The sequence below is a fragment of the Monodon monoceros genome, unplaced genomic scaffold, assembly GCF_005190385.1.
Source record: "Monodon monoceros isolate NGI ecotype Baffin Bay Population unplaced genomic scaffold, NGI_Narwhal_1 Super_Scaffold_22, whole genome shotgun sequence".
In the NCBI taxonomy this organism is placed as follows: domain Eukaryota; kingdom Metazoa; phylum Chordata; class Mammalia; order Artiodactyla; family Monodontidae; genus Monodon; species Monodon monoceros.
In genome coordinates, this window is record NW_021703779.1 from 50,096,583 (window position 1) to 50,168,671 (window position 72,089).

Consider the following 72,089-nt stretch of genomic DNA (forward strand, 5'->3'; position numbering starts at 1 on the left):
CCAGGTCCAGGGAGAGTAAGAACCAAGCGTTATTGTTGGCTGGAGTCCTCCTGAAACCTGGGATTTGTGAAGCCAGGTCCCTGGGAAGGGCTGCTTTAGATGGCGGGGGCTGGGGGTAGGAAGTGAGGGAGGGGAGCATAGGAGATGACAGGCCAGGAAGCAACCTTAGCCCAGTGCCCTTGCACCTTTTCCTTCTGACTAGAGGCCAGAGACTGATTAGAAAGTCTTTGAACTGCACACATTTAACCGAGGAGCAGGGTTCAGGGTCAAGGGAAGGGAGCACTGATTATATTGCTATTCAACAACAATAATGAGAGTCACCTGATAAATGGAATATAAGTGGAATGGAATATTTATAAATGGAATATTTCCTGCCTTATCAATAAACAAAGGATGTCACAGTCATCAACGATTGCAGCCCTCCAACGTGAGCTGGTGAGTCCTGAGGAAACTCAGGGCTGAAAAGAATACCTGACATCTAGCAGCCATCAGACTGCAGCCACTCCCTGCGGTGAGCCCTGAGGAAACTCAAGATGTGAAAATACAGGATACTGGCCTCAGATGGTTGAGGTGCATATCAAAGGAATGATTTCAGTGAGCCCAGACTCTTGCATCTTCCCATACACAGAAAAGCGCTAAATTCCTTAACTTGAGCTATCTGGTTTTCTTTAATTAACAGTAATCTTGATGTTCCTGACTACCTGCCCTTCGTTGCAAACTCCTCTATATCCGGGCTCCTCCCCTTGCCTCCTCGGAGCAGTTTCTCAGAGCTATCTGAAACGCTGTCTCCCCAGGCTTCAGTCCTCATTTTGCCCCAGATAAAACTTAACTTGCAACTCTCAGGTTGTGTATTTTTTTTAAGTCAACACACCCCTTCTGATAGGAGTTAATTTCATTAGTAATGAAGAATATGGTTCCTGCCCCTAAGGAGTTTCATGTTTTGTATGGGATCTGCATGCCAACATGATTGTAACAGAGTGGCAAGTGCTAAAATAGACGTATTGTTCAAGATGCCTGCAAGGCCCCCGGGGGAAAGGACTAACAATGTCTGGACAAGGAGGTGGGACAGCTTAATAAGGAGGTGACTTTACTAGTCAAAACAGTAGAAGGAAGGTAAAAGTCTGGAGGGTTATAAGAAAGACCATGGCATGTTGGGGCACCAGTGAGGGGTCCAGAATAATTGGAATATGGGTTAAGCGAAGAACATGGGAGGTCCTGAGGCCAGAGAGGTTAAGCTAGAGAGGGATATTGTCAGACTAATTGATTTTCTGCCTGTGATTAGGGAGAAGCATTGGACATTGAATTGTCCCTTCTTAGAATTCTAATTATTCTTATCACTTCCCCTAACCTCACACTGTCACTGCCCTCTAAGAACGGGAATTCATTTATTTTCTAAGCATGTTTCATTCCCTCACTGCAGTGCAAGTTCCAGAAGACAGGAACTGTTTCCTCCTCTTCAGTCTCTCCCTAGTCCAGTATAGGCCAAGCTCCTATTTGGTACTCAGTAAGAATTTGTTGTATGTATGTCTGAGAAATGTGAGAGGAGACAGCAGGAGTAAACAGACAGAAGAGGAAAAGGATGGGGAGAGATGAGCACACTTAGTCCCAAGAAGGATGATAAAAGAAAAAAAGATTCACGAATACTAGCCCCTTCTGAAGTCTCCTAGCCTGGGGTCCCCTGCAGCCACTGTGTCCACCTCTGCCTTTAGAATGAGACTGGCCTGTTGTGTCGGGGAGGGGAGGAGGAGTGCAGGGGTAAGGATGAGGCTTCAGAGAGACCTAAGGGAAGAGCAGACACCACTGTGATAAAGGGCTCACTGGCCTGAGAGCAATGAGGCCTGGGGTTCCAGTCCTGGCTTTGCCATTAACTCCCTGTTAAGCCTTGGTTGAATCTCTTCAGTTCTTGGAGCCTCAGTTCTCATACCTATAACTTGATTGAGTCCATGCAACTGAGCACTCCCCATGTGACTTCTCTGTGAACTGTAGGGTGCCAGGCTGCTTCTAGCTGTGATATTCTGGCTATGGCTCGGCAGATGATGTCTCTGTGGACCTGAGGCTATTCAGGGGGGAAACAGTAGGCTTTTACAGAAATAAGCCTGAGCCCTGAGCCCTCCACCAGTTTCTGACCCACCAGTGAAGGCCTGGTCCAGCCCAGCCCTGCGGGAAACACCGACTGATTAGCACTTATAGATGTGTTAGTATACAAAAATTAGAGGGCATATGTTTACTGTGATGAAATTCAGATGAACTCATTTGGGGAGATCCCTCCCATTATAGCTTATCTCAAGATGCAAATCCCAAGGACAGAAGTCTAATTTTTTAGGAGCTGAGTGTGTGTATATGTCTGGTATGGCTTTTGTTGGTGATATTCTTAAAGAAACAGAGCCCTTAGTGGTTAGTAAACAAAACATTTATGCAGTAATTAAGTGTGGTTACAGTTCATTGTTGTCAATGACAGCATTTTCCATCATGATGATAGGTGAAACAAATTAAAACCTCATGAAGTAGTCGTAGCACATTCATGCTAGTGAGAACATATTGCAAAGCATTGCACATGCATTAGAGGGGCAGACAAAACTGGGGACACGATATATTTTCACTCACCTCAGGTTAGCTTTGTGTATTTTGTCGTTGAGACTTACATAATGTTTGGGTCAAACAAAAAACCCAAAGAGATTTTATAAAAGTTTATAGCCATTATACAGTATCATTTAACCCCAAAAATGGATAAAGCAAACTACTATAGCTCAGTGATACACAAACCAGGACTAAAATTAGTCAATCTGCCTATGTATATAGCTAGCTACACTATGATAGATATGGAATATGCTGAGTCTTTTGGCATCAACTATTTAGATAAGCAGGTTCCCAAAATATACTAGTTTGGTTTCCAATGAGAACTAAGTGTAGTGCCTTTTCAGTTGAAGATTATGCACATCTCAGTGTCAGACCTGAGGAGAAGCAAACTAGGGGAAGGCAGAGAAGGGTTGGGAGGACACCTGAGCAGGGCTCTTTGGACAGCTTGACATTACTTTCCCTGTGCAGTTCCAGACGTAGTTCACAGAGTTAAAGTGTATTGAAATTGTTGGCCCTCAAAAAGGGTGTTTATACAAAGTCCCATACTTAAAGCATAGATAGAACAGTAACTGAGCGCCTCTCAAAATGAACTCTTCTATATTAGAAAAAAACCCAGTGCCAAAGGTTAATGGATATCAGTGTTTGAATTACTGTATAAAGATAATTTATTCTAAAATAGAAAAAATGGATTTAGAAGTATTCTCCTGGAAACTAGCAGAAAGAGAGAGAGAGAGAGAGGATATATAGATGATATAGATATAGATATATAGATGTATATTTCGTTACATAGAAGAAAAGTTTTATATACCATTTCCATAAAGCATCTGTCATCCTCCCATTTCTTGCACCTTAAGAGAGAATGCAATGGCTATATGTTACCTTTGAAAAAGCTCACTTTCCTTTGAGTTGTTTTACAGAAATGGTGCCCTGGATTGACCATGCCACTCCAGAGTCACACTTCTTCAGATCAAAATAAAAATAACAACAACAAAATCACAAAAAGAAAAAAAATTCACAAAATCTACAGAATATAAGGCCTGAACAAGCACAGACTTGCTATGAGTTCAGAAACTCAGTGAAAGAATTAAAATTACAAAGCACCTCTTCAAAATATACTTCTTGAAAACCACACAAAACACTGTGTAGTAACCCCTACTTAGTGCTTGGAGGTAAGTATCCTGAAGGACACACACTTAGCCCTAGGAAGGAAGCTTGATTTTATTATCAAGGGAGCCAAAGGGGTTCCAGGCTTGCTTTGTATTTACTGTTTTATAATTGCAGACAAAATGGAAGTCAAGAAGTGTGCAGACCTCAATGCATTCATAATTGTACAGCTCCATTTATATATATTTTTTAAAATATTTATTTATTTATTTTGGCTACACCGGGTCTTAGTTGCAGCACACAGGATCTTCATTGTGGCATGCGGGATCTTTAGTTGCAGTACATGGACTTCTTAGTTGTGGCATGCAGATTCATTTGTGGCATGCGGACTTCTTAGTTGTGGCATGTGAACTCTTAGTTGTGGCATGCATGTGGGATCTAGTTCCCTGACCAGGGATTGAACCCAGGCTCCCTGCATTGGGAGCGTTGAGTCTTAACCCCTGGACCACCAGGGGAGTTCCCAGCTTGATTTGTAGATTCTTGCAGATGAACCACTAACACTGACACTTGTTTACACAAAGTCTCTTTTGCAAGGATATATTAAACTTAACAGGCTAAAGAGAAACTTATGCAATATAATGCTTGAAACTGTATGCACAATAGCTGTTGGACATAGTAATAAAGAGGCCTTGAAAAATTGTCTTTGTCTATAAACTGCTGCCCTTTGGAAATAAAAGCTCTCTCATGACCCCTGGGCTACTCCCTTGTGACACACAGTGCCACAAACATCATAGTGAAAAGTCAATACCAAACCTAGTTTAAGATGAGTTTTGTACATTTGCTTCTATACAATCAGGAAAAAAAGAGATACAATTTGTATCAACAGAAGGTCATTTCTGGTTATTTGAGGCATTGCTCCTAGCCGCTTTGATTCATACACATTTTATGAGAAGAATGACAATTGTTTTTGGAAATAAGAAATACATACGCTGCCCTAAAAATATTTCCTGTATTGGGAGGAGCTTACAATTTTTTTGAGTACTAAACATGAACATGTTCCAGGTGAATTGCAGCTGACAAGATTAATCTTGTGCTTCCCTGTACGTTGTGCAGCTAGTGGATACAGTGGTGTCATTGATGGTTTTGGTAGGAAGATGAACTAACTGGCACAAAGGCAGTAGAGTCATCTAAGATTGTCAAATACCCTGATTTAGACATGGGACAGATTTAGAAGGTCCAAGAAGCTGAAGGTATAAAATGGTGTCTGTGTGAAATAGCAAGCACGTCACTCTCTATGGACCTACCTGACAGAAAATAATTTTACATCTCAGTATGCTGGGGGATAGAAAGATCAGAGGGTAGGAGATGAATGTGAACTGTGGTTAACTGAAGAGAAACACTGAGATGAAGTTTTGATCAACTAGGACAGAGACACAAAGCCAGAAAGCAGCATGCAAGCCATTATCAAACCACCAGAAACAACCCTGACTACAGTCTCACATTCGGAGTGTTTCACAGTAAGAAACATTTATAGGCAGTGTCACACCTTCTCATGAAGAAACAAAAGGCCAAGACCAGGCCTTCTCAACTTTCATGAAAAAACGACCATAGAAATTAGCAAGTTCCAGCTCAAGAAATACTGAGCTGGTCATGGTTCAAAATGTTGCAATATACAATGGATTCAAAAAGGGGTTCATTTAGTGCAGCTGTTAAAAAACCAAAAACAATAAACGCCTCTTCTAGAGGCATTTAGCTACAAAGGTTCCCACCCTGAGCAAGATACAAGTTGCGCAAATGGTGTCCTGAACACAAAGTCCTGCCTTCTTTAGTAATGCATTTAAGAATTACCTAAGGTCAAGTGCACACTCTTTGTGTGCATTTGAAGTGTGTAACTGAGCCAGCTATTAGCAAAGATGTAGCATCCCCTTTTGGAAGCTGCCTTTTTTCCACCTAGAAAATCCCCTAATTTTGTTTCCTAAAGAAATTCTGCTCCACCAATGATCAACCTTATTGCCCAAAGGGTGGATCGAAGGACAAAGTGGATTACATGGCTGTGCATTACATTTCATCCTGTAGTGTTGAATACTGCATAGGTCAGAAGTCCAAAGAGCATCCATTAGACCCTCCTTGAATGCAGCTTTTGTGTCCATCATTTAATGCCAAATGAGTTTGGCCATCTCTCCTGGGATTAAGGGAAGCGGATTCTGGTAGGAAATCCCTTGGTCCTGGTCAAACTCTTCTGTGCTTGTCTAGCACACGCATCTACTATGCTTGGAACTTGAGCTTATCCATCAGCTCCTCTGCAGAAGAAGGCTGCAATCTGATCCCTAATTTACTGAGGTGAAGAGACTTAAAAGCTAAGAACTGTCAATAAATGTTGACAAGTAAAAAGTGCAAAGGAAATAGAGCCAGTTTGCTCTGGTGCCTAAGAAAGCAATGTTCAAATATTAGGATGTAGTTTCACTTTCAAAACTAGTTGAAACTATGAAATGTGACATAAAATCAAGTCTGATTTGTGATCTACACAGCTGTAGACTAAGGGCTGTGCAGAGCCTGTCTTTTTATCATCACTATATAAAAGGTTATATAGAGATATACACACACACCTCTCAAACAAATACATACAGTCATACATGCAATATAATTGCTAACAATAAGTTTGAAATATAGCTCTAGAAGCTTCGATGTGACCCTATAGCTCGGTTAATAAAGGTATTGAATGGTCAGATATCCATGCAATAAAGTATGCATTTACTTTTAAATACCTTTAAATATTCCTATTAAAAATCCTAAAAGGTTAATTCAACATATGGATTGATCCTGATGCTCTTGCTCTCTAAAATTAGATATATCATCGATACTTTGTAATATAGAATGTGTGACTAAGAAAACAGTTGGTAATGGAATCCCTTGGAGTTTCTTGCATTTGGACCTTTCCCCTGGGTTTTGTCCTCCATTACCTGCATGGTGCAGTGTAAAAGGGCATAGGACTTGGAGTCAGAGGACTTGGGTGTGAGTCTTTACTTGGTCACTTGCTAGCAGTGTGACCTCGGCAAGTCACCTAATCTCACTGAGCTTCAGTTTCCTTGTCTAGAAAGCAAGACATTAGTAAGACTTACCTCACAGGGTCGTTATGCACATCAATGACATAAACACTCTGTAACTTGTAAAGTGTAACACAAAATTATTAGTTACTATTATCATAGTATTAGTGCATTATTGGTATTCATATTTATATTTGTAAAATGAAATAAGTCCTATGTCATGTCAACGTGCAGCCCTAAGCTTAGAAACAATCAAGGCTGCTAGTTGCTGGGCATCTGCTGTGTGGGGATTCTTCTCCATCACTGCAAGGACGATGTTTGAAGGGAAAATATTGCAGAGGTTCTTGTAGGTCTGATACTGGTGCTCTGGGATCATATGCTCCCTGGAATCATTGCACATTCCAACCCAAGGATTCATCCAAAGCTGCTCCATCTTTTCAGGCACGCTCCGTACCATGACTGGCTCATAGCATGGTTGCATGAGGCTGTTACTCAAGGGATAGGAGTGGTAGCCATAGGAGTCAGTTGCACAGGGCAGTGGGTCCCAGCTGGCATGTTGTTCCCGGCACAGAGGAGGGCGTCTTTGCCTCATGGGGTTGCTCTCATACAGACGGGAATCAGAAATGCTGTCCATCCGAGTCATCACCAGGGCACGTCCTGGCTGGGGAGTTGCCCCAGGATGGATATTGGGAGGCATGGGATAGTCTCCAGGACAGCTGGAGTGTGCTCCAGTTGTCGGGTGCTGGGCATGCAGAACTAAGTGGGGGACTGATTGCTTGTTGGGGGCTTGCTTAGAGTCCTCTGGGCCATAGCTCTGCACTCGCGTTAAGGCTTCATGGTAACCATGAGGAAAAGGCTGAAGATGGTTCTGAGATGCTGAGCGATGCAGCTTCAAACTACCTTCAGGATGAGTATCAGCTACAGCCAAATACAGGTTGTTGTAAGAGGAATAGCTGTCGTTCCTGCTATGGCTCATACGATTGTCAGGACAGAGGTTGGGATTCCGGGCATACAACCCCCGGTCTGTTTCAGCCATGTAGTACTCTCTATTATGCATGCTGTTGATGTTCAATTTGGAGAAGTCACCTAACATTGAATAGTAGCCGTGGTCCCCCAAGGACTCAAACTTTGGGTATTGCTCAGCGTAGCTAATAGGGGTCCCATGGCTATTGGTAACCAGGATCGGGGGGTACTGCATGCTGGTCATGTGCTCCAGTGAGGACTTCTGGTGGGAGAAATGAGAGGATCCTGGCACTGGGCTGCTGGCCGAACGGGTGTTGAGTGCACCCACTGCATGGCTTTTGGCAGGTGGGATTGTGGGGACACTTAGAGCAGTCACAAGTGAGGGGACAGAGCTGGCCTCAGGCTTACGGGCAATGGACAGCCATTCCTCAGGCTCCACAGCCACGGAACGGATGCTGGGATCCGATTGGCGCTTGGGGGCCACACGTTTGACTTCTGAGGTTATGTCACCTTTGGTACTAGACAGCCCTGTGCCACACTTGGCCAGGGTGCCTTCACTCATGGTTTTCACTGTGGACAGTTTGGCACTGATGCGGAGCTCATCAGCCACCGAACGCTGCGGTTGGTTGGCCCGCTCCGGATGGTAGTATTTGCACTTGTGGCCGTAGGTGCATTTTTTGCCTGAAAAATAATGCCTTGTGGTAAGACTCTCTCTCAGAGTAGTGCAACTCTCTGTGCCAGAAGCTGTCGTAACAATCTGGTCACTCAGGTTAGAGTTTTACTGTTTGGGGTTAAGGCAGAAAATTAACTGTTCATAAAGATGGGAGACACAACACCATGGTGGCATCACACACTGTGAGGGGAGAGAGAAGTGGAAACCTGGGGAGGAAACTGCAATGCGAAAGCTAAGAGTTGAGCCATTGAACAGCCTTCATTTTCCTGTAATTCACAACTTTGCCTAGGTATAACCCACATGCTGAGGCAGTGTAGGGCAGCAGCAGGCAGGGTGGTTCAGTGCAAAGAGCACCGGCTTGGAGGCCGGTCAGACCTGAGTTTGAATTCCAGCTATGTCACTTACTAGCCCCGTGACCTTGGTAAGCGATTTTACTTTCTGTGCCTCATTTTCCTATTCTGTAAACAAGGTTCATAATAATGCCTTTATTATAGGGTCATTGTGAGGATTAAATGAAAATAATGAACATGAAATACTCTATGATGTGAATAAATGATAGTTGAGAACAAACACCTAGTCATCCTATAAATAAATGACTCTCCAAAAATAGTGAACATCAAAGTAGCCTCAGACCAGGCATCCCATGTCATATTATTAGGCTCACAAACTTTGTATCCTAGGGACTTGGGTAAGATCATGAAAGCACTCTAGAAAACTATATTTTAAAAAGGAAATGAAAATAAAGTTTGAAAGCAAACTGGAAAGTACAGATTGGAAGAAAAGGGTATTATTAGTTGACAGAGTGTGCAGTCACCTGCCTGAAAGACATGTCCTTCTTCAGGCCAAACCCAATTTGGCATTGCCCTTTCTGATTCCATAGGCCAAGTGGGTTTCTGCACTTCCCTACACCCAGCAACCCTGCTCAGGACAGAGGCAGCTAGAACACATGCATCATTTTAACTAGTGACAATTATTCTTTCCTTCAATCCTAGTTACCTTTTCCTCATGTAATTTCTAAGATGTTTCTTTAAATGCCTAACTGATAATACATGAAGACACAGACTTTAACTCAGAAAGTGGACAAGCCAGGATTTTCCCTTTGGAAGGGAAACCTTGAAGAGAAAAGTATTCACAGAGTTCTCATGTTTCTCTCAGTACACAACTTGGTTCTGCACATAGGTACTCACCATAAGGGCATGGTTGCTTCTTGTGTTCGGGGACAACGGGTCTCTTTCTTAAGAAGTTTTCAAGGCTTGGGCCATGGCGTCCTAAAGGATCATCTGGAGGCATAAATCTGAAAGCAAGCAAGCAAGAGGCAAATGTCTTCCATTCTGTCTCCACTATCCCTTATCAGGAGTTCAGACCATCACTACCTCTTGCCTATACTGTTGTCACAGCCTTCTAATGGCCCTTCCTGCCTCAAGTCTATCTTCTGCTAAGCCAGCAGTTCTTCCCTCTGTTTCCACTTTAACACAAAAAAGGAATGATTTTTCCCATGCATCATTCTCCTGTGGATTATAAGTTCTAGCCATACTGGCATGCCTGCTGGTTCCCCCAACATGCAATCCACTTTCACATCTTTATAGCTTTATTCATGATGTCTTCTTTACCTGAAATGCCCAGCAGCCCTCTTTCCTCTGCAGTAAACTTCATCTCAAATGTTATCTCCTCTGTGAGGCTTTTTCCTATCATTTCACATAGACAAAGCAATTTAAAAAAATTCTAACCATAGCACATATCATGACACATTGTGGGAATCTTTCTCTTCTCCAGTACACTTTGAGCCTCTTAAGGGTGAGTCCTGTTACTCATTCAGCCTTTTATCCCCATGGTGACCAGCATAATGCACTGTACACAGTAAGTGTCCAGCAAATGTTTATTGAAATGAAATGAAATCTATCCCTAGTAGTAACTTGGATTTAGGCTATTCAGAGCCTACAGGAAAGAAACATACTTGTCATTCACAAAAGAATACATCAGCAACCGCTCCTCTATAAACTTCTTCCATTCTGGCTTTTCAATTTGAAGGTCTCGGTAGTTATCATTGGATACAATGATGCCATCAGAATCAAAAGCCAGTTTGACTATGAACCGGTCATCATAGCAAACAACTCTCCTGCCCTGGACCCTTCTGGATGGTGTGAAGACAAGAATCTTTTCCTTCTCCAGTTTACGTAGGATATCTTGATCTGTTGAAATACGGATTATATGCCAGAGGGTAGAAATAACCTTTGGAAATCAACAGCATTATCCCCATATTACAAATACAAAAGTTGGTACTAGATTAATATATTATTTGCCCGTAGAGAGAAAGTGGCCTCTATTCCTGGCTATGGCACCAATTTGGATTGTGACCTTAGGCAAGTTACCTTCCCCTTTGCATTCCAGTTTTCTTTCTGATAAAATGAAGGAAATAGATTCAATGACATCTAAGATTTTAAAGCCTACCATGAACAGTGAGAAATAACACTGATATCCTAGCATTCTTGAGGCTTGTTTTGCCCTTTGGCTGAAGCACCAGCTTTTGGTTGCTGAAGAAACCAGGGCAGTATGCTGAGGATGTATCTGCCAGAAGGAGAATAAAGCATCCCTCCTAGGGACAACATTTTTGCCTTCTGTCTGAGGGAAAGCCATGACTAAGGAAAAACATTAAGTGGTAGCACGTGAGTACTGACCCCCTTTCCTTTTAGCTTCTTAATTACTGAGGAAAGAAGCCAGGATCCACTCTCAGACTGAGGCTGGAAGCCTGTTCAGCAGCTGGCAGATAGCTCCATGACACAGTTCTGACAGCCATTCACTGAACCTTCTCATTTTGCACAACAGGCAAGAGCTGATACTCAGAGGACTGGGGTATTTATGCTCTCAAATGCTGTAAAGAGCTAGCTTCATATACTACTACAAGTGAATGTAGTGATCCTCCTGCCAATAGGGCCACATCATGACTTTTGTGGACTTTAGGCACTTTTGCCTTCATGGGTCCCTTCTTCCATTAAAGAAATATTAAAAATTATACTTTACAACTGGGTTAGTATAAAAACAAATAATCCAGTTAGGTACATTATTATACATTCATTGTTATATTCAATTTTCCCCTCTGATGTTAAAAAAATAATAAAATTAAAACTTTTACATGGGACCCTAAAAGTATCTATCATAGGCCCTAGGCACTGGGCCTCCTGTGCCTCATGGATAAGTTCGCTCTGAATGCCATGGGACTTTTCTCTTTTTCTATTCTACCCCCTAATCTGCAAATCCCACAGTCACTTATCTGGTACAGAATAAGATCCATTGTCTACCATGGTTTCTTTAGTATTTTGGAAAACTCAGATTCATCCCCCTTTAGTCTGAAGTCTGTGGTCAAATAGAAAAAACACTCCTTTTTTTCAACTGTGTGCTTTATTCTTTGCTTGAAATTGAAGTCTCTATTTAACTGCTGTATGCCACAGCAAAATGGTTTATTTGGATCAGGAAAAATATGCTTTAAAATATACTTAATAAAAACATTTTAAGTATACTTAATAAATTTAGAAAAGTAATTATCTAATTTGGGAGCATCAAGCTCTCCCCAAACTATCTTGCCAGCTTTGCCTCTGGATGAGAAGAAATGTCTTATATGAAATGGTACCTGTAATTGGTGCATCAGGGCGGGATTGCTCCTTTCTCCACGCAGGCACAAATACAGTAATGTCTTTATGGCCTTTATCTAGAAACCATTCCACAGCAAGTTGTATTCCTCTGCAGGAGAACTCTTCTTTATTCCCATGGCTTCAGGAAGATAGAGAATGAGAGTAGAGAAGATTGACAACAGGTAGCAAAGAAATACTCCGAACAGCCTTTTTCTTAGCACCAAGGCATTAACGACAGACATATTATTTCTTGAGGATGGCAAAAATGTATTTTTTAAAAAAACAAATTCTTTTTTATTCCATCATTACAAATATTGCCGTTATTATTACACATTCACTCAAGGCCACAGGTAACACCTCCCAACTTATAGCAGCCTTAGTGACTATTTCCTATCATTATTTCCATTTTCTCTCATCTCTTTCTGTTTCTATTACCACTTTCTTTTCAAAGATTCAGATATTTATCAGATGAAAAAAGAAGAGGTGTCACCAGAGGTTTAGATAAAGTTTATATTGAGGATTAATTGGAGATGAATTTTAAGCACATATAGTAAGCTTAAAAAACAACTGATAGCAGAAAAGGCACACATAAATGCTGACTGAAAAGTTATCACATTTAATTAAATATGATGTGCCAACAAAAGTCACAGTCTTGAAAATTTTAAGATGTGGGAAATGCTCACAGTGTAATGCTAAAAGAGAAAAGAAAGGATTTGGACTACATGTAATGTAATCTAAATTTTATAGAGGAAAGTATATGTACAGTATTCTTTCCTTATTGTGGCTTCACTGTGTGCAGCTCCACTTACCCACGGTCAACTGCAGTCCAAAAATATTAAATGGAAAACTCCAGAAATAAATAATTCATAAGTTTTAAATTGTGCACCATTCTGAGTGATGAAATCTGGTGCCATCCCATTCCATCCCACCCCAGGAGGTGAATCATCCCTTTGTCCAGCATATCCCATCTCTGAGTCACTTAGCAGCATCTCTGTTATCAGGTTGGCTGTTGCAGTATCATAGTGCTTGTGTTCAAGTAACTCTTATTTTACTTAATAATGGCTCCAAAGTGCAAGAGTAGTGGTGCTCGCAATTTGGATATACTGAAGAGAGGCCATAAAATGCTTCCCTTAAGTGAAAAAGTGAAAGTTCTTGACTTAAGGAAAGAAAAAAAATCATATGCTGAGGTTGCTAAGGTCTACTGTAAGAACGAATCTTCTATCCATGAAACTGTGAAGAAAGAAAAAGAAATTCATGCTAGTTTTGCTGTCGCACCTCAAACTGCAAAAGTTAAGATGGAAAAGACACCGAATTTGTACAATAAGATATTTAAGAGAGAGACACACTCATACAACTTTATTACAATATACTGTTATAATTGTTCTATTTTATTATTAGTTATTGTTGTTAATCTCTTACTGTGCCTAATTCATAAATTAAACTTTATCATAGGTATGTATGTATAGGAAAAAGCAGAGTATATACCAAACAGTGTTTGGTATTATCCCTAGTGTCAGACATCCCCTGGGGTTCTTGGTACGTAATCCCTGTGGATAACAGGGGACTACTGTAAAAAGTTAGAAAAACTATTTTAGCAGGGAAGAGCCAATTTTGACTCCATGCTGGATCTGTTTCTTTGACCTTAGCATTTGCTTTTGGTTGCTTTTGTTATTATAGCCATACATAACGGCCTGCCTCAGGGAACCCTACCCACCTGTGAATGGCTGCAAGAAAAAAGAAATTAACACATCCCTTCCCCAAGGCTGGCCATTCCAGGAGATGTTTTTCAAGACTGATGGCCCTTTTTACTTTACTTCCTCCCGACCTCTCCCTCTCTATTCTGACTTTTTACTTTACTTCCCTCTCTGATTCTATAAAAGAAACTGGCATCCAGACCCCAATAAGATGGGTTTTGGGGGGACCCTAGTCTGCCATCTTCTCAGTCTGTCGGCTTTCCGAATACAGTAGCTATTCCTTGTCTCAACACCTCGTCTCCCAATTTATTGGCCTGTTGTGCGGTGAGCAGAGCGATCTTGGACTCGGTAACAAATTTAGCTTAGCCAGCCAGGAGCCTTGCTGCTTGTGGCTAGGCGGCGCCAGTCAGGGAATACTGGGGCTAGGCCCTAGCAGCTGCGGGGACCATTTGTCCTGAGGGTGTTCCCTTCAAAATTCCCTGAAGCGGCACTGGCTACCCCAGCTCTTGGCAGTTGAAGCAAGGAACCGACAAACTTCTATAAATCGACAGACTCGATTTTGGAGAGTAAGTCGCTCTGCCGTGCACATTAGAACATATTTCCCCCTCAATTTGGGCTTTTCCTTTACAGGACAAATCAGTTTGTTTGATTGGGGTACCCTGTTGGAGAGGGGAATTGTTGTTGGACTCTACCTGATTTGGGGAACCGGTTTGGTGGGTTTGGTTTTGTTGATGTTGGAATTTGTGCTTTTTGTGTTGGAATATGTGTCTTTTGTGTTCTGGTGTTATAAAACTTATAAAAATGGGAAATACTCCATCTATCCCAAAGGAGAGCCCTTTGGGGCGTATATTAGATAAATGGGCAATACATAGCTGTGAGCCTATGACTAAGAAAGGTATGATATACTACTATAATAGGGTGCAGATCCAATATATGTTAGGAACAGAAGAACAATGGCCCCTGAATGGCTCACTCAATTATTTTATTTATTTTTTTTTTTTGCAGTACGCGGGCCTCTCACTGTTGTGGCCTCTCTGGTTGCGGAGCACAGGCTCCGGACGCACAGGCTCAGTGGCCATGGCTCACGGGCCCAGCTGCTCTGCAGCATGTGGGATCTTCCCAGACCGGGGCACGAACCCGTGTCCCCTGCATCGGCAGGCGGACTCTCAACCACTGTGCCACTAGGGAAGTCCTCAATTATTATATGATACCGCAGTTAGAAGTGTTTTGCAAAAGAGCAGGGAAAAGAGATGAGATTCCATATGTAGAAGCATTTATGCTATTGCATCAGGAGGAAAAGGAGTCAGAGGGCTGTCACCTTATGGTGCAGCGGTCTGAAAGAAAACCTAAGGGGGAACCTATTCTACAAGGGGAAGAGGGAGAAAATGAGAGTGGGGATATGTTATTTCAAAACTTAAGCCTCCCTCTAGCCTATCCAGCTCCCCCAGCGGCCGAGCAAGCTGCCCCGGCAGTTGTTCCAACTGCACTCTGACCCATGCCGCCAACATATTCACCACCTCCTATTTACCTTACCCATGGGGATCAAATAGTAGTTTCTATGTTAACCCCTGGAGCACAGGAACCTGGTTTAGTATCACCATCTAAGACCCGACAGAGCACCCAATTTGGACCGGGAGCCGTTTCCGCAGCAGGGCAATTTCCCTTGCTCCGATATCCTCTAAGAGGCCCGGGGACTCCCTTGGACTTGAGGTGCCCGATTCTAACTTTCCCACAAGAGCCCCCAGGTAACATTGACAGTGAGGAATAAGTTGATTGACTTTCTAATAGATATGGTGTCACATATTCTGTGGTAAACACCATAGTGGCACAGAAAACATCTCAGTCTATCCTGGTCATGGGAGTTTCTGTAGAAGTACAAAACCATTTGTTCTTACAACCTCTAGAATGCCAGCTAGGGGACCTCACCCTATAGGGCCATGGATCCCGAATGAATATGGATCCTTCCTCCCCCTAGGTACAGGCCCTTTTGGCTATGCATTTCATGGCCCAGTCTGCCCCAGCCATCAGGTACAAAATTCAGAAAGCAACTGCTGGTCTTCAGACTCCAAAGAACGATTTGCTCCAATTGGCTTATTTGTTTTTCAACAATAGGTACGTGGCCAAAAATGCTGAATGCATGGAGAGAAATATGCACAAGGCCCAAATGATTGCAGTGGTTTTGTCTGCTCAGAGACCACCAACTGCGAGGCCGGCTTTTCCTGGACCACTAGGCCCATGGATACCCAGACAGGACCAATGTACCCTGTGTGGACAAAACGGGCACTGGAAGGAGAGTTGCGATCGATGTGCCCTTTGCAAACAGCCAGGGCATTGGAAGAAGGAATGCTCCAGACATCAGAGAGTGATGGGGGCCCCTCAGCCATTGATGGTTTCACAATCAGAAGACTGAGGGGGCCCGAGGCCAAAAGTGGCTCTGCCTAGAGATACCATCTACATAATAAATGTTGAGACTTGGGTGGTCATTGATGTGGCAGGCCTCCTGATAGAATTTTGCTTATAGATACTGGTGCAACCTTTTCGGTCTTAACCCAAAGTATTGGAAAACTTAGTAACCATAAAGAGTATGTAATGGGGGTGTCAGGGAAAAGGCAGGGGCACATTCTCCTGGAACCCCTTTTGTGCAACATCAATGGCCAGCTGTTTTTACATTCCTTTCTGTTTGTGCCTGATTGTCCCATCCCTTTAATGGGAAGAGGTTTATTAACTAAGTTAGGGGCCACTATATTTCTTGAGGGACAAGGGAACCACCCTCACAAATTTCTTAAACCTAGGGAAGATCCTCAAAAATATTTGTACATAGATTACCAAAATAGGAGGCCACTGGTCTGACTAAATTAATCATAGCTGATATTCAGAGCCTGATTGGAATTTTGGAAGAGACCTTCTCCCCTAAGCTAAATGAGGAAAAGTAAAACTTTCCAACATAGGTAAATGGGTATGTTAGTCCTTCAATATCATTGAGGTAGCCACCCAATTCTTTGAAAAAAGAAAAACAAAACTGTCCTTGTTTTACAAATGTAGTCTTTACAAAACCAGGAGTGTGGCTCCAAAAATAGTCCAAAGCCCACCAATCCTTTTACCACTCCCAAACCTTCCCTATTTATCTTAAGAGGCTTGTAAGTATTAAACAAAGGGGAAACAAAGTCATCCTAAGAGAAACTTGCCTGTATCTTTGAGATGCCAATGTGCTATCTGGTCTTCTCAGGAACCCTTATCTCTGCCATCGTTTTAAAATGCAAATTTTGAAAAAGAGGGTAAAGTAATTTAGAACTTGACTTGTTTTCCATAAATATTAGTAAAAAGGGTTTAGCCATCTAGACAAGCGAGCTTGATTTGTTCCATCTGCCAGAAACCCAATTTTAAACCAACCTCTTAAAAGATAGTTTCCTTACCCAGAGAGGGAAAAGAGGAAAGAAAATAGGCAGGCCCAATTATTGGCAGCCCTACAGGGGCAACCCCCATCCAGAGAAACCCTGACCCGTCCCAGCAGAAGCCAAGACGGATGTTGGGTCTGTAGAAAGCCTGGCTACTGGGCAGAGGGAATGCTCCCACAAGGGCAAGCCTCCTAAGATGCCTTGTCCAAAATGCCACAAAAGTGGCCATTGGGGAACCAACTTCCCCTTGGGCTAAAGGGCTCAGGGGCCAGGGGCAGCCCCTCAGATGACCCTGGATTGACGGGACCCTCCGCTCCAAATGGCCCCCCTGTTTAACGTCAGTATTACTGGATTGGAACCAAGGGCGAACCTGGATGTGGCAGGTAGGACCATATCTTTCTTATTGGATACAGGGGGCGCTTACCCTGTCCTAGTTTTCCTTCTCTGGACCCTTCTCCGACTCCTGTCAGGGTACAGGAGTCTCAGGTAAACTTACTACTAGGCCCTTTACTGTCCCTTTGTGTTGTTACTGGGAAGGATATACTCTCTCTCATTCCTTCCTGGTCATACCTGAATGCCCCCTCCCACTGTTCCCAGCAAGCTGGGAACCAGATTGCTACTTGGGGGAACCACCCCAGTAACACCCCCTCCAGTTCTTAGTCTTAGAGACACAGCCCCCTCTGAGAACTGGCACACCAGCCTTAGATAAGTTGCCAGTAGACCCCCAGGTCTGGGCTGATAGAATCCCAGGGAGAGCTATAACCGCCTCCCCAGTGCTTATCACCTTAAAGGAGCCAACCTCTTTCCCCAATCAGAAACAATATCCAGGGCTTCCCTGGTGGCGCAGTGGTTGAGAGTCCATCTGCCAATGTAGGGGACACGGGTTCGTTCCCCGGTCCGGGAGGATCCTACATGCCGCGGAGCGGCTGGGCCCTTGAGCCATGGGCGCTGAGCCTGCGCGTCTGGAACCTGTGCTCCGCAACCAGAGAGGCCACAACAGTGAGAGGCCCGCATACCGCAAAAAAAAAAAAAAAAAAAAAAACAATATCCAATTTGCCCAGAAGCCCAAAGGGTATTGCAGCCTCTCATATCCAGATTTTTACAACACGGGCTACTTATTCCTTACAGTTCTCCTTGCAACATCCCTATCTTACCTGTTAAGAAGCCAAACGGAGAATACAGACTGGTCCAAGACTTAAGAGCTATCAATGAGGCAGTTGTCCCACTCCATCCAGTAGTCCCCAACCCATACAACTTGTTGGGGACCATCCCAGGCACAGCCTCCTGGTTTACTGTGTTAGACTTAAAGGATGCTTTCTTTTCCATACCTCTGGACCCCCAGTCCTACTACTTCTTTGTTTTTGAGTGGCATGAGGAAGGGAATAGAGGACAACAACTCACCTGGACAGTCCTACTTCAAGGGTTCTGAGACAGCCCTCACCTTATTGCCCAGGCCCTGGCCAAGGACCTCCAAGATCTATACCTGGAGGAAGGGACTATCATCCAGTATGTGGATGACCTTCTTATTTGCTCCCAAGACCATGAGAGAGCCTTAACTCATGCTACCCAGACCTTCAATTTTTTGGCCAAAAAAAGCTATGAAGTTTCTAAGTCTAAGGTCTAATTGGCACAGCAGGAAGTCAAATATCTGGGAGTAATCCTCTCCCCAGGGGAACGAAGTATCTCCCCAGATAGAATACAAGGGATTTAGATCTGCTGGAACCAACTATCTGAAAGCAGCTCTGAGCCTTTTTAGGCCTCATGGGGTATTACAGACTATGGATTCCTAATTACGGATTAAAAGCACAACCTCTTTATGAGACCTCGAAAGGAAAATCTGACTCTATACCTCTGCTCTCGGGCCCTAACCAAACCCAAGATTTCTAACAGCTAAAGACACTACTATCTCAGGCCCCATTCTTGGGAATCCCAAGAGCTGATAGACCTTTCCAACTATTTGTGGCAGAAAATCAAGGGATGGCTTTAGGAATCTTGACTCAGGAACTTGGCCCTGTCTGGAGACCTGTAGGATATCTGTCAATGAGACTGGACCTGGTGGCCACTGGATGGCCCAACTGTCTTAGGGTAGTTGCTGCCTTGGCCTTATTAGTGGAAGAAGCCTCCCCTGACAGTATATACCTCCCATCAGGTTACCTCTCTCAGAAGAGAAAGGCCATTTCTTGCTCACAGATAGCAGGATCCTCAAATATCAAGCATTACTCTTGGAGAATCCAGACTTATGTGTCATGGTCTGTTCCTCTTTAAATCCAGCTACCCTGCTCCCCCTACCTGAAGAAGGTCTACCAGTTCACCAATGTGAAGATAATATATCATTCCTTGTTGCCCCTACCAGATCTAACTGATATTCCACTACAAAACCTGAGGAGGTTTGGTTTACTGATGGAAGTAATTTTGTTTCTGAAGGATGTAGAAGGGCAGGGTATGTGGTGGTCTCCTTGACACAGGCTATTGAGGCCCGGACTCTTCCCCCAGGGACCTCAGCCCAATTGGCAGAAATAATTGTTTTAACCCAAGCCTTAACCATGGCTGAAAATAAGGCCCTTAATATATATACTGACTCTAAATATGCTTTTTTGGTTCTGCATGCTCATGCTGTTATCTGGAAGTAATGTGGCTACTTGATGGTCCAAAACAACCCAGTTAAGTATGGACCTCAAATTCTCTCCCTCTTGGATGTAGTCCTCAAGCCTTTCCATGTACCAGTGATTCATTGCAGAAGTCACCAGAAGGGTGACGATGAAATAACAAAGAGAAATCGGCTAGCTGATCAGACTGCCCGACAAGCAGCCCTTCAGCCCTTTGTGATAGAGGGTGCCTTAGTTCCTTCCCTTAGTTCTCTCCCTTCCCTGTCTTACCTGCCTAAGGAAATCAAATGGGCCATAAATCATGGGTACCACCTTGACCCAGATGGATGGTACTGGAGAGAGGACTTAACTCACCTGCCCCAGTCACTCCAGTGGAAAATTATTAAATTTTTGCATGAGGCCTGTCACCTAGGGAGAGATGCCTCATACCAGATTGTTTCTTCTATCTTCTCTGGGAAGGGACTTTACGATGTAGTTAATAAGGTAACCTCATCATGCCCTATTTGTCTGACTAACAATCCTCAGGGAAATAAGCCACCCCCATTGGCCCTTCTAGCTCAGAGACACAGAACATATCCAGGGGAAGACTGGCAAATGGACTTTACAATGGTTCCTCCCTACTGAGGATATAAGTACATTTTGGTGTTTCTGGACACCTTTACTGGTTGGGTGGAAGCTTTCCCCACCAGGACAGAAAAAGCTTGGGAGGTAGCCCAGAAGCTTTTAATTGAAATAATCCCTAGATTTGGCCTCCTGTTGTCTCTTCAGAGTGATAATGGTCCTGCCTTTGTTTACCAAATTATTCAGCAGATATCCAAGGCTCTAGATATTGAGTACCACCTTCAATCTTCCTGGAGACCCCAATCCTCAGGAAACGTAGAAAGAGCCAACCAACATTTAAAGAATACCTTAAGAAAAATAACCCAAGAGACCTCCCTTAGTTGGAAGGAAGCCTTCCCTATTGCTCTTTTAAGGGTCAGAACATCCCCAAAGGCCTTACTTAACCTTAGCTCTTATGAAATGCTGTATGGTAGGCTTTTCTTATGAGGGGACCTACTGACATACTCTGTCACCTCCTTTGGACAATTCCAAAAAGCCCTCCAGAAATATGTGGTAAAAAGGCTTCCTTCCCCAGAGTCTTCTCCTTGCCTCTACTCTCCAGGAACACAAGTATTCATCAAAACTTGGAAGGATGGCTCCCCTGGTTCTCAACTTCAGCTGACCTGGAAGGGACCCTATCCAGTCTTGCTCTCTTCTCCTACAGCTGTTAAAGTACCAGGGATCGCCATTTGGATCAGCCTGAAGTGATCCACAGTGTCTTTAGAGGAAATATTTTGGTTTGCGGGTATACACCTCTTAGAGAGAAGCATTCTCAATCTTACCATCATGGTCCAGGAATCCTGGAAGGCTACGGTAGCAGCCATTGAGGAGCAACAGTCAGCCCTAGATTCTCTGGCTGAGGTGGTTTTACAAAATAAGAGGGCCCTCAATGTTATAACACAGCAGTCCCCAACATTTTTGGCATCAGGGACTAGTTTCATGGAAGACAATTTTTCCACAGACTGGGTGGGGGGCAGGGATGGTTCAGGCAGTAATGTGAGCGATGGGGAGCAGCAGATGAAGCTCCACTCACTTGTCCACCACTCACATCCTGCTGTATGGCCTGGTTCCTAACAGGCCACAGACCGGTACCGATCCACAGCCAGGGAGTTGGGGACCCCTGTTATAACAGCTGAGGCCGGGGGTGTCTGTGCCCTGTTAAATGAAACATGTTGCTTCTATGTTAATATCTCCAGCCAGGTTGAAGAAAACCTTCTGGCTTTAAAGAAAAACATCAAAATAATAGAAGATCTGAAAGAGAGAGCAGGGCAGGGCCCTAGTTGGCTTTCTACCTTCCTCTCCTCCATGGAGACCCAGATATGGACATGACTGTTGCCCTTGTTGGGACCATTAGTCCTGACAGCCTTTGTTTTGTTATTAGGCCCTTGTATCATAAACCTACTTGTTCGACTCATTTCAGAACGCATACAGGCTGTTCGATTCCAAATGGTTCTGCGAGGTAGCTACCAGCCCATTCAGCCTGGCCCTGAGACCAAGATCTACATGGGACCCCTTGATGATCATCACTCCAGCCTACCTCCTAGCTGAAGGAGAGCAAGAGGAGGGGCCCAATCAAGACTCCGCCCCTTAACAGCAGGAAGCAGCCAGAGCAGTCATCGCCCATGTCCCAAAGAATTGGGTCCCATACTCTTGAGGGGGGAATGTTAGGTAGTTAGTCAGACATTAGCAGCAAGGAGGTGACAGTGGTGAAAAGACAAGAAGGAAACTATCAAGTCACACCCCAACCCTCCGGGCACCCTCCCCTGACATTAGGAGCAAGGAGGCAACAGTAGCAAAAAGACAAGAGGGGAGTAGTTGAGTCACACCCCAACCATCTGAGGACCCTCCCCTGACATTAGCAGCAAGGAGGTGACAGTGGTAAAAAGACAAGGGGGCAATAGTCAAGTTACACCCCAACCATCTGAGGACCCTCCCCTGACCCCACCCAGAATGGGTGAAACTATGGTCAGGTGGTGGGCAATTTATCCTGATAAAGATAAAGAGGGAACCCAATAACATGAGGGAACTTCTCTGGGCTGCACATGCCCAGACCAGACAGGCGTATAACCTATAGTAAACCCAAACTCATTATACCATCATTATAATAAAATCTGTAAGTGGTTTTGCCCATCTGGGTAGGCTTTTCTTAGTGAATTAAGGGTAAGCGCATGCACAATAATGAACTTGTTACATAGTTCGGGACTGTCAATCAAATAATGATCCCCTGTCACCCATGATCATGACCCACCTCTTCACAGAACGTTCCTTACAAACACTCTTAAGCCTGTACAGGAGTGCTGGTTTCACTTCACAGAAATAGCCCACTCTCTCTCTGAGAGTGTAACTATGCTTTAGTAAACTTTGCTTTGCACTTAAGCCCAAAGTGGTAGCCTGCAATTCTTTGCTTGCTATCACAAGGACAGAGATTGCTGGTCTGGGTCTTCCTTTGACCTCCTTAGTTGAAGCTATTTGACACAATGCACGCCAACCCAGTAACACTACATAAGGGCCCAGTATGCAAAGTTTAGAGATCAATAAATATTTAAGGAATAAATGAATGAAAAAATGGAAAATAAATCCTGCAAGATGACCTGTTTTAGCCTGAACCTGCAAAATGTCCTTTTGCAATTTTAAAAAGCTAGGACCTAAAATCCTATCTAAAAAGCAATATAAAACCTAGGACCTGAAAGTTACAGAATGTTTTAGTGACACTACAACTCACTTTGTTCTGTCAAGTGGCTTAGATATGTCTCACGATCTAGGTTCCAAGCCAAATTCTGTCTAGCAGATGGGTCACTGGCCTCTCTCCCTGACTTTTTTTTTTGTAGGGTTCAAATATTTGGGCTTCTCCTAGACTTAAAAGAGAACATGGTGGGGTGGCTTCCCTGGTGGCCCAGTGGTTAAGAATCCACCTGCCAATGCAGGGGGCACAGGTTCAAGCCCTGGTCTGGGAAGGTCCCGCATGCTGCAGAGCAACTAAGCCAATGCATCACAACTATTGAGCCTTGGTGCTGCAACTACTGAAGGCTGCATGCTTAGAGCCCATGCTCTACAGCAAGAGAAGCCACTACAATGAGAAGCCTGTGCACCACAATGAAGAGTAGCCCCCACTCACCACAACTAGAGAAAGCCCATGTACAGCAATGAAGACCCAACACAGCTAAGAAAAAAAAATATATGGTGGCGTTTACATTTGAAAGCCTTAACTCCACTGAAATGGATCCCCCCCAACCCCCAAGGAAACAGCTCTCTGAATGAACAAACCCTTTAGGATTTTACCATACATCAATATGTGAATTACAGGTACACCACTATTGCAAATGTTAAACAAATGCTATTAATGACAAAGCATCATGATTTCAATGCAGTCTCATCCAATACATTGAGGAAAAACAGACATCAGTATATAGTTTAAGTACCAATCTCATGATAAAGTTACAGGAGAATGGGGAAAACAAAATGAATTCAGATTAATGGCACTAAAAATCATGAGCAGACTATGGCACTGAACTTTTGACCGTGTGAAATGTGATTGCAGAATAAATGGGACTCATCAGTAACTTTCCTAGTCATACAAGGAAGAGATGCTAACAAGGACACAGTTGGCAATTAAAAAAAAATATGTTGTCCATTATGCACTATTTTAACATGCTCCTAAAAATAAGGTTGAGTGCTGATTTTTTTTTGCTCTTTTTAAATTGTGTGAGGTATCTTTAACATAGTAAATCAACTACTATAAAAGACAAAAGTTTATCTTCCTATCAGCATGAGAGTTTACTATTGGCAAAGACTAGATATGTTGAAACTAATTACCTTGGTAATTAATCTCTTCATTATTCCTTACAAAGCAAAAGAACCATAAAGCGTCCTTCATAATCAGCAATACTTGAACAGAATTCCAAATACAAGGAAGATCTTATATCACCATGAATTCAAAGTTCTCAAAGAAGTCCTGGGTTCTTCTCATCCCCACCTCCAAAACACAAAACACTTAAAGAAGAGTGGGTCTTGGGAAATGGGTCCAATCTAAAGTGTTTTGGGTGGTCTGATCTGGAAAAAAAATTGATTTTAGCAGATCCATACCTCTTCCCCTCAAGAATCATTCTAGTTTATGCCTATTAGGGAGGGGGGCAAAGTTACCTTTGGTCCTTTGGACACAGAAATCACTCTCTGCTTTTCACCGCCCATTGCATCATTCTGATTCCTGGAATATTGTGTACAGGTCACTTAACTTTCTTGTTACTATGCTTCTAGTTTCCCCTCATTAAAACAGGGGAGATGTCTAGCCTCCTTTACATAGCCTATTATGATGCTGTGATTTTTAAACATATTTTAAAAAGGGGGAATCAAGATGGCAGAGTAGGAGGACGTTTGTGGGAGCTCACCTCCCCCCACAAACACATCAAAAATATATCTACATGTGTAGCAACTCTCACTGAAAACTAACTGGAGGCTGGCAGAAAGGCTCTTCTACAACCAAGCCTATAAAGAAAGATCTGCAAGGAGTCAGGCAGAGAGGAGAAGTGATCAGTTTGGGACCTGTGCTACTAGCGGGGGACACAGAAGTAGAGGGGTATATCATAGGCTTGGAGATACTCCCTAGGAAGTGAGTGGATGCCAAATATATGGTTCTAGCCACATATTTGGCATTCCAGCACTGAGGTCTCACACTGGGAAGATGAGTCCCTTTACCTTGTTTGAAAACTGGTGGGACTTACTAGAGGGGCTGTGAGAAACTGAGACTCCATCATGAACAGTATGCATGCACACTTCCTTACTCCCAGGAACAAGGCAAAGAAAGCATATTGAAAACAGCCTGGGACTCTGGCTTGTTCCTCACAACTGCCCCAGCATCCACTCCAGCCCTCACTGGGCTACTGTTCCAACTCCACTTGCTCTGGCTCTGCTCTCCACTAGGGTGGATGTGCTGCTGCTGGGGGAGAGTGCACACTTAGAGAGTGGGACCAGCTTGGACCCAACCCTTAGGGCTTCTACTCCAGCATCTTGGACCCCAGCCCCCATAGGGTGGTGACAACCATTGATCATAGGAGAAGCCCCAGCTCACATCTGTTTCTGGCTCTAGCTCCTCCATATCCAGCCCTACCACCAACTAGGGTGGTAGCTGTCAGCACACCCCTGGGGAAGATGTGACCTGTGCTCATTTCAGATCCAGCTCTCCCACCAAAGTCACTGGGCACACACAGACTGCATAAGGACACTCCCACAGAAGAACACCACTTCAAGATCAGGAAAAGTAACAGTTTCACTTAATTCTATAAAGACAGAGAAAGTTAAACAAAATGAGAAGACAAAGGAATGTGTTTCAAATGAAAGAAAAAGAACCTGCCTTTGAAAAAAACCCCTAATGAAACAGAGGTAAATAATTTACTAGATAAAGAGTATAAACCATTAGTAATAAGAAGGCTAACTGAACTTGGGAAAAGAATAGACAAGCAAAATGAGAATTTTAACAAGGAGCTAGAAAATATAAAACAACTGGTCAGAGCTGAAGGATACAATAACTGAAATGAAAAACACACTGGAAGCAGACTAAGTGATACAGAAGACGGCATAAGTACCTGGAAGATAGTCTAATGGAAACCACCCAATCAGAACAGTAAATAGAAAAACAAAATTTAAAAAAAATGAGGATAGGGCTTCCCTGGTGGCGCAGTGGTTGAGAGTCCACCTGCCAATGCAGGGGACACGGTTTCGTGCCCCAGTCTGGGAAGATCCCACATGCCGCGGAGCGGCTGGGCCCATGAGCCATGGTGGCTGAGCCTGCGCATCCGGAGCCTGTGCTCTGCAACGGGAGAGGCCACAACAGTGAGAGGCCCGCGTAATGCCAAAAAAAAAAAAAAATGAGGATAGTTTAAGGGATCTATGGGACAACATCAAGCATATTAACATTCACATAAGGGTCACAGAAGGAGAGGAGAGAGAGTAAGAGGTAAAGAATGTAGTTGATGAAGTTATGGTTGAAAAATTCCAGAAGAAGAAGAGATTTCCATTCACAGGGAGCACAGAGTCCTAAACAACACGAACCCAAAGAGACACATACCAAGGCATATCATAATTAAAATGGCAAAAGTTAAAGACAAAGAAAGAATTTTAAAGGCAGCAAGAGAAAAACAAGAGTCACATACAAGGGAACTCCCCCAAAGCTATCAGCTGATGTTTCTGCAGAAACTTTGCAGGTCAGAATGGAGTGGCATGATATATTTAAAGTGCTGAAAGTGAAAAACCTACAACCTAGGATATTATACCCAGAAAAGATATTCAGAATTGAAGAAGAGAAAAAGCACTTCTGAGACAAACAAAAACTAAAAGAGTTCATCAATATTAAACTGACCCTACAAGAAGTGTTAAAAGGTATTTTCTAAGTAGAAAATAAAAGGTTACAATAAGAAGTAAAAGTTTATAGGAAAGAAATAGTCCGGCTAGTAAAAGCAAATATATAGTAGATGTGGTGGATCAACAATTTACATAAGCAAGTATGAGACTAAAAGACAACAGTTGTAAAATAAACTATAATTACAATAGAGAGTTAAGGGGTAGACATGATGATATAAAATATGACATAAAAAACACAAACTTTGGGGGAGGGGAGTATAAAATGTAGATTTTTTAGAACGTGTTTGAGTTAAATGACTATCAGTTTAGAACATGATCTATATATTTAGTTGTAGGTCAACATATACAAACCCCATGATAGGGACTTCCCTGGTGGTACGGTGGTTAAGAATCCAGCTGCCAATGCAGGGGACATGGGTTTGAGCCCTGGCCTGGGAAGATCCCACATGCTGCGGAGCAGCTAAGCCCAGGTGCCACAACTACTGAGCCTGTGCTCTAAAGCCCATGAGCTACAACTACTGAGACCGTGTGCCACAACTACTGAAGCCTGTGTGCCTAGAGCCCATGCTCCACAACAAGAGAAACCACCACAATGAGAAGCCCGCACACCGCAACAAAGAGTAGCCCCCGCTCGCCACAACTAGAGAAAGCCCACATGCAGCAATGAAGACCAAACACAGCCAAAAATAAATAAATAAATTTATAAACAACAACAACAACAACAAAAACCTATGATAGATACACAAAAACTAGAGAGAAAGGAACACAAGCATACCATTAAAAAATCATCAAACCACAAGAGGAAGAAAAGAATAGAGAATAACTACAGAAACCACCAGAAAACAAGTAACAAAATGGCAATAAGTACATACTTATCAATAATCACTTTAAAAGTCAATGGATTAATGCTCCAAATCAACAGATACTATATATACAAAACCCTAAAATCTCCACAAAAAACTACTAGAATTAATAAATGAATTCAGTAAGGTTGCAGGATACAAAATTAATGTAAAGAAATCTGTTGCAGTTCTATACACTAAAAATGAACTGTTGGAAAGAGAAATTCAGGAAACAATCCTTTCCACCATCACATCAAAAAGAATAAAATAGTTAGGAATAAAGCTACTTATGGAGGTAAAAAGCATGTACTCAGAAAACTGTAAGACACTGATGAGAGAAATTGAGGAGGACACAAACAGATTGAAAGATATACCCTGTTTTTAAATTGGAAGAATTAATACTGTTAAAATGACTATATTACCCAATGCAACCTACAGATTCAATGCAATCCCTAACAAAGTATCAAGGGCATTTTTCACAGAACTACAACAAATAATTTAAAAATTTGTATGGAAACACAAAAGACCCCTAATAGCCAAAACAACTTGAGAAAGAAAAACAGAGCTGGAGAAATAATACTCCCTGAATCCAGACTATATTACAAAGCTACAGTAATCAGAACAGTATGGTACTGGCTCAAAAACAGACACATAACTCAATAGAAAAGAATAGAGAGCCTAGGAATAAACACACACTTATGGTCAATTAATGTACAACAAAGGAGGCAAGAATACACAATGGAGAAAAGACAGTCTCTTCAATAAGTGGTGCTGGGAAAACTGGACAGCTACATATAAGAGAATGAAATTAGAAAATTCTCTAACACCACATAAAAAATAAATTCAAAATGAATTAAAGATCTAAATGTAAGACTGTAAACCATAAAACTCCTAAAGGAAAACATAGGCAGAACACTCTGACATAAATCAGAGCGATATGTTTTTGGATCTGTTTCCCAAAGCAAAGGAAATAAAAGTAAAAATAAACAAATGGCACCTAATTAGACGTAAAAGCTACTGCACAGCAAAGGAAACCTTTGACAAAACGAAAAGACAGCCTACTGAATGGGAGAAAATATTTGTTAGTGATATGACTGATATGGGGTTAATGTCCAAAATATATAAACAGCACATACAACTCAACGTAAAAAAGCCAAACAACTCAATTAAAAAATGGGCAGAAGACCTGAGTAGACATTTTTCCAAAGAAGACATACAGATGGCCAACAGGCACATGAAAAGATGCTCAACGTTGCTAATCATCTCCAAAATCCAAATAAAAACTAAAGTGAGACATCACCTCACACTTGTCAGAATGGCTATTGTCAAAAGGACCACAAAAAATAACAAGTGTTGGTGAGGATGTGGAGAAAAGGGAGCCCTACTGTACTGTTGGTGGGAATGTACACTGGTGTAGCCATTATAAAAATACTAAGGAGATTCTTCAAAAAACTAAAAATAGCACTACCATATGATCCAGTATTCCATCCCTGTGTATATATCTGAAGAGAATAAAATCACTGATTTGGAAAAAATATATGCACCCCAATGTTCATAGCAGCATTATTTACAATAATCAAGATATGGAAGCAACCTTAGTGTCCATAAACAGATATTGGATACAGAAGCTGTGGTGTATATACAATGAAATATTACTCAGCCTTAAAAAAGAATGAAATTTTGTCATTTAAAAAAATTTGAATGGACCTAGAGGGTATTATGCTTGGTGAAAAAATCAGAGAAAGGTAATTACTGTATGCTACCACTTATATGTAGAATCTAAAAAATAAAATGAATGAATATAGCAAAACAGAAACAGACTCACAGATATAGAGAACACACTAGTGGTTATCACTGGGAAGAAGGATGGAGGAGGGGCAATATAGGGGTAGGAGATTAAGAGGTACCAACTGCTATGTATAAAATAAATAAGATACAAGGATTTATTGTATAGTGCAGAGAACAGTCATAGAGAAATAGTCAATATTTTATAATAACTTTAAATGTAGCAAAATATTGAATTTTACTATACTGATTCAATACTATAAAATAATGAATCACTATGTTGTACACCTAAAATTAATATAGTATTGTAAATAACTGTACTTTACTAAAAAATAAAAAAATAATATTCGAAAAAAGAATTCTGTAAATCTATTCCCTGCTACTAGAAACTATGTCAGATGGATTTGAGAAGATGGTGGAAGAGTAAGACACGGAGATGACCTTCCTCCCCATAGATACATCAGAAATACATCTACACGTGGAACTGCTCCTATAGAACATGCACTGAATGCTGGCAGAAGACCTCAGACCTCCCAAAAGGCAAGAAACTCCCCACGTACCTGGGTAGGGCAAAAGAAAAAACAGAGACAAAAGAATAAGGATGGGACCTGAACCAGTGGGAGGGAGCTGTGAAGGAGCAAAGGTTTCCACACACTAGAAGCCCCTTTGTGGGCTGAGACTGCGGATGGTGGAGGGGGGAAGCTGCAGAGCCACGGAGGAGAGCGCAGCCACAGGGGTGCAGAGGGCAAAGCAGAGAGACTCCTGCACGGAGGATTGGTGCCGACTGGCACTCACCAGCCCAAGAGGCTTGTCTGTTCACCCGCCGGGGTGGGCGGGGGCTGGGAGCTGAGGCTCTGGCGTTGGTCGGATCGCAGGGAGAGGACTGGGTTTGGTGGCGTGAACACAGGCTGAAGGGGGCTAATGCACCACGGCTAGCTGGGAGGGAGTCTGGGGAAAAGTCTGGACCTGCCCAAGAGGCAAGAGACTTTTTCTTCCCTCTTTGATTCCTGGTGTGAGAGGAGAGGGGACCAAGAGCGCTGCTTAAAGAGCTCCAGAGACCGGTGCTAGATGTGGCTATCAGCACAGACCATAGAGATGGGCATGGGATGCTAAGGCTGCTACTGCAGCCACCAAAAAGCCTGTGTGCAAGCACAGGTCACTACCCACACCTCCCCTCCCTGGAGCCTGTGTAGCCTGGCACTGCCAGGGTCCCGTGATCCAGAGACAACTTCCCCAGGAGAACGCATGGCATGCATCAGGCTGCTGAAACATTACGCAGGCCTCTGTTTGCCCCGCATCCGTACCCCTCCCTCACCCCGGCCTGAGTGAGACACAGCCACCAAATCAGCTGCTCCTTTAACCCCGTCCTGTCTGAGTGAAGAACAGACGCCCTCAGGCGACCTACACACAGAAGTGGGGCCAAATCCAAAGCTGAACACCAGGAGCTGTGTGAACAAAGAAGAGAAAGGGAAATTTCTCCCAGCAGCCTCAGAAGAAGCAGATTAAAGCTCCACAATCAACTTGATGTACCCTGCATCTGTGGATTACCTGAATAGACAACGAATCATCCTAAATTGAGGAGGTGGACATTGGGAGCAAGATATATTATTTTTTCCCCTTTTCCTCTTTTTGGGAGTGTGTATGTGTATGTTTCTGTGTAAGATTTTGTCTTTATAGCTTTGCTTTCACCATTTGTCCTAGGTTTCTGTCCATCCTTTTTTTTTTTACTTAAAAATTTTTTTCTTCACAGTTATTTTTTATTTTAATAACTTTATTTTATTTTATCTTCTTTCTTTCTTTCTTTCTATTTTTTTCTCCCTTTTATTCTGAGCCATGTGGATGAAAGACTCTTGGCGCTCCAGCCAGGAGTCGGTGCTGTGCTTCTGAGGTGGGAGAGCCAAATTCAGGACACTGGTCCATAAGATACCTCCCAGCTCCACGTAATATCAAACAGCAGAAATCTCCCAGAGATCTCCATCTCAACACCAACACCCAGCTTCACTCAATGACCAGCAAGCTACAGTGCAGGATACCCTATGCCAAACAATTAGCAAGACAGGAACACAGCCCTATCCATTAGCAGAGAGGCTGCCTAAAATCATAATAGGTCCACAGACACCCCAAAACACACAAGCAGAAGTGGACCTGCCCACCAGAAAGACAAGATCCAGCCTCATCCACCAGAACACAGGCACTAGTCCCCTACACCAGGAAGCCTACAAAACCCACTGAAACAGTTTTACCGACTGGGGACAGACAACAGAAATAACGGGAACTACAAAGATGCAGCCTGCGAAAAGGAGACCACAAACGCAGTAAGATAAGCAAAATGAGAAAACAGAAAAACACACAGCAGATGAAGGAGCAAGGAAAAACCCACCAGACCTAACAAATGAAGAGGAAATAGGCAGTCTACCTGAAAAAGAATTCAGAATAATGATAGTAAAGATGATCCAAAATCTTGGAAATAGAATAGAGAAAATGCAAGAAACATTTAACAAGGACGTAGAAGAACTAAAGAGGAAACAAGCAATGATGAACAACACAATAAATGAAATTAAAAATACTCTAGAAGGGATCAATAGCAGAATAACTGAGGCAGAAGAATGGATAAGTGACCTGGAAGATAAAATAGTGGAAATAACTATTGCAGAGCTGAGTAAAGAAAAAAGAATGAAAAGAACTGAGGACAGTTTCAGAGACACCTGGGACATATTAAACGCACCAACATTCGAATTATAGGGGTCCCAGAAGAAGAAGAGAAAAAGAAAGGGACTGAGAAAATATTAGAAGAGATTATAGTTGAAAACTTCCCTAATATGGGAAAGGAAATAGTTAATCAAGTCCAGGAATAACAGAAAGTCCCATACAGGATAAATCCAAGGAGACACATGCCAAGACACATATTAATCAAACTATCAAAAATTAAATACAAAGAAAACATGTTAAAAGCAGCAAGGGAAAAACAACAAATAACACACAAGGGAATCCCCATAGGTTAACAGCTGAACTTTCAGCAGAAACTCTGCAAGCCAGAAGAGAGTGGCAGGACATATTTAAAGTGATGAAGGAGAAAAACATACAACTAAGATTACTCTACCCACCAAGGATCTCATTCAGATTTGATGGAGAAATTAAAAGCTTTACAGACAAGCAAAACCTGAGAGAATTCAGCAACATCAAACCAGCTTTACAACAAATGCTAAAGGAACTTCTCTAGGCAAGAAACACAAGAGAAAGAAAATACCTACAATAACAAACCCAAAACAATTAAGAATATCAGAATAGGAACATACATATCAATAATTACCTTAAATGTAAATGGATTAAATGCTCCCACCAAAAGGCACAGACTGGCTGAATGGATACAAAAACAAGACCCATATATATGCTGTCTACAGGAGACCCACTTCAGACCTAAGGACACATAGAGAGTGAAACTGAGGGGATGGAAAAAGATATTCCATGCAAATGGAAATCAAAAGAAAGCTGCAGTAGCAATTCTCATATCAGACAAAATAGACTTTAAAATAAAGACTATTACAGGAGACAAAGAAGGACACTACATAATGATCAAGGGATAAAACCAAGAAGAAGATATCACAATTGTAAATATTTATGCACCCAACATAGGAGCACCTCAGTACATAAGGCAAATACTAACAGCCATAAAAGGGGAAATCGACAGTAACACAATCATAGTAGGGGACCTTAACACCCCACATTCACCAATGGACAGATTATCCAAAATGAAATTAAATAAGGAAAAACAAGCTGTAAATGATTAAACAAGATGGACTTAATTGATATTTGTAGGACATTCCATCCAAAAACAACAGAATACACATTTTTCTCAAGTGCTCAGGGAACATTCTCCAGGTTAGATCATATCTTGAGTCACAAATCAGGTCTTGGTAAATTTAAGAAAATTGAAATCATATCAAGTATCTTTTCCGACCACAATGCTATGAGATTAGATATCAATTACAGGAAAAGCTCTGTAAAAAATACAAACACATGGAGGCTAAACAATACACTACTTAATAGCCAAGTGATCACTGAAGAAATCAAAAAATACCTAGAAACAAATGACAATGGAGACACGATGACCCAAAACATATGGGATGCAGCAAAAACAGTTCAAAGAGGGAAGTTTATAGAAATAAAATCCTACCGTAAAAAACAGGAAACAGCTCCAATAAACAACCTAACTTTGCACCTAAAGCAATTAGAGAAAGAAAAACAAAAAAAACCCCCAAAGTTAGCAGAAGGAAAGAAATCATAAAGATCAGATCAGAAATGCATGAAGGAACTGATAGCAAAGATCAATGAAACTAAAACCTGGTTCTTTGAGAAAATAAACAAAATTGATAAACCATTAGCCAGACTTACCAAAAAAAAAGGGAGAAGACTCAAATCAATAGAATTAGAAATGAAAAAGGAAAAGTAACAGCTGACACTACAGAAATACAAAAGATCATGAGAGATTACTACAAGCAACTCTATGCCAATAAAATGGACAACCTGGAAGAAATGGAAAAATTCTTAGACATGCACCACCTGCCGAGACTGAACCAGGAAGAAACAGAAAATACGAACAGACCAATCACAAGCACTGAAATTGAAACTGTGATTAAAAATCTTCCAACAAACAAAATCCCAGGATTAGATGGCTTCACAGGCAAATTCTATCAAACATTTAGAGAACAGATAAGACCTATCCTGCTCAAACTCTTCCAAAATATAGCAGAGGGAAGAACACTCCCAAAATCATTCTACGAGGCCACCATCACCGTGATACCAAAACCAGACAAAGATGTCACAAAGAAAGAAAACTACAGGCCAATATCACTGATGAATATAGATGCAAAAAATCCTCAACAAAATACTAGCAAACGGAACCCAACAGCACATTAAAAGGGTCATACACCATGAGAAAGTGGGGTTTCTTCCAGGAATGCAAGGATTCTTCAATATACGCAAATCAATCAACGTGATACACCACATTAACAAATTGAAGAAGAAAAACCATATGATCCTCTCAACAGATGCAGAGAAAGCTTTCGACAAAATTCAACACCCATTTTTGATAAAAACCCTGCAGAACGTGGGCACAGAGGGAACTTACCTCAACATAATAAAGGCCATATATGACAAACCCACAGTCAACATCATCCTCAATGGTGAAAAGCTGAAACCATTTCCAATAAGATCATGAACAAGACAAGGTTGCCCAGTCTCACATTCTTATTCAACATAGCTTTGGAAGTTTTAGCTACAACAATCCGAGAAGTAAAAGAAATAAAAGGAATCCAAATCAAAAGAGAAGAATTAAAGATGTCACTGTTTGCAGATGACATGATACTATACATAGAGAATCGTAAAGAAGCTACCAGAAAACTACTAGATCTAATCAATGAATTTGGTAAAGTACCAGGATACAAAATTAATGCACAGAAATCTCTGGCATTCCTATACACTAATGATGAAAAATCTGAAAGTGAAATTAAGAAAACACTCCCATTTACCATTTCAAAAAAAGAATAAGATATCTAGGAATAAACTTACCTAAGGAGAAAAAAGACCTGTATGCAGAAAATTATAAGACACTGCTGAAAGAAATTAAAGTTGATACAACTAGATGCAGAGATATACCATGTTCTTGGACTGGAAGAATCAAAATTGTGAAAATGACTCTACTACCCAAAGCAATCTACAGATTCAATGCAATCCCTATCAAACTACCACTGGCATTTTTCACAGAACTAGAAGCAAATATTTCACTATTTGCATGGAAACACGAAAGACCCCTAATAGCCAAAGCAATCTTGCAAACGAAAAATGGAGCTGGAGGAATCAGGTTCCCTGACTTCAGACTATACTACAAAGCTACAGTAATCAAGGCAGTATGGGACTGGCACAAAAACAGAAATATAGATCAGTGGAACAGGATAGAAAGCCCAGAGATAAACCCACACACATATGGTCACCTTATCTTTGATAAAGGAGGCAAGAATATACAGTGTAGAAAAGACAGCCTCTTCAGTAAGTGGTGCTGGGCAAACTGGACATGTAAAAGAATGAAATTAGAACACTCCCTAACACCATACACAAAAGTAAACTCAAAATGGATTGAAGACCTAAATGTAAGGCCAAACACCATCAAACTCTTAGAAGAAAACATAGGCAAAACACTCTATGACATAAATCACAGCAAGATCCTTTTTGACCCACCTCCTAGAGAAATGGAAATAAAAACAAAAATAAACAAATGGGACCTAATGAAACTTCAAAGCTTTTGGCCAGCAAAGGAAACCATAAACAAGACCAAAAGAAAACCCTTTGAATGGGAGAAAGTATTTGCTAATGAAGCAACTGACAAAGGATTAATATCCACAATTTACAAGCAGCTCATACAGCTCAATAACAAAAAAACAAACAATCCAATCCAAAATGGGCAGAAGACCTAAATAGACATTTCTCCAAAGAAGATATACAGATTGCCAACAACACATGAAAGAATGCTCAGCATCATTAATCATTAGAGAAATGTGAATCAAAACTACAATGAGATATCATCTCACACCAGTCAGAATGGCCATCATCAAAAAATCTAGAAACAATAAATGCTGTAGAGGGTGTGGAGAAAAGGGAACATTCTTACACTGTTGGTTGGAATGTAAATAGATACAGCCACTATGGAGAACAGTATGGAGGTTCCTTGAAAATGTAAAAATAGAACTACCATATGACCTAGCAATCCCACTACTGGGCATACACCCTGAGAAATCCATAATTCAAAGAGAGTCATGTACCTAAATGTTCATTCCAGCTCTATTTACAACAGCCAGGACATGGAAGTAACCTAAGTGTCCATCAACAGATGAATGGATAAAGAAGATGTGGCTCATATATACAATGGAATATTACTCAGCCATAAAAAGAAATGAAATTGAGTTATTTGTAGTGAGATGGATGAACCTAGAGTCTGTCATAGAGTGAAGTGAGAAAACAAATACCTTATGCTAACACATATATATGGTGTCTAAGAAAAAAATGTCACAAAGAACCTAGGGGTAAGATGGGAATAAGGACACAGACCTACTAGAGAATGGACTTGAGGATATGAGGAGGGGGAAGGGTAAGATGTGACAAAGTGAGTGAGTGGCATGGACATATATACACTACCAAACGTAAAATAGATAGCTAGTGGGAAGCAGCTGCATAGCACTGGGAGATCAGCTCGGTGCTCTGTGACCACCTAGAGGGGTGGGATAGGGAGTGTGGAAGGGAGGGAGACACAAGAGGGAAGAGATTGGCTTCCCTGGTGGAGCAGTGGTTGAGAATCTGCCTGCTAATGCAGGTGACACGGGTTCGAGCCCTGGTTTTGGAAGATCCCACATGCCACGGAGCAACTAGGCCCGTGAGCTCAACTACTGAGCCTGAGCGTCTGGAGCCTGTGCTTTGCAACCTGAGAGGCCACGATAGTGAAGAGGCCCATGCACCACGATGAAGAGTGGCCCCCGCTTGCCGCAACTAGAGAAAGCCCTCGCACAGAAACGAAGACCCAACACAGCCAAGAATAAATAAATAATTAAATAAATAAAAGATAACTATTAAAAAAAAAGTAAGAGATATGGGAACATATGTATATGTATAACTGATTCACTTTTTTATAAAGCAGAAACTAACACACCATTGTAAAACAATTATGCTCCAATATAGATGTTAAAAAAAAATAGAAACAGTGTCAAATATTCTTTTTTTTTTTCTTGCGGTACGCAGGCCTCTCACTGCTGTGGCCTCTCCCGCCGCAGAGCACAGGCTCCGGACGCACAGGCTCAGCGGCCATGGCCCACGGGCCCAGCCGCTCTGCGGCATGTGGGATCCTCCCGGACCGGGGCATGAACCCGCGTCCACTGCTTCAGCAGGCAGACTCTCAACCACTGCGCCACCAGAGAAGCCCAATGTCAAATATTCTTAATAACATTAATAGCCACATACTGTTGCATGATATTGCAGAAGGAGCATTGGAGTCAGATTCAGGTTTTAATACAAACTGCCATTTATTACTTGTGTAACCTTGGCGGTTACTCAACCTCTGAACTTGAGTTGGCTCACCTGCAGGTTAAATCATATATGCAAAGTACTTGGCACAAAATAGATTACAAATGTTAATTTCATTTCATTCATCTGAAGCCGGAAAACTTAAAACCTCACTTTGCTACATATTACCTATATCAAGTGTTCTCAAGGAAGTCATTTAACCTTGCCGAGCTCTAGTTTTCTCATCTGTAAAATAAAGTTGCTATGAAGATTATATAGAACTGTATATTGAAATGTACCTCTAGATAGCCTGCTAAGCAATGTCTGCATACAGGGCAGTTTTAAAGAAAGAGAAAGAAAATATACCAGTCTTACCTCATTGCCACATTACTTCCATCTATGACAACTGGCCTCAAATTGTCACTGTTGTCTATTTCATCTTCAAGAGACAGTTCAGGGCTTGCAACTTCTCTGGAGCTGGGACCCCGAGGCACTAACAAACTCAAGTTGACTTGCCCTTCCAAATCACCTTTGTTTCCAAGTCTGACAAGCTCTGCCAGTACATCATTAATAAGCGATTCTGGACCCAGCTTGTTCAGTACTAATTGAATCTGTTCCTCTGCATAGCCCAGCTTTAAAGCAAAATCCATCTTGGTTTGGTATTCTTTTTCCAAGTCAAGCTTCCCATCCTGTAGAATGCTACTCTGGGAGAAGCTTGGATGATCTAGGCAGGGTGATCTACAAAGCTGGCGGTGTGGCTTAGAGGATATCTCCTTTTTCTTCAACTGAACATCTCCAGGTTGGCAGCTGTTGTCATTACTGCTGCTTTTAAGGCTCATCTGTTCAGGGTCACTCTCAGGGTTCAACAACTCTTCAGAATCAGTATTATGCTGCTCTGTGTTCTCTTGCTTAGGCTGCTGCTTCTCTTCCTTGGAGGCATTCTTCTTCATTTTTGGTGTTTCCACTGCAGCGGTGGCCGTCATCCCGTTTAGTGGGCAATCTGAGGTCTAATCAGCTCTTTTTCTTTTTAGCCTTCTTGGAATCCATGTACATTGGCCTCCCTTTGTGTAAAATGGGGTGGTAGTGATGGCACAAGGGTTTGCCTGTTTGGTTTGTTATGTTCAGATGTTACCAGTTCCTACAAATAAACACACATACCATAATCATATTTAGTAAACTTATGAAAAAGTATTTTAGAACACAGTGTTTTCTTCCTAAGAAACTACAGTTGTCTGACATTATATTTTTCTGCTTATAATGATTAGACTCTTGAAATATTACCAAGCATCTTTTCAGACCACAACGATATGAGACTATAAAATCTACTACAACATAAACAGCTAAAAGAAAATAATCAAACACATGGAGTCTAAACAACATGTTACTAAATGACCAATAGGTCATTGAAGAAATCAAACAGAAAATAAAAAATATTTTGAGATAAATAAAAATGTAAACACAATGATACAAATATCTATGGGACTGAAGCAAAGCAGTTGTAAGAGGGAAGTTTATAGTGATGCAAGCCTGCCTCAGGAAACAAGAAAAGTCTCAAATAAAGAATCTAAACTAAAGGAACTAGAAAATGAAGAAGAAACAAAACCCAGAGTTAGTAGAAAGAAATGAATAATAAAGATTAGAGCAGAAATAAATGAAATACAGACTAAAAAGCAATAGAAAAATCAATGAAAGTAAGGCCTGGTTCTTTGAAAAGATATACAAAATTGATAAAACTTTAGCCAGACTCATCAAACAAAAGAGACAGAGAGGGCCTAAATAAATAAAATCAGAAGTGAAAAAGATGTTACAACTGACAGCACAGAAATACAAAGAATTATAAGAAATTACTACAAACAATTATATGCCAAAAAGTGGACAACCTAAAAGAAATGGATAAATTCCTAGAAGCACAGTTTCTCAAGACTGAATCAGGAATAAATAAAAATATGAACAGACCAATTGCCAGTAATGAAATTAAATCTGTAATTCAAAACCTCCCATCAAACAAAAGTCCAGCATAAGATGGCTTCACAGGTAAACTTCCCAGGTAAACATTTTTAAAAGAGTTACTGCCTCTCCTTCTCAGACTATTCCAGAAAGTTGAAGAGGAGGGAATGCTTTCAATGCTGCTTCCAAGCCAGCATTACCCTGATAACAGAACTAGACAAAGACAACATAAAAAAGAAAATTACAGGCCAAAATCACTGATAAACATAAATGCAAAAACACTCAACAAAATATTAGCAAACTAAATTCAACAGTAAGTTAAAAGGTTCACACACCATGATCCAGTGGGATTTATCCCAGGGATGCAAGGATTTTTCAATATCTGCAAATTAATCAATGTGATATACCACATTAACAAATTGAAGAATAAAAATCATATGATCACTTCAATTGATGCAGAAAAAGCTTTTGACAAAATTTAACATCTGTTTATGATAAAAACTCTCCAGAAAGTGAGTATAGAGTTAAGATACCTCAACATAATAAAGGCCATATATACCCCAACAACCAACATTATGCTCAATTGTGAAAATCAGAAAGCATTTCCTCTAAGATCAGGAACAAGACAAGTTGGCCTACTCTCACCACTTTTATTCAACACAGTATTGGAAGCTCTAGCCACAGCAATCATACAAGAAAAAGAAATAAAAGTAATCCAAATTGGAAAGAAAGAAGTAAAACCTCTTGCAGATGACATTATACTATATATAGAAACCCTGAAGACTCCACCAAAAAAGCTATTAGAACTGACAAATGAGTTCAATAAAGTTGCAGGATACAAAATTAATATACAGAAATCTCTAGTGTTTCTATACACTAAAAACCATCTATCAGAAAGAGAAATTAACAAAACAATCCCATTTACAATTGCATCAAAAAGAATCAAATACCTAGAAATAAATTTAACCAGGGCAGTGAAAGACCTGTATTCTGAACAGGATAAGATACTGATGAAAGAAATTGAAAACAACACAAACAAATGAAAGATATACCTTGCTCATGGGTTGGAAAAATTAATATTGTTAAAATTTCCATACTACACAAAGCAATCTACAGGTTCAATGCAATCCCTATCAAAACATTAATGGTAGTTTTCACAGAACTAGAATAAATAATTCTAAAATTTATATGGAACCAAAAAAGGCACTGAATAGCCAAAGCAATTTTGAGAAAAAAGAACAAAGCTGGATGTATTATGCTCCTTGACTTAAAACTTTACTACAAATTTATAGTAATTAAAATAGTGTGGTATTGGTACAAAAACAGACACATAGATCAATGGGAGAGAATAGAGAGCCAAAGAATAAACCGAAGTCTATTGGGTCAATTAATTTATGACAAAGGAGACAAGAATATACAATAGGGAAAAAACAGCCTCTTCAATAAATGGTGTTGGGAAAACTGGACAGCTGCATGTAAAAGAATCAAACTGGACTAATTTCTTACACCATATACAAAAATAAATTCAAAATGGATTAAAGATTTAAGTGTAAGACTTGAAACCATAGAACACCTAGAAGAAAACATAAGCAGTATGCTTTTTGACAACAGTCTTAGCAACATTTTTTTGGATCTGTGTCCTCAGGCAAGGGCAACAAAAGAAAAAAATAAACAAATGAGACTACATCAAACTAAAAAGTGCTTGTGCACTATCAACAAAAGAAAAGCAACCTACTGAATCAGAGAAGATATTTGCAAATGACATGTTAGATAAGGGCTTAATATTCAAAATATATAAAGAACTCATACAACTCAATAACAAAAAGCCCCAAACTTTCTGATTAAAAACTGGTCAGAGACATGAAAAGATCCCTAACTTCATTAATCATCAACAAAATGCATCAAAACCACAATATCACCTCACACCTATCACCTCACACCTATCAGGAGGGCTATCATCAAAAAGAAAACAACTAACTAGTGCTGGTGAGGATGTGAAGAAAAGGGAATACTCCTGCACTGTTGGTGAGAATGTAACTTGGCACAGCCAATATGGAAAATAGCATGGAGGTTCCCCAAAAAATTAAAAATAGAACTACCAGCATTTCCACTTCTGGATATTTACAAAAAGTAAGCAAAAACACCAATTCAAAAAGATATATGCACCCTTATGTTCATTGCAACATTATTTACAGTAACCAAGCTATGAAAGCAACTTAAGTGTCTATCAATAGATGAATGGATAAAAGAGGTGTGAGATATATTTGTGTACACACACACACACACACACACACAGAATATTATTCAGCTATAAAAATTAATGAAATCTTGCCTTTTGAGACAACATGAATGAACCTAGAAGGTATTATTTTTGTTGTTGTTTTTTGTTTGTTTTTAGTTCCCTGACCAGGGATCAAACCTGGGTCCTTGGCAGTGAAAGCATGGAGTCCTAACTACTGGACCTCCAGGGAATTCCCTAGAAGGTATTATGTTAAGTGAAATAAGTCAGACAAAGAAAGACAAATACTGTAAATTTCACTTATATGTGGGATCTAAAAAACAAATCAAATGAATAAACATAACAAAACAGAAATAGACTAATAGACACAGAGAACAAGCTCATGGTTGCTGGTTGGGGCTGGGTGGTGAGGGTGAAATAGGTGAAGAGGATTAAGAAGTACAGACTTCCAATAATAAAATAAATGTCACAGGGATCCAATACACAGCATAAGGAATATATAGTCAATAATGTCGTAATAATTTTGTATGGTGACAGATGGTTATTAGAATTTTGGGGTGATAATTTTGTAATGTATTTAAATGTCAAATCATTATGTTGTAAACCTGAAGCTAACATAATATTGCACATCAACTACAATTCAATAAAAAAATGATTGGACTCACGTTAAAAAAATAGAGTCTCGAGAAGTCCGATGCACTATCCATTGCACTACAGAGCCATCTAAGGGTCTCTAATTCTCTACTAAATCTAGACACAAAATTTTCAGTGATGGTCATAGTGGTTTAATTCTCCCACACACACAAAAGTCATATCTAAAGTTAACTGCTTATCACAAAAACGAAGGAAGAGAAACATGGCATTTCAACAGGGTGCAGAAACATATACATCTTTTAAGAACTCTTTTTTACTTTCTGCCAGGTAAATTCTCCAAATAACACACCATATTCTTCTAGCTAAAGCTGAACTCCACTCCTGAAGAGGACAACTTCTCCAGCATTACTTTTTGCAAAGTATCAGGGTCCCCATCTACTGAGGAGACTGGTAAACCATTAAAATTGCTTTAAAGCAATTGAAGCTGGCTATAAGAGTCACGAATAGAGACGTGTGCTCCAGATAAGAAAAAAAGGTGTGTGCACACTCATGAATTGTATCTGCAGCCTCTTTTATCTGTTGTAATTGTATTTATTATATTGTAAAAAGGAGAAAATCAACTCAATTTGCATGAGAAACTAGAATATTTGAAAAGAACATTAATTACAGAAGAGAAATAGGGGCATTTTATTTCTAAACTTCTTTCACCTACATCATCTGTCCCCTCAGGTTTGAGTTCTAACCTGTCCAAGGTGTTTCCTTTACTTTGAGCCTCGGTTTCCTCATATATGAAATAAGGATACGGATAGTTACCTCACAGAACAAGGATTACATAAAATGAGTAAGGAAAGTGCTTAGAAAAGTGAACAGAACATAGTAGGCTCTCAATATATGTAAAGGGTACAACAGACACCACCAGAAGTTTGGTTTAAAAAAAGAGAACATTGACAGTGAGGCAAGACTATAGACCTGTGAGCATTGATAAGCTCTTCAGATAGCAGCTGTGCTCACTAATCTAAAACCAGACTATCTATGTAACTAGTGTACTAGGGTTTTCCAGTTACACTTTAATTCTATTCATTTAAACAAGAAGAAAATTCATCAGTAGTTTTATCTATGAATAATATAGATAACTGCATACTTATCTTAGGAAAGTCACGTTTGGAAACAACATATGCACACAGAATTGACATCTCAGACCTGACATTCAGGCAGCATATAATGACTTCTCCAATGATTATATCACCACTTGTTACTTCAAATTTTTCCCTTAATGAATAGACACATAGACACCCATTTCACTGTCACTTCTCCATTAATCTTTGTTATATAAATTTTAAATCCTATTTCCTTTATAAGTTCCATATTTACTACTGACTTACATTTTATTCTCTTGAAAATAATTTCTAGTGCACACAGGAAATTGAGAAATTTCCTCTTGCATTTATTCAAAGCTCCAAAGTCACTTAACAAGAACTGTTTATAAGACTAAATGTATATTTTCCTGGCAAATGACAGGTACCTGTAAAAGACAAGTTTGAGTTTGACTGCTCTTAGCTAGCAGACCAAATGTCTAGTTATTACTGTGAAAGTTTCTTACTCAATAACCTAAGATAGAAGATAAATAAATGACTTGGCAGACATAAACTTTGATTTACTTTTTAAAGCCTTAAGCAAGTTTTTAAGAGAAATGCTGGTTGTCTGTCCTAAAACCTACGTAGGTGTGTAAGTATCATGTGTTTTTTTGTGTTGTTTTACAATGCAAACTTCTTGAGGCAAAGATAGCAGGAAAGTCTTTTCATTCAAAAGAACAGTCACTGAGTGCCAGAGACTGTGATAAGCCCTGGGTCTAGAAGGAGAGATCAGAACTGATCCTGTCCTCAAAGAACTCTCAAACTAATTTTAAAAATGACTAGAAATGGCCCTAGGGAATGCTGAAACACAATTCTATAGAGGGTGATCATATCAATTTTAGTTCAAGTGGGGACAATTTTGAGAATGAAGGATCATTACTAATAATTACGTCAGAATAATAGGCATGAACTGGGGAATTCCCAGGCAAATATGGATGTATGGTTGGTCCTTCAAGTTACTTGAAAATTTCCATTTACATACAGAAGAGGGAATGTTCGATTCTATCTGCAGGGTGGGAGATGAGGGTGGTGGTTGAAAGGATTATGAAGAATTCAAGAAAGATATAATATTTGGAGTAATTTTCTGACTAATTAATTAATTAACATCTACTTAGTGCTATGTACCAAGAGATGTGTTATCTGGTAGGGTGTAAAAACAGACAAGGATTCTGATCTCATAGTGCTTATAGTGGTGGTGGTGGGAGTGGAGATAGACAATAATCAAATACTTATATAATTCTTAATTATAATCTGTGACAAGTGATTAACTGTTAAAAAGTATAGGGACATATGAGTTAAGTCTTAAAGGAAAGAGTAACAATTTACTGGGTAGGAAAGAATTTTTAATGTTATAGATATATGAAGATTAATATAATATTGTGCCTTAATTAATGCCTCATGCTTAATATTACTGGTGAAGATGTCTAAAGGAAAATAGTTACTTTTACTGAAAAAGGAAGGTGACTGGGGGGAAAGCTTTCAAAGACGATGTTCTAGCTGTTACGACAGGTATTGTAAAGAGTTTTTATCTTTCATTGTTATTGATTTAAAAAATCACAAATACTGACATATTTTGGAAAATCACATTCATCAGAAGAAATTAAAGGACTGGATATAATTTGTTTTAAGAAGTTGAGAGATTTGTCATCAGATGGCTCTGTGTTATAGGTACAGAGCTTGCCTATAATTTTCTTAAGAATATAATAAACAAATGATTGAAAACTTGCCTTTGAAGCTAAAAAAACAGAGAAACAAATGCAGGCAAAAGCTGTCAAGAGTGACAAGGAATTTCCACCAAGGGAAAAATAATCTTCACCTTACCATTCAGTCTGCTCAGTCCACTTTCTTCCTCCACCCCTCCCCCATCCTTTTATTACAAAATATGATTCGTTCATTTTGCATTTGCACAGAGTAATTTTCCAATATCAATCAGGTTCTACTACAAACCCCACTTCATCTTCCCCAAAATCTGCTAAACAACACCCTGTATGGAGACAGAAACATCTGACCATGTCTACTGAGCCAAAATCATTGGAAATGTTCAAAAAAGTCCAATAACCATGTAGAACAGAGCCATCAAGCAGTAGCCAAATCAAGAACAGAATAGTTAATTCTCAATTATCTACATGTGACTAAGCCACTTTCTTATTTGTGGAGCAGTTAAATCTCAAGCTGTGATCTGGGAAGGCATGTTTCGAGAGACACTTAGGGATACCTAATTAGACAGCTGCCCATTCCTTTCCCTTCTAGCAGGTTTTTCATAATAGGTATCCTCAAAGAAAATACCCATATCAAATACAGAAATACCCACAGGAATACAAATGATCATAAGAGATTACTGTGAATAACTATATGCCAATAAAATGGACAACCTAGAAGAAATGGATAAATTCTTAGAAAGGTACAGTCTCCCAAGACTGAACCAGGAAGAAATAGAAAATATTAACAGACCAATTGCCAGTAATGAAATTGAATCAATAATCAAAAAACCTCCCAACCAATAAAAGTCCATGACCAGATGGCTTCACAGGTGAATTCTACCAAACATTTAGAGAAGAGTTAACTCCTATCTTTCTCAAAGTATTCCAAAATTTACAGAGGAAAGAACACGTCTGACCTCATTCTAAGAGGTCAGCATCACCCTGATACCAAAACCAGACAAAGATATCACAAAAAAAGAAAATTACAGATCAATATCACTGATGAACATAGATGCAAAAATCCTCAACAAAATATTAGCAAACAAAATCCAACAATACATTAAAAGTATCATACACCATGATCAAGTGGGATTTATACCAGGGATGCAAAGATTTTTCAACATCCAAAAATCAGTCAATGTGATACACATCATTAACAAACTGAAGAATAAAAATCATATGATCATCTCAATAAATGCAGAAAACACTTTTGTTAAAATTCGATAATCATTTATGATAAAAACTCTCCAGAAAGTGGGAATAGATGGAACCTACCTCAACATAATAAAAGCCATATATGAAAAACCCACGGCTAATATACTCAACAGTGAAAAGCTGAAAGCATTTCCTTTAAGATGAGGAACAAGAAAAGGGTGCCTGCCTGCTCTCACCACTTTTATTTAACATATTATTGGAAGTCCTAGCCACAACAATCAGACAAGAAAAATAAATAAAAGGAATCCAAATTGGAAAGGAAGGAGTAAAACTCTTACTATTTGGAGATGCCCTGACACTGTACAAAGAAAATCCTAAAACTGCCACCAGAAAACTACTAGAGCTCATAAATGAATTTGGTAAGGTTGCAGGATACAAAACTAATATAAAGAAATCTGTTGCATTTCTACACTAACAACAAACTATCAGAAAGTGAAATTAAGGAAACAATCCCATTTACCATCACATCAAAAAGAATAAAATACCTAGGAATAAATCTACCTAAAGAGGTAAAAGTCTTGTACTCAGAAAACTATAAGACACTGATGAAAGACACTGAAGAGGACACAGATGGAAAGATATACCTTGTTTTTGAATTGGAAGAATTAATATTGTTAAAATGACTATACTACCCAAGGCAATCTATAGATTCAATACAATCCCCAATGCGATCCCTATCAAAATACTAAGGGCATTTTTCACAGAACTAGAACAAATAATTTAAAAATTTGTATGGAAACACAAAAGATCCTGAATGGCCCAAACAACTTGATAACAGAGCTGGAAGAATCATGCTCCCTGACTTCAGACTCTACTACAAAACTACAATAATCAAAACAGTATAGTACTCGCTCAGAAACAGACACATAGCTCAATGGAACAAAATGGCCCAGAAAAAAAAAAAAAGCCCACACACTTATGATCAATTAATCTACAACAAAGCAAGAGTATACAATGGAGAAAAGACAGTCCCTTCAATAAGTGGTGCTGAGAAAACTGGACAGCTACATGTAAATGAATGAAAATACAACATTTTCTAGCACCACATAAAAATTAAACTCAAAATGAATTAAAGACCGAAATATAGGACCAGAAACCATAAAACTCCTAGAGGAAAACATAGGCAGAACACTCTTTGACATAAATCATAGCAATATGTTTTTGGATTTGTCTCCTAAAGCAAAGGAAATAAAAAGCAAAAATAAATAAATGAGGCCTAATTAAAGTTAAAAGCTTTTGCACAGCAAAGGAAACCTTGACCAAACAAAAAGACAACCTATTGAATGGGAGAAAATATTTGCAAATGATATGACTGATAAAGGTTGATATCCAACATATATAAACAGCTCATGTAACTCAAGATTAAAAAAAAATCTGGTTTAAATATATATATGATGGAATACTGCTCAGCCATAAAAAAGAATGTAATTTTGCCATTTGCAGCAACATTGATGGACTTGGAGATTATTATGCTAAGTGAAATAAGTCAGATAGAGAAAGACAAACACTGTATGATGTCACTTATATGTGGAATCTAAAAAATACAACAAACTAGTGAATATGACAAAAAAGAAGCAGACACACAGATATATTCAGAAAACAAACTAGTGGTTACCGCTAGGAGAGGAAAGGGGATGGGGGCAATATAAGTGTAGGGGATAAAGAGGTAAAAACTACTATATATAAAATGAACTACAAGGATATATTGTACAATATGGGGAATATAGCAAATATTTTATAATAACTATAAATGAAATATAACCTTTAAAAATTGTAACTCACTATATTGTACACCTGCAACTTATGTAATACTGTACATCAACTATACTTCAATAAAAAAATTATCTACTATGTGATAGTTTTGGTGAGGCCCAGATAACTGAGAAATGATTACAGTTCAGTCATAATAAGAATACTAAACTCTTTTCTTGGTTTCTACTGCTTGAACTGTACCACTGCTTTTAGAATTAACTTTAAAGAGAACAAATCCAAATCTGTATTGTATCAACCCATCATATTTTACTCCAAAAGTGGCAAAGAAAATAAAAGCTATTATGAAACTTTAGTAATAGTAATAAAATATGAACAATCATTTACATTTGCATTTCAAATTAGAGCTTGCCTAAGTGCTTTCACATACACGCTTTCAATCAACAAGGCCATGCCATTACCTATACAGCCCAGATTTGGGTTGTTATAACTTACATAGTCCACCTTTAATTCCCTGTGTCAAGCACATCAGCTAAAGAAGTTACAAAAATCCCAGGGAAAAACATGAAATGTAAGCTTTCTCAATGCTTGGGAGGCAAAGGGGTTTGAAATACTTACTGATTCTCAAAATGAAAAAGTTCACATGAGACTGAACTGAAAAAATCCAAAATCTGAATCTTATCATTTTCATTTATATTAAATCAATTACATACAGCAATTATATCATAAAGGAGATAAAGACTTGCTTTATTGCTTCTTCAGCCTCCAACTGTATCCACTTGTCCATGTGCTCTTGAATGGTGGTAACACTTAGCAAAGAAATAAGTATAAGAAATAGCCTATTTTCTGTGGTTTGTAAAAATGGGATTTCCCTCAGGCAAAGAGAGTGTGTTTGTCAGCCTGTCCTTACACTACCCTCTAAAACAAAAATAGGCTTTTTCTTTCTTTCCTTTTTTACTTTTAATCTTCAATGCATTCTCAATAAGATGCATGTCACAGCAAAAATTGTCATGGCTGGAGCTAAACACAACTAAGTTATTCAAAATTTAGGATTTCATTTCAAATCTTCGCATGATTAAATGGCCTCAATTCTTGTCCCCTGTACCCATATCAAACGTTGAAGTTTTAGACAAAGTGTTTATAGGAAAGTAACACTCCATTAACTTTTAATATCCATTCATTCTTCTAGGATTTCAAACATAATAAACATAAAATGATTTAATTTCAAGACCCATTATCCCTAGGTTTTAAACTGGGGCTCATTTTCCTGCTCCCTTTCAATGCACTCATCCCATTAGGAAAGTTTTATGTCAAAAGAACAACTAAAACAAAGTACTACACACACTCTGCTGTCTAAACTAATTAAAACCACATTGGTAAATGTAACCTTAATTTATACTGGATTCAATCTCCCATACAAAATCATTTCTAGTGCTCAGCCTTTCAGAAAAACAAGGAAGCTGTAGGTTACATACCTACTATTTTCTTCTTTCTGTATAAAGAAGGTCTAGATAAAGATTGGTTGAAATTCATGTGGGGACGCTGCATCACACACTACAAGAGATGGTCTCTATTAGAGTAACTGTGCAGTGCATGTATGTTCTCTGGCCACTAATGACAGCTGTCACTAGTGGGTTCCACATGTTCCAGAGAACATGTCAAGACTCATTGATGAAGTTTCTTATTTTATTTTTTTGCTTTCTTCTGCCCTCTCCCCTTTTCTGTCCTTCACCATTCTCTTTTTTTAATCTCTGCCATACACTCCCACCCCAAAAATTTTTTTGGTCAAAGCTGTAGGGAAATGTGCCTGTGCCATCCTATGCTCACAGTAAATTGAAAAAAAATAGTGCCCGTTTTATGACTTTAATAGCAATAAACATATCTTGAGTATCCCATTCAGTTAATAATACCAGGTTTGATCTTTCTTGATTCTCTCCAATTCAACTGCTTTGAAAAATAAGTAGAATAGAGTATATCCTATTTTCTTTCTTCATAATCAAATCATTAGACTAAAATAAGAAATCACTCAATGATCAGGACAATTCTGAGGGGTAGCTTGCAGTGTTGCAGCCATGAGGTCATCAGCTTAAGTCTGGTTAGCCCCAGTGATCTCCAAGAGGAAATTCAAAATGTATTTGGAAGAAAATGGGAGTAGGAGGGAAAGGGGGAGTGGAATGCTTGTAGAGGTTATTAGACTCTCATAAGTCTTAATTATCCTTATTTTAACCAACACACTATTTGTTTTCACTTCCTTTCTCAGACAGTTATGTACTGTTTTCTTTTCAACAGCTGCTCTGTTCGATCTCAGCCGAAGCTGCACTACTGTGGCCATTCAGGTTCATAAGAAAGAGTTTTAAAAATATTTTAGAGGCTTTCAGAATAGGAAATATTTAATGCAATATATGTTATAGTGAATAATATGTCAACCATGTTATGACATAGGCACTTTCCTGGTTGCTCCATGAGCATAGGGTGCTATTGGTATTTGAACATCTGAAACAGGAGCAGCCTTCTACCATTTACTAGAGCTGTGTGACTTTAGGCAGTCATCTCACCTATTAGTCTGTTTTGTCACCTGGAAAATGGGGATATTTTTATCTTTCTGCTGAGAGGACCAGTGTGAGGATCAAAGAAGAAAATGGGGAAGGTATATTATAAAATAATATAAATGTAAGATATTGTTACTGTTGGTTATAAGAGAGAGGTGTGAACCACTTAATAATAAGCAGCAACAACTGTAGTAGAATGAGAGTCAGGAGACTTACATGCTAGTCCTAACTTTACCATGGCTAATTGTGTGATCTTGGACAAATTATATTACCTCTCTGAGCCATAGTTTTCTCATCTGTGAAGTGAGAATGGTGATAGCACCTATTTCATAGGATTTTGTAAATATCAAATGAAAAACAGATATGAAAGCTGTTTATAAACTGTAAATTTCTATACCAGTTGTCCATATAACATATTTTCATATCTCCAGACTTGGTAGGTTGCTTCACCATCAACTATACTGTTGAAACATAATGTCAAAGTAGTATTTCTCTTGGGCTTACATTCCTCTCTTATCCATACATTTCCAGTAGGAGGATGTCCAAAATCTGCCCTTCCACATCATAAAATCACTGTTCCAATTTGGATCTTTGAAGATAGGAAGTTCTAATTTATCTCTTTCTCTCCCTTTCTCTCTCTCTTTTGCATACTATGTGCCCAGTACTACTCTAGATACTGCGGGTTCTAAAACAAATATGACACAGTCCCTATAAGATGTTCACATCCTAGTAGGTAAGACAAACATGTAAACTGTCACAGAATAATATACTCTCATAAGGTCGTTTATAAGTGCTAAGAGAAAACAAAGGAGGGAATAAGTAATTCTGCTACCTGAGGCAAGGGAAGTGAAATTGGAGCTGGCTTTGAGGGTTCGTCAGGGAAAAGGTAAGGGAATTGTGGAAGACATGCTGGGCAGATGGAGTAACATTGAAAGGGCATGGAGGTATGAAAGACCACAGTGGAGTTAAGACTAGTGATTAATGCTCTTCACAGTCAGGATTCTCTCCCCTCTACTTCTTCCACTTCACTCCCTCCTTTGTTTGTTACGAGTCTGTCTCTCTCCCTCACTAGACTATGAGTTCCACTAAAGGCAAGAACGATTCACATTCATGTTTGTAGTTCCTCTTTGCCCAGTCCCAACACAGCATATTGCTATGTACATGGTAATTTTTCAATAAATACTTTATTAAATGCTTCATTTTTGTACTGTTGCAGCCTCTGACATACTATAGCATCCTGCAGCCAAGTACAGTTGATCAAAATTATAAAAAATATTTGACTTTATATCAGTTATATACAGTCCTGACTTTTACCTTAATAATGGTGAGTTGGGTTAAAATGATTTCTTGTGAGTCACTTATTATCTAGTGGCAATTTGCTTAAAAAGCTGCCTGTAATTGACTTTGTATTTCAGTAAACATTAATACTAATTGTTTGGAAAGCACATTTTTTCACAGTAGGGATTAAAAATAGTGAAAACAATGTACAGCATAACTCTCCAAATGTCTAAAAGTCCATGTAATTACCTTTATGTCATGAGATTTTTTTTATTGGAGTATAGTTGCTTTAAAATATTGTGTTAGCTTAGTTATGGGTGATGTCAACAGGAATGGTAGAGACAGGAACTCCAAAAACCGCTTGTCTATAAAAGCAATGAGAACACAAACAAAACTTGTTAAAGTCAACATTTCCAGAATTCTGGAAATTAAACAAAGACTTGCAGTAATCTAGGGAGTGTTTGTTCTAAACCAAAACACAACAACAACAAACAACTGGCTGAACCATGGTAAGAACAGAAATTGTGGCATTTTAATTTACCCTATTCCCATCTCCTCTCCCAAGATCCATAGTGGCCTTGAAAGCCAACAGCCTCACAATCACACTAGTAATGAAATACAGCAACTTAGAAGCCAATATAGGGATCAGAATGCATTTAGAGCTGCCCCAAAGTACCACCCCCTCAGAATCATCATTATCTGATACATCTAGCAGTTCCTTAGAATACTTGACTCATAGAGCTTGTCTTTATTTGGCCTGACTTAGTGCTTGGGCATGGTGAAAAGATTTTTCCCCAGGGAGTTTTATCAAAAATAATTAGAGGCTATTGTTTAGCATTGCAGCTGTATTCAGTTGTAATAACATTTGGGGCAAAAAATAAGCTGACTAAAACTCTTAAACATAAAAACTGGAAACTAGATGTCCATAGGGGACAATGAAAAGCTCCCACATATTCCTGGGGGATCTGGAAGGACACATGTGTGTGCAGGGCTGTGCATGTGCACAGGAAAGACTTGAAAAATCCTTTATCTCTCACCTCTGGCTGACATTAAGGCTCTGTGCAGTAGGAAGTGTAGGCTAAGGCCAAGTTATCAAGTGCCTCCTAGAGTGCTGAAAGTGTGTGCCAACATGCACACAAAGTCCCTCTGCAAAGGGAGGGACATTTATTGGTTCAAGGTATTTAAGAAGAACTCTGTTGAACCATTAGCTGACAACTAAGCAATTTCAGGCAGAGACCTCAATGATCACACACAACAAAGAATTCTGTTGAAGAATTTATAGAATTACTTCAGAAGTCACTAAATAACAACTACAATGACAAACACTGGGAAGGGGCGGAAATTTGATTTCCAAAGCTACCACATTATATTACTTAAAATGTCCAGTTTTCAACAACAAAACAATATGAGACATGCAAAGAAATAAGAAAGTGTGGTCCAAGTGATATCAGCAAGATGATGGAATAGGAAGTCCCCTGCTTGTATCCCCCCTCAGAGACAATAATTTGACAGCCATCCCTGAACAAAAGTGCCTTTGTGGGAGCTTTCGGATCCAGACACAAAACAGTGAAAACTCAGTGGATGGAGGACCTTCAAGATAGTGGAGGAGTAAGAAGTGGAAATCATCTTCCTCTCAACAAATACATAAAAAATACATCTAAATGTGGAACAACTCCTATAGAACACCTACTGAATGTTGGCAGAAGACCTCAGACTTCCCCAAAGGCAAGAAACTCTCCAAGTACCTGGAGAGGTGTGGCTGACAGGGTATTGGTGCTTTGGCCAGGTGTCAGGCCTGAGCATCTTTGGTGGGAGAGCTGAGTTCAGGACATTGGACCAACAGAGAGTTCCTGGGCCCCCATAATATCAATCAGTGAGAGCTCTCCCAGAGATCTTCATCTCAATGCTAAGACCCAGCTCCACCCAATGATCAGCAAGCTTCAGTGCTGGACACCCCATGCCAAACAACCAGCAAGACAGGAACACAACCCCACCCATTAACAGAGAGGCTGCCTAAAATCATGCTAAGTTCACAGAAACACCAAAACACACCACTGGACAGAGCACTGCCCACCAGAAAGACAAGATCGAGCTTCATCCACCAGAACAGGGGACCAGTCCATTCCACCAGGAAGCCTACACAACTGAATGAACAAACTTTACCCACTGGGGGCAGACACTAAAAACAATGGGAACTATGAACCTGCAGCCTGTGAAAAGGAGTCACCAAACACAGTAGTTAAGAAAAATGAGAAGACAGAGAAATACACAGCAGATGAAGGAGCAAGGTAAAAGATCACCAGACAAAACAAATGAAGAGGAAATAGGCAGTTTACCAGAAAAAGAATTCAGAGTAATAATAGTAAAGATGATCCAAACCTTGGAAATAGAATGGAGAAAATACAAGAAACTTTTAACAAGGACCTAGAAGAACTAAAGAGCGAACAAACAATGATGAACAACACAATAAATGAAATTAAAAATTCTCTAGAAGGAATCAAGAGCAGAATGACTGAGGGAGAAGAACAGATAAGTGACCTGGAAGACAAAATAGTGGAAATAACTACCACAGAGAACAATAAAGAAAAAAGAATGAAAAGGATTGAAGACAGTCTCAGAGACATCTGGTACAACATTAAATGCACCAAAATTCGAATTGTAGGGGTCCCAAAGAAGAAGAGGAAAAAAAAAGGGACTGAGAAAATATTTGAAGAGATTATAGTTGAAAACTTCCCTAATATGGAAAAGGAAAGAGCCAATCAAGTCCAAGAAGCGCAGAGAGTCCCATGAAGGAAAAATTCCAGGAGAAACATGCCAAGACACATATTAATCAAACTATCAAAAATTAAATACAAAGAAAAAATATTAAAGGCAGCAATGGAAAAGCAACAAATAACATACAAGGGAATCCCAATAAGGTTAACAGCTGATCTTTCAGCAGAAACTCTGCAAGTCAGAAGAGAGTGGCAGGAGATATTTAAGTGATGAAAGTGAAAAACCTACAACCAAGATTACTCTACGCAGCAAGAATCTCACTGAGATTCGACAGAGAAAATAAAACCTTTATAGACAAGCAAAAGTAAAGAGGTTTCAGCACCACCAAACCAGCTTTACAACAAATGCTAAAGGAACTTCTCTAAGCAGGAAACACAAGAGAAGGAAAAGACTTACAAAAACAAACCCAAAACAATTAAGAAAATGGTAATAGGAACATACATATCAATAATTACCTAAAATGTAAATGGATTAAATGCTCCAACCAAAAGACACTGACTGGCTGAATGGATACAAAAACAAGACCCATATATATGCTGTCTACGAGACCCACTACAGACCCAGGGACACATACAAACTGAAAGTGAGGGGATGGAAAAAGGTATTCCATGCAAATGGAAATCAAAAGAAATCTGGAGTAGCAATTCTCATATCATACCAAATGACTATAAAAGAAAGACTATTACAAGAGACAAAGAAGGACACTACATAATGTTCAGGGGATCAATCCAAGAAGAAGATATAACAATTGTAAATATTTATGCACCTAACAGAGGGGCACCTCTATACGTAAGGCAAATGCTAACAGCCATAAAAGGGGATACTGACAGTAACACAGTTATAGTAGGGGACTTTAACACCCCTCCTTCACCAATGGACAGATCATCCAAAATGAAAATAAATAAGGAAACACAAGCGTGAAATGACACATTAAACAAGATGGATTTAATTGATATTTATAGGAATTCAGTCCAAAAACAACAAAATACACTTTCTTCTTAAGTGCTCATGGAATGTTCTCCAGGATAGATCATACCTTGGGTCACAAATCAAGCCTTGGTATATTTAAGAAAATTGAAATCACATCAAGAATCTTCTAGGTCCACAACGCTAAGAGACTAGATATCAATTACCGGAAAAAAGCCATAAAAATAAAAACACATGGAGGCTGAAAAATACACTACTAAATAACATAGAGATCACTGAAGAAATCAAAGAGGAAATTAAAAAAAATACCTAGAAGCAAATGACAATGAAAGCAAGACAACCAAAAACCTATGGGATGCAGCAAAAGCAGTTCTAAGAGGGAAGGTTATATCAATACAATTCTACACCAAGAAACAAGAAAAATCTACAGTAAACAACCTAACCTTACACCTAAAGAAATTAGAGAAAGAACAACCCCCCTGCAAAGTTAGCAAAAATAAAGAAATCATAAAGATGAAATAAAAAATAAATGAAAAAGAAATGAAGGAAACGATAACAGAGATCAATAAAACTAACAGCTGGTTCTTTGAGAAGATTAAAAAAAATGATAAATCATTAGCCAGACTCATCAAGAAGAAAAGGGAGATGACTCAAATCAATAAAATTAGAAATAAAAAAGGAGAAGTTACAATGGACACCGCAGAAACACAAAGCATCCTAAGAGATTACCACAAGCAACTCTATGCCAATAAAATGGACAACTTGGAAGAAATGGACAAATTCTTAGAAAGGTGTAAGCTTCCAAGACTGAACCAGGAAGAAATAGAAAATAGGAAGAGACCAATCAAAAGTACTGAAATCGAAACTTTGATTAAAAATCTTCCAACAAACAAAAGTCCAGGACCAGATGGCTTCACAGGAGAATTCTAATAAATATTTAGAGAAGAGCTAACATCCATCCTTCTGAAACTCTTCCAAAAAACAGCAGAGGAAGGAACACTCACAGACTCATTCTATGAGGCCACTATCACCCTGATACCAAAACCAGACAAACACACTACAAAAAAAGAAAATTACAGACCAGTGTCACTGATGAATATAGATGCAAATATCCTCAACAAAAAACTAGCAAATAGAATCCAACAATGCATTAAAAGGATAATACACCATGATCAAGTGGGATTTATCCCAGGGATGCAGGCATTCTTCAATACATGCAAATCAATCAACGTGATACACCATATTAACAAATTGAAAAATAAAAACCATATGATCATCTCAATAGATGCAGAAAAGCTTTTGACAGAATACAACACCCATTTATGATAGAAACTCTCCAAAGAGTGGGCATAGAGGGAACTTACCTCAACAAAATAAAGGCCGTATATGACAAACCCACAGCAAACATCATTCTCAATGGTGAAAACCTGAAAGCATTTTCTCTAAGATCAGGAACAAGACAAGAATGTGCACTCTCGCCACTATTATTCAACATAGCTTTGAAAGTCCTAGCCACCACAATGAGAGAAGAAAAGGAAATAAAAGGAATACAAATTGGAAAAGAGGAAGAAAAACTGTCACTGTTTGCAGATGACATGACACTATACTTAGAGAATCCTAAGGATGCAACCAGAAAACTATTAGAACTAATCAATGAATTTGGTAAAGTTGAAGGATACAAAATTAACACACAGAAATCTCTTTCATTCTCATACAGTAATATGAAAAATCTGAGAAAAATTAAGGAACCACTCCCATTTACCCTTCCCAGAAAAAGAATAAAATACCTAGGAATAATCCAACCCAGGGAGACAAAAGACCTGTATGCAGAAAACTATAACACACTGATGGAAGAAATTACAGATGGAGAGATATACCATATTCTTGGACTGGAAGAATCAATATTGTGAAAATGACTATACTACCCAAAGCAATCTACAGATTCAATGAAATCCCTATGAAATTACAAATGGCATTTTTTACAGAACTAGAACAAACAATCTTAAAATTTGTATGGAGACACAAAAGATGCCAAATAGCCAAAGCAGTCTTGAGGGAAAAAATGGAGCTAGAGGAAACAGACTCCCTGACTTCAGACTATACTACAAAGCTACAGTAATCAAAACAATATGGTATCAGCACAAAAACAGAAATATAGATCAATGGAACAGGATAGAAAGCCCAGGGATAAACCTATGCACCTATGGTAAACCAATCTATGACAATGGAGGCAAAGATATACAATGGAGAAAAGACAGCTGCTTCAATAAGTGGTGACGGGAAAACTAGACAGCTACATGTAAAAGAATGAAATTAGAACACTCCCTAACACCATACACTAAAATAAACTCAAAATGGATTAGAGACCTAAATGTAAGACTGGACACTATAGAACTCTTAGAGGAAAACATACGAAAAACAATCTTTGACATAAATAACAGGAAGATCTTTTTTGATCCACCTCCTAGAGTAATGGAAATAAAAACAAAAATAAACAAATGGGACCTAATGAAACTTAAAAGCTTTTGTAAAACAAACTACAAACAAGATAAAACAACAACTCTCAAAATGGGAGAATCTATTTGCATGAGAATCAATGGACAAAGGATTAATCCCCCAAATATATAAACAGCACATGAAGCTCAATATTAAAAAACAAACAACCCAATCAAAAAATAAGCAGAAGACCTAAATAGGCATTTCTCCAAAGAAGACATAGAGATGACCATGAAACACATGAAAAGCTGTTCAACATCACTAATAATTAGAGGAATGCAAATCAAAATTACAGTGAGGTATCACTTCACACCAGTTAGAATGGGCATTATCAGAAAATCTACAAACAACAAATGCTGGAGAGAGTGTGGAGAAAAAGGAACCCTCTTGCACTGTTGGTGGGAATGTAAATTGATACAGCCACTATGGAGAACAGTATGGAGGTTCCCTAAAAAACTAAAAATAGAATTACCATATGACCCAGCAATCTCACTACTGGGCATATACCCAGAGGAGACCATAATTCAAAAAGACACATGCACCCCAATATTCATTGCTTCATTTTTTACAATAGCCAGGTCATGGAAGCAGCCTAAATGCCCATCAACAGATGAATGGATAAAGAAGATGTGGTACATATATACAATGGAATATTACTCAGCCATGAAAAGGAAAGAAATGGGGTCATTTGTAGAGATGTAGATGGATGTAGAGACTGTCATACAGAGTGAAGTAAGCCAGAAAGAGAAAAAGAAATATCACATATTAACACATATATGTGGAACTTAGAAAAATGGTACAGATGAACCGGTTTGCAGGGCAGAAATAGAGACACAGATATAGAGAAGAAACATATGGACACCAAGGGGAGAAAGGGGAGAAGGGTGTGGTGTGATGAATTGGGAGTTTGGGATTGACATATATACACTAATATGTATAAAATGGATAAATAATAAGAACCTGCTGTATAAAAAATTAATAAAATAAAATGCAAAAGAGAAAAAAGGGAGAAGACTGAAATCAACAAAATTAGAAATGAAAAGGAGAAGTTACAACTGAGACTCCAGTAATACAAAGGACCATGAGAGATTACTACAAGCAAGTATATGCCAAAATAATGGACAACCTTGAAGAAATGGACAAATTTTTAGAAAAGCACAACCTTCCAAGACTGAACCAGGAAGAAATAGAAAATATAAACAGACCAATCACAAGCAGTGGAATTGAAACTGAGATTAAAAATCTTACTTAATCCCCCACAACCAACGCCCATGCTCCGCAACAAGAGATGCCACTGCAATTAGAAGCCCATGCACCGCAATGAAGAGTAGCCCCTGTTTGCCGCAACTAGAGAAAGCCCGCACACAGGAACAGACTGAATGCAGCCAAAAATAAAGTTAATTAATTAATTAAAATATTTTTTTAAAAAAATTTAAAAATAAAGATAGGTAGAAAATCTGTATATACATTTTTTTTCTCATGGAAGCCATTTGACACTGAAATTTTTTTATATTTTATAGATTTATTTTGATAGATATTGGACTGTATAAACATTTTTTAAAGAAGGCATACAGATGGCCAAGAGACACAGGAAAAGATGCTCAACATCATTAATCATCAGTGAAATGCAATTCAAAGCCACAGTCAGATATCATCTCACACATGTTAGAATGGCTATTGTCAGAAAGACAAGCTATGACAAGTGTTGGCCATGATGTGAAGAAAAGTAGAGCCTTGTTGACTGTAGATGGGAGTGAAAATTGGTATAACTGCTATGGAAAACAGGATGGAGCTTCCTTAAAATATTGCAAATAAAACTCTCAAAATGATTTCACAAAAAACAAACAAACTCAGTGGAGTCCAAGGCTGATAAGGGCCATTTTGAGAAGGCAGGTCTGTTCCCAAGTTGCTGACTCACCAACCATGGCTATAGTTACAGACCTGGAAACAGCTCTGTTCCCCCTATGCTTGGCCTTGGTCCTGCCACCAGTACCATTTACCAAGGGACCCAGGAAGAGTCATATTTGCCTATGCCTCCAGCAATAGGCTTGCAGAACTTGGTCCTGGATGTGGATCCAAAACTGGACCATGAACCAGTTCCAGTCCCCTCAGCCATGGTCTGGAAGTCCTAGGAGGCAAGCCCACTGAGGTGGGTCAAAGTGTAGATTCTGAATCAGCCCTGTAACTGGGCTCCAGATCCTCCTGGCATCAGTCTGAGATTCTGAAAACGTCCTATAACTCGGCTCCAGTCCCTACCAATAACAGTCAGGGAGCACTCCTGCCTGCCAAAGGATGTTGTGGGAGCCACACCCATCTGTGACTCTGGTAGTAGTCCTCCCAAGAACCCATGGGGAGACATAACAATTTGTGCCCCATGAGATTCAGAAAGGGCCCTAAAACTTGGCTCCAGCCCCTACCAGCTGTAGTCTGGGAGCAGTCCTGACAACCCAGAGGCCTCGCAGGAGACTCACCTGTCTGTACCTCCAGAGATCCTGAAACAGCCTTGTAACTCAGCTCCAGCCCCTCCAAGCCATGGTCAGGGAGCATTCTTGTCTGCCCAGAGTCCGTCTGGGAGATATATCCATTGGTGTCCTTGGAGGCAGGCCAACCAACCTTGGTCTGACAGCAGGTGCTAAAATGACCTTATGACTCATCTCTAGCTACACCCAGCCACAGTCTGAGCAGTCCAGCTGGCCCAGGGAAACACTGGGAGACATACCTGTTAGTTCCCCTGGAGGTGAGCGAACCAAACTTGGTCCAACGACAGATCCTGAAACAGTCCTCTACTTTAGCTCAAGCCCTATCCCAGCTGCAGTTCATGAGCAGCCCTGCCTTTCTAGAGACACAAAACCTGTACATGCAACCAGAGGGAAGACTGTAGACTACAGTCCAGTTGTAGATTCTGAAAAAGTCCTGTAACGTAGCTCCAGTACCTTCCAATAGCAGTCAGGGGGCACTTCTGACTGCCAAGGGACTTTATGGGAGCCACACACATCTGTGCCAGGTCTGCAGATCTCAGTCTTAGGTGGGGATTATGAAGTAACCCTGGGACTCAATTTCAGGTCCTATCAGCCACAGTATAGGGACTGTCCTGCCTGCCAAATGATCTATCCAGTAACCTGGCAGGAATCTTTTCAGGCATCTGGCAGGAGACAAACCTGTCCATGCACCTGGTAACAGACACACTGTCAGTGGACCCAACATGAATTCTAAAGTGGGCCTTTGTCCCAGTGTCAACCTTACTAAACAAGTTCCTAGAGGCAGCTCCATCCATGCAAGTGCCAGACAGGATTCACACTCAGCTGAGCCCCTGGTAATAGACCCACCAACTGGGGACCCCACTGCAGACTCATCAAGAGCCACATGAATCAATCCTGAGCCACATGACTCAGCTCCTGAGTGAATGAAGAGCAGCTTCACTGCAATCTTGGAAGTAATTCCATCAATCCAAAGAATCAACAGGAAAAGGCCCTTACCTGCCAAAAGAAGTTTGTAAAACCAGGAGAGATGATTGCTTTTTTAAATGTACACATAAATGCCAGTCTACATGGATACAAATAATCAGGCAAATATGACACCACCAAAATAAATCTCTAGGAATTGACCCCAAATAAATGGAATCTATTAATTGCCTGACAAAGACGTCGAAATAATCTTCCTAAAGAAACTCAATGTGAGGGGGCAGATAGCAGAAACAAGAAGAACTACAATCCTGCAGCCTGTGGAAAAAAAACCACAATCACAGAAAGGTAGACAAGATGAAAAGGCAGAGGGTTATGTACCAGATGAAGGAACAAGATAAAACCCCAGAAAACAACTAAATGAAGTGGAGATAGGCAACCTTCCAGAAAAAGAATTCAGATTAATGATAGTGAAGATGATCCAGGACCCTGGAAAAAGAACAGAGGCAAAGATCAAGAAGATGCAAGAAATGTTTAACAAAGACCTAGAAGAATTAAAGAGTAAACAGAGATGAACAATACAATAACTGGAATGAAAATTACACAAGAAGGAATCAATAGCAGAATAACTGAGGCAAAAGAACGGATAAGTGACCTGGAAGACAGAATGGTGGAATTCACTGCTGCTGAACAAGAATAAAGAAGAAAGAATGAAAAGAAATGAAGACAGCCTAAGAGACCTCTGGAATAACATTAAACACAACAATATTCGCATTATAGGGGTCCCAGAAGGAGAAGAGAGAGAAAACACCTGAGAAAATATTTGAAGAGATTATAGTCGAAAACTTCCCTAACATGGGAAAGGAAATAGCCACCCAAGTCCAGGAAGTGCAGAGAGTCCCATACAAGATAAACACAAGGAGAAACATGCCAAGACACATAATAAACAAATTGGTAAAAATTAAAGACAGAGAAAAATTATTGAGAGCAGCAAGGGAAAAATGGCAAATAATATACAAGGGAACTCCCATAAGGTTAACAGCTGATTTCTCAGCAGAAACTCTACAAGCCAGAAGGGAGTGGCATGATATACTTAAAGTGATGAAAGAGAAGAACTGACAAACAAGATTAATCTACCCAGCAAGGATCTCATTCAGATTCGATGGGGAAATCAAAAGCTTTACAGACAAGCAAAAGCTAAGAGAATTCAGCACCACCAAACGAGCTCTACAACAAACGCTAAAGGAACATCTCTAAGTAGGAAACACAAGAGAAAAAAAGGATCTACAAAAGCAAACCCAAAACAATTAAGAAAATGGTCATAGGAACATATATATCCATAATTACCTTAAACGTGAATGGATTAAAGGCTCCAACCAAAAGACACTGGCTTGCTGAATGGATACAAAAACAAGACCCATAAATATGCACTCTACAAGAGACCCACATCAGACCTAGGGACACATACAGACTGAAAGTGAGGGGATGGAAAAAGGTATTTCATGCAAATGGAAATCAAAAGAAAGCTGGAGTAGCAACACTCATATCAGATAAAATAGACTTTAAAATAAAGAATGTTACAAGACACAAGGAAGGAAACTACATAATGATCAATGGATCAATCCAAGAAGAAGAGATATTAATTATAAATATATATGCACCCAACATAGGAGCACCTCAATACATGAGGTAACTGCTAACAGCTATAAAAGAGGAAATAGACAGTAACACAATAATAGTGGGGACACCATACTTACACCAATGGAGAGATCATCCAAACAGAAAATTAATAAGGAAACAGATGCTTTAAATGACACAGTAGACCAGATAGATTTAATTGCTATTTACAGGACATTCCATCTAAAAACAGCAGATTACACTTTCTTCTCAAGTGTGCATGGATCATTCTCCAGGATAGATCACATCTTGGGTCACAAATCAAGCCTCAGGAAATTTAAGAAAATTGAAATCATATCAAGCATCTTCTCTGACCACAACGCTATGAGATTAGAAATAAATTGCAGGAGAAAAAAACGTAAAAAACACAAACACATGGAGCTTAAACAATACATTACTAAATAACAAAGAGATCATTGAAGAAATCAAAGACTATATCAAAAAATACCTAGAGACAAATGACAATGAAAACGCAATGATCCAAAACCTATGGGATGCAGCAGAAGCAGTTCTAAGAGGGAAGTTTATAGCTATAAAAGCTTACCTCGAGAAACAAGAAAAAGCACAAATAAACAATGTAACCTTACACCTAAAGGAACTAGAGAATGCAGAACAAACAAAACGCAAAGGTAGCAGAAGGAAACAAATCATAAAGATCAGAGCAGAAATAAATGAAATAGAAACAAAGAAAACAATAGCAAAGATCAATAAAACTAAAAGCTGCTTCCTTAAGAAGATAAACAGGGCTTCCCTGGTGGCGCAGTGGTTGAGAGTCTGCCTGCTGATGCAGGGGAAACGAGTTCGTGCCCCAGTCTGGGAAGATCCCACATGCCACGGAGCAGCTGGGCCAGGGAGCCATGGCCTCTGAGCCTGCGCATCTGGAGCCTGTGCTCTGCAGCAGGAGAGGCCACAACGCTGAGAGGCCCGTGTACCGCAAAAAAAAAAAAAAAAAAAAAAAAAAGAAGATAAATAAAATTTATGAACCACTAGCCAGACTCATCAAGAAAGAGAGGGAGTGGACTCAAATCAATTAAATTAAAAATGAAAAAGGAGAAGTTACCAAAGACACTGCAGAAACACAAAGCATCCTAAGAGACTACTACAAGCAACTCTAAGCCAATAAAATGGACAACCTGGAAGAAATGGGCAAATTCTTAGAAAGTTATAACCTTCTAAGACTGAACCAGGAAGAAATAGAAAATATGGACAGACCAATCACAAGTAATGAAATTGAAACTGAGATTAAAAATCTTCCAACACAAAAGTCCAGGACCAGATGGTTTCATAGGTGAATTCTATCAAACATTTAGAGAAGAGCTAACACCTATCCTTCTCAAACTTTTCCAAAATATAGCAGAGGGAGGAGCACTCCCAAACTCATTCTCCGAGGCCAACATCACCTTGTTACCAAAACCAAAGAAGGATATCACAAAGAAAGAAAACTACAGGCTAATATCACTGAGGAACATAGATGCAAAAATCCTCAACAAAATACTAGGAAACAGATTCCAACAGCACATTAAAAGGATCATACACCATGATCAAGTGGGGTTTATTCCAGGTGCAAGGATTCTTCAATATATGCAAATCGATCAATGTGATAAACCTTATTAACAAATTGAAGGAGAAAAACCATATGATCATCTCAATAGATGCAGAGAAAGCTTTCAACAAAATTCAACACCATTTATGATAAAAACCCTGCAGAAAGTAGGCATAGAGGGAAATTTCCTCAATAGCATAAAGGCCATATATGACAAACCCACAGCCAACATCATACTCAATGGTGAAAAACTGAAAGCATTTATACTAAGATCAGGAGCAAGACAAGGTTGCCCACTCTCACCACTCTTATTCAACATAGTTTTGGAAGTTTTAGCCACAGCAATCAGAGAAGAAAAGGAAATAAATGGAATCCAAATCAGAAAAGAATAAATAAATCTGTCACTGTTTGCAGATGACATGACACTATACATAGATAATCCTGAAGATGCTACCAGAAAACTACTAGAGCTAATCAATGAATTTGGTAAAGTAACAGGATACAAAATTAATGCACAGAAATCTGTGGCATTCCTATACACTAATGATGAAAAATCTGAAAGTGAAATCAAGAAAACACTCCCATTTACCACTGCAACAAAAAGAATAAAATATCTAGGAATAAACCTACCTGAGGAGACAAAAGACCTGTATGCAGAAAATTATAAGACACTGATGAAAGAAATTAAACATGATACAAATAGATGGAGAGATATACCATGTTCTTGGATTGGAAGAATCAACATTGTGAAAATGACTCTACTACCCAAAGCAATCTACAGATTCAATGCAATCCCTATCAAACTACCACTGGCGTTTTTCACAGAACTAGAACAAAACATTTTAAAATTTGTATGGAAACACAAAAGACCCCGAATAACCAAAGCAATCTTGAGAAAGAAAAATAGAGCTGGAGGAATCAGGCTCCCTGGCTGCAGACTATACTACAAAGCTACAGTAATCAAGGCAGTATGGGACTGGCACAAAAACAGAAAGATAGATCAATGGAACAGGATAGAAAGCCCAGAGATAAACCCACGCACATATGGTCACTTTATCTTTGATAAAGGGGGCAGGAATGTACAGCAGAGAAAGGACAGCCTCTTCAGTAAGTGGTGTTGGGAAAACTGGACGGGTACATATATAATATGAGATTAGATCACTCCCTAACACCATACACAAAAATAAACTCAAAATGGATTAAAGACCTAAATGTAAGGCCAGAAACTATCAAACTCTTAGAGGAAAACATAGGCAGAACACTCTATGACATAAATCACAGCAAGATCCTTTTTGACCCACCTCCTAGAGAAATGGAAATAAAAACAAAAATAAACAAATGGGACCTAATGAAATGTAAAAGCTTTTGCACAGTAAAGGAAACCATAAACAAGACTAAAAGACGACCCTCAGAATGGGAGAAAACATTTGCAAATGAAGCAACTGACAAAGGATTAATCTCCAAAATTTATAAGCAGCTCATGCAGCTCAATAACAAAAAAACAAACAACCCAATCCAAAAATGGGCAGAAGACCTAAATAGACATTTCTCCAAAGAAGATATACAGACTGCCAACAAACACATGAAAGAATGCTCAACATCATTAATCATTACAGAAATGTGAATCAAAACTACAATGAGATATCATCTCACACCATTCAGAATGGCCATCATCAAAAAATCTAGAAACAATAAATGCTGGAGAGGGTGTGGAGCAAAGGGAACATTCTTACACTGTTGGTTGGAATGTAAATAGATACACCCACTATGGAGAACAGTATGGAGGTTCCTTGAAAATGTAAAAATAGGACTACCATACGACCTAGCAATCCCACTACTGGGCATACACCCTAAGAAATCCATAATTTAAAGAGAGTCATGTACCTAAATGTTAATTGCAGCTCTGTTTACAACAGCCAGGACATGGGATTAACCTAAGTGTCCATCAACAGATGAATGGATAAAGAAGATGTGGCACATATATACACTGGAATATTACTCTGCCATAAAAAGAAACGAAATTGAGCTATTTGTAATGAGGTGCATAGACCTAGAGTCTGTCATACAGAGTGAAGTAAGTCAGGAAGAGAGAGCCAAATACCGTAGGCTAACACATATATACGGAATTTAAGAAAAAAATATCATGAAGAACCTCAGGGCAAGACAGGAATAAAGGCACAGACCTACTAGAGAATGGACTTGAGGATATGGGGAGGGGGAAGTGTAAGCCATGGCAAAGTGAGAGAGAGGCATGGACATATATACACTACCAAACGTAAGGTAGATAGCTAGTGGGTAGCAGCCACATAGCACAGGGAGATCAGCTCGGTGCTTTGTGACCACCTGGAGGGGTGGGATAGGGAGGGTGGGAGGGAGGGAGACGCAAGAGGGAAGAGGTATGGGAACATATGTATATGTATAACTGATTCACTTTGTTATAAAGCAGAAACTAACACACCATTGTAAAGCAATTATACTCCAAAAAAGATTTTTTTAAAAATGAAATCAAAAAGGATCTTGCTGTGATTTATGTCATAGAGTGCTCTTCCTATGTTTTCCTCTAAGTGTTTTATAGTGTCTGTCCTTATATTTCGGTCTTTAATCCCTTTTGAATTTATTTTTGTGTATAGTGTTAGGGAGTGTTCTAATTTCATTCTTTTACATGTAGTTGCCCACTTTTCTCAGCATCACTTATTGAAGAGACTGTCTTTTCCCCATTGTATATTCTTGCCACCTTTGTCATACATTAGGTGATCATATGTGCAGGGGTTTGTCTCTGGGCTTTCTATCCTGTGCCATTGAACTGTATTTCTGTTTTTGTGCCAGTGCCATACTCTTTTGATTACTGTAGCTTTGTAGTATAGTCTGAAGTCAGGGAGCCTGATTCTTCCAGCTACATTTTTCTGTCTCAAGCTTGTTTGTCTATTTGGGGTCTTTTGTTTTGCATACAAATTGTAAAATTTTTTGTTCTAATTCTGTGGAAAATGCCATTGGTAATTTGAATAGGATTGTATTGAATCTGTAGATTTATTTGGGTAGTTTAGTCATTTTCACAATATTGATTCTTCCAATCCAGGAGCATGATATATCTCTCCATCTGTTTGTGTTCTTTGATTGTCTTTGATTTCTTTCATCAGTGTCTTATGTTTTCTGCATACAGGTTTTTGTGTCCTTAGATAGGTTTATTCCTAGGCATTTTATTCTTTTTGTTGCAATGGTAAATGGGAGTGTTTCCATAGTTTCTCTTTCTGATCTTTCATTGTTAGTGTGTAGGAATGTGAGATTTCTGTGTATTAATTTTGTATCCTGCAACTTACTAAATTCATTGATTAGTTCCAGTAGTTTTCTGGTGGCCTCTTTAGGATTTTCTGTGTAGAATGTCATGTCATCCGCAAGCAGTGAGAGTTTTACTTCTTTCCCAATTTGGATTCCTTTTATTTCTTTTCCTTCTCTGATTGTGTTGGCCAGGAATTCCAAAACTATGTTGAATAATAGTAGTGAGTGAGCACCCTTTTCTAGTTCCTGACCTTAGCGGAAATGCTTTCAATTTTTCACCATTGAGAGTGATGTTTCCTGTGGGTTTGTCATACACGGTCTTTAATTTTTGAGGTAGGTTCTCTCTATGCCCACATTCTGGAGAGTTTTTATCATAAATGGGTGTTGAATTTTTTCAAACACTTTTTAGGCATCTATTGAGATGATCATATGATTTTTATTTTTCAGGTTGTTAATATGGTGTATCACATTGATTGATTTGTGTATATTGAAGAATCCTTGCATTGCTGGGATAAATCCCACCTGATCATGGTGTATGATTCTCCTAATGTGTTGTTGGATTTTTTGCTAGTGTTTTGTTGAGATTTTTGTGTCTATGTTCATCAGTGATATTGGTTGGTAATTTTCTTTTTTTCTCTTATCTTTGTCTGGTTTTTGTATCAGGGAGCTTGTGGCCTCGTAGAATGAATTTGGGAGTGTTCCTAGCTTTTCAATTTTTTGGAAGAGATTGAGAAGGAAACCTGGTAGGTCTTCTCTAAATGTTTGATAGAATACACCTGTGAAGCCATCAAGTCCTGGGCTTTTGTTTTTTGTAATTTTTAAAATCACAGTTTCAGCTTCATTACTTGTGATTGGTCTGTTCATATTTTCTTTTTTTCCTTTTTTTTTTTGCGGTACGTGGGCCTCTCACTGTTGTGGCCTCTCCCGTTGCAGACACAGGCTCCAGACACGCAGGCTCAGTGGCCATGGCTCACAGGCCCAGCCGCTCTGCGGCATGTGGGATCCTCCTGGACTGGGGCATGAACCTGTGTCCCCTGCATCGGCAGGCGGACTCTCAACCACTGCACCACCGGGGAAGCCCCTGTTCAACTTTTCTATTTCTTCCTGGATCAGACTTGGAAGGTTGTACTTTTCTATGAATTTGTCCATTTCTTCCAGCCTGTCCTTTTTATTGGTATATAATTTCTTGTAGTAGTTTCTTATGATCCTTTGTATTTCTGTGGTGTCAGCTGTAACTTCTGCTTTTTCATTTTTAATTTTATTGATTTGCGTCCTCTCCCTTTTTTTTTCTTAGTGAGTCTGGTTAAAGGTTTATCAATTTTTTTATCTCCTCAATGAACCAGCTTTTAGTTTCATTGATGTTTGCTATTGTTTTCTTCATTTCTATTTCATTTATTTCTGCTCTGATCTTTATGATTTCTTTCCTTCTGCTGTCTTTGTTTTGTTGTTTTCATTCTTTCTCTATTTTCTTTAGGTGTAGTTTAGGTTGTTTATTTGAGATTTTTCTTGTTTCTCTAGGTAGTATTGTATTGCTATAAACTTCCCTCTTAGAACTGCTTTGCTGCATCCCATAGGTTTGGGGTCATTTTGTTTTCATTGTCATTTGATTCTAAGTTTTTTTTTTGTTTGATTTTCCTTTTGATTTTTGCAGTGATCTCTTGGTTATTTAGTAACATATTGTTTAGCCTCTATCTGTTTGTGTTTTTTACAGTTTTTTCCCTGTAATTGATTTCTAATCTCACAGCACTGTGGTTGGAGAAGGTGCTTGATACTATTTCAGTTTTCCTAAATTTACTTAGACTTGATTTGTGGCCCAAGATGTGATCTATCCTGGAGAATGTTCCATGAGCACTTGAGAAGAATGTGTATTCTGTTGCTTTTGGATGGAATGTCCTATAAATATCAATTATGTCTATCTGGTCAACTTTGTCATTTAAGGCTCTTGTTTCTTTATTAATTTTCTGTCTGGATGATCTGTCCATTGGTATAAGTGTGCTGTTAAAGTCCCCCACTCTTACTGTATTACTGTTGACTTCCCCTTTTATGGCTGTTAGCATTTGCCTTATGCATTGAGGTGCTCCTATGTTGGGTGCATAAATATTTACAATTGTTATATCATCTTCTTGGATTGATCCCTTACTCATTATGCAGTGTCCTTCCTTGCCTCTTGTAATAGTCTTTATTTTAAAGTCTATTTTATCTGATATGAGTATTGCTACTCCAGCTCTCTTTTGATTTCCATTTGCATGGAATACCTTTTTCCATCCCCTTGCTTTCAGTCTGTATGTGTCCCTAGGTCTGAAGTGGGTCTCTTGTAGACAGCGTATATACAGGTCTTGTTTTTATATACATTCAGCCAGTCTGTGTCTTTTAGTTGGAGCACATAATCCTTTTACATTTAAGGTTATTATGATACATATGTTCTTATTACTGTATTCTTAATTATTTTGGGTTTGGTTTTGTAGGTCTGTTTCTTCTCTTGTGTTTCCCACCTAGAGAAGTTCCTTTAGCATTTGTTTTAAAGCTGGTTTGGTGGTGCTGATTTCTCTTAGCTTTTGCTTGTTTGTAAAGCTTTTGATTTTTCTGTTGAATCTGATTGAGATCTTTGCTGGGCAGAGTAATCTTGGTTGTAGGTTTTTTCCTTTCATCACTTTAAAAATATCCTGCTATTCCCTTCTGGCCTGAAGAGTTTCTGCTGAAGAATCAGCTGATAACCTCATGGGGATTCCCTTGTATGTTATTGGCTGCTTTTCCCTTGTTGCTTTTAATATTTTTTCTTTGTATTTAATTTTTGCTAGTTTTATTTATATGTGTCTCAGCATGTTTCTCCTTTAGTTTATTTTGTATGGGACTATCAGTGCTTCCTCGACTTGTATGACTATTTCCTTGCCCATGTTAGGGAAGTTTTTGACTATAATCTCTTCAAATATTTTCTCAGACCATTTCTCTTTCTCTTCTTCTCTACAACCCCTACAATTCAAATGTTGTTTCACTTAATGTTGTCCCAGAGATCTCTGAGAATATCTTCTTTTCTTTTGATTCTTTTTTCTTTATTCTGCTCCACAGCAGTTATTTCCACCATTCTATCTTCCAGCTCACTTATTCATTCTTCTGCCTCAGTTACTCTGCTATTGATTCCTTGTAGTGTATTTTTCATTTCAGTTATTGTGTTGTTCATCACTGATTGTTCTTTAGTTCTTCTAAGTCCTTGTTAACCATTTCTTGTACCTTCTCGATCTGTGCCACCATTCTATTTCTGAGATCTTGGATCATCTTTGCTATCATTACTTTGAATTCTTTTTCAGGTATATTGCCTATTTCATCTTCATTTATTTGGTCTTGTGGATTTTTACCTTGCTCTTTCATCTGCAACATATTTCTCTGTCATCTCATTTTGTCTAACTTACTGCATTTATGGTCTCCTTTCTGCAGGCCGCAGTGGTGTAGTTCCTTTTGCTTCTGTTTTCTGCCCCCTGGTGGGTGAGGTTGGTCCAGGGGCTTGTGTAGGTTTCCTTGTGGCAGGGACTGGTGCCCGCACTCTAATGGGTGGAGTTGGATCTTTTCCCTCTGATGAGCAGGGATGCATCAGGGAGTGTCTTTTGGGGTATCTGTGGGATTAGTATGACTTTTGGCAGCCTGTCTGCTGGTGGGTGGGGCTATTTTCCTATCTTGCTGGTTGTTTGGCATGACGTTTTCAGCACTGGAGCATGCAAGCAGTTGGGTGGAGCCAGATATTGGTGTTGAGATTTATACCTTTTGGGGGAGCACATGGTGGTTAATATTCCCTGGGTCTGGGAATTCTCTGGTGGTCCACCCTCCTAGACTTGGTGCTCTCACCCTGGATATCCAGGCCCAACCCTTGGCCAGGGAACTGACAGCCTGCAAGCTGTGCAGTGCAGCCAGTGGAAAAAGAAAAGGAAAAGAAAGAAAACATACAAAGAAAACACAAGGCAAATATGAAAAACAAAAACAAACAACAACACAAAAAAAGAAAAAAGATAACAGACAAACCAAAAGCAGGACAAATAATAAAAACAAAATGAACAAACAGAAACTGACAAAAAAGGAAAGAAAACAAAAAACAAGAGAACAAACAAAAAAACAAAAGAACTCAAAAATGAAAACAGTCAGTAAAAACTGAACTAAGAAAAACAAAAAATAAAAATGTAAAGAAAAAATAAAAATGTAAACAAAAATAGAAAGCAGGGGCTTCCCTGGTGGTGCAGTGGTTGAGGGTCCGCCTGCTGATGCAGGGGACATGGGTTCATGCCCCAGTCTGGGAGGATCTCACATGCCACGGAGCGGCTGGGCCCATGAGCC

The 72,089-nt window shown here is 39.5% G+C and overlaps 1 protein-coding gene across 1 annotated transcript; it reads right to left on the bottom strand.

Moving 5' to 3' along the window:
* Positions 1-6,948: 6,948 nt before the first annotated feature.
* Positions 6,949-38,292, bottom strand: ZC3H12B (zinc finger CCCH-type containing 12B). The gene is made up of 5 exons (XM_029241074.1): positions 37,685-38,292; positions 11,987-12,126; positions 10,316-10,550; positions 9,549-9,655; positions 6,949-8,369 (listed from the first exon to the last, which is right to left on the bottom strand). Exons 1-5 carry the CDS (start codon positions 38,290-38,292, stop codon positions 6,949-6,951), a joined length of 2,511 nt encoding a protein of 836 aa, XP_029096907.1.
* Between the last annotated feature and the right edge of the window lie 33,797 nt (positions 38,293-72,089).

Excerpts from the sequence above, each read along its gene's own strand:
- ZC3H12B (XM_029241074.1), bottom strand. The coding sequence starts at position 38,292 with ATGACGGCCACCGCTGCAGTGGAAACACCAAAAATGAAGAAGAATGCC. Across the intron at positions 10,551-11,986 it reads CCCTGATGCACCAATTACAG|ATCAAGATATCCTACGTAAA; the intron begins GTACCATTTCAT and ends GTATTTCAACAG. Across the intron at positions 8,370-9,548 it reads GAAGCAACCATGCCCTTATG|GCAAAAAATGCACCTACGGC; the intron begins GTGAGTACCTAT and ends ATTATTTTTCAG.